This window comes from Macaca mulatta, chromosome 6 (genome assembly GCF_049350105.2).
Source record: "Macaca mulatta isolate MMU2019108-1 chromosome 6, T2T-MMU8v2.0, whole genome shotgun sequence".
NCBI classification, from domain to species: domain Eukaryota; kingdom Metazoa; phylum Chordata; class Mammalia; order Primates; family Cercopithecidae; genus Macaca; species Macaca mulatta.
In genome coordinates, this window is record NC_133411.1 from 91,817,515 (window position 1) to 91,889,603 (window position 72,089).

General features: G+C 34.0%; 1 pseudogene; it reads left to right on the forward strand.

The window, feature by feature from the left end:
* Nucleotides 1-18,242: 18,242 nt before the first annotated feature.
* Nucleotides 18,243-19,125, forward strand: LOC693751 (large ribosomal subunit protein uL18 pseudogene; annotated as a pseudogene).
* Nucleotides 19,126-72,089: the final 52,964 nt, after the last annotated feature.

Consider the following 72,089-nt stretch of genomic DNA (forward strand, 5'->3'; position numbering starts at 1 on the left):
TTGGAGAGCAAGACAAGGAGTTGTGAAGATGATTAATAAAACCTTGCATCTTCAACAGCAAAATAAATATGCAGCAAACAAAAATAAAATGGATGAGCATAAAACTGAAGCCATTTTCTCAATAAAAAGTCATCATCACTTACACTTTTCCCAGATCAGAGCCACTGTTCTCTCCATTGACTGAAAAGATAACTGAGTCTACAGGAAGAGGAACCCTGTGATGTCATAATAAATCTATACAGCAAAAAGCCCCCTTTCTTTTCCTATAGCTGACTATATATTGGTAAAAAAAAAAGAATATTCAGATATTTTGAGGACTATTGGAAATAGAGTCTGAGTTCATATTAATACATTGAGAACAAAACCATCATTATGGTTTCCCTGTTAGAATGGAGGCCAAGGAAAAAGTAGAATCTTGGCCCAACAACAAAGAGTTTGTTAACTTAACAGCCCTGAGGTCAAACTTGGTCCAGCGACCTGTTATTACACTGGTGTAATTTCCTCAGCCCTTGAATGTGTAATTCAGACTGATATACTAGGCATTTGGAGAAGCTGATGTTGGATCACCACCTATATGTAAGATTAAAGCTGTCATAGTGGAGAAGAGCAAGTGGGAGTCTCTATGACTGCTGCCCCACAAAGACAAGATAAAAAAATATATATCACATTATGGGTAAATGGGAGAGGTTAGTGCCACCTTTAAAGATCTAAAGGATGTAATAGTGGTGGCCCCTGTCATATCTGTTTTGAATATACCATTATATACCTGTAGAAAACAGATAAATGAGAGAACAGTTGTAGACTACCACAATCGCAACCAAACAGTTGCCCTGAGAGTATCTTTCATGTGAGTTATGACTGTTGATAGAGAAGATTAATGCATATTCCAGAACATAGTATATATAATCATTGTTTTAGTTAATACATACTTTTCTATTACAATCAGAAAAATGGACCGAAAAGGTTTACATTTATATAAAATGGACAAAAATACACATTTGCAGTTTGACCTCAGGGCTGTTAAGTTAACAAACTCTTTGTTGACATAGTTCAAAGATTTCTGGACCATCTGCACTTCCAAATTAATATCAAATTGATTTATTGCATCAATGACAGCATGCTCATTAAGTATGAGAGATGTCTTATATGTTGGAACCCTTGATATGACGAATATATTCCAGAGAGTTGAAAACAAACCCTACAAAGATTCAAGGATTATCCATTTCAGTAAAGGTTTTAATGGTCCAATGGTAGGGAAACCCAGGACATCTTCTTCAAACTAAAAGATAACTTGCATACTTTTGCATTCTCTTCTACAAGTAAGAAAGCATAACAGCCTTTGGGTCTCTTCAGATACTAGAGGCAATGCATAATACTAATATAAATACTGCTCTTATAAATATATTGGGTAACACAAAATCTTCCCCTATTGAGTGAGGTCTGAAGAAGAAAAGGATACCAGGATCAATATCCCAAGTCTTGCTAAATGGGCCATAAGAACCAGAAGGTTTATTCTGATGGTGGTGTCAAGGTAGAAACTGATGGCAAGTGGAGTTCACAGCAAGTCTTAATAGGAGAGTCATACTATAGGCCCCTGGATTTCAGGAGTCATTCCTTACCATCTACTCCTTAGACACTCCATAAGAAAAGCTCTTGGTATGCTACTGGGTTCTGTTTCAATTGAACATCTGACCATGAAGCATCAAGTGAACATGACTTTGTCCACTATTAATGGCATCTTGTTGGACTCATCAATACATAAAGCAGTTTGTGCCTGACACCATTCCATGGTAAATTAGAAGCTATACATCTGGTCAAGCTTAAATTAGACAATTTGGGGTAGAAAGCATGTGAATGAACACATGGCAGTGGGCACAAAGTTTGACATTCTTTTCATCATGTTAACACACACCAGAAAACATACACCATGAAATAACCACTAGATAATAGGAAAAAAAATCCTTGATCTTTGTTCAGGGGTAACACTAATGATATTTTGGACATACTCATTACATTTTCATGATGGCAGAGATGGAGGTTATAATCAGACTTAAGAGCTTGATGAAATAGTTATTAAGAGCAATCTATCTAGTGACACACCTAAGTATAAACTAGTCTGCAACAGACACCAATTCTAAGATATCTGTATGACATTATTACTTATGGAAAGCAACTGGGCATTTCATGGCAAGATGACTGACTGTATCACTGACTGTGCTCACTAGGTCCTGAAAGTGTAGATAGTTTTTGCACAGAAATGAACATTTATCCCAGATATGAGTTTGTCCTTCTTGCCCACAAAGCCTCATCCAGAAATATTATCTGAAGGTTTACTGAATGCCTGATTTTCATGCATGGAATTTCACACACCATAGAATCCAAACAAGGATCTACTGGACTGTGAAGGAAGTGAGGGAGAGGGCCCATAATAATAGGATCCATTAGCCGTATCACATAACCATAGGATACGTTGCTCATATTACGTTTTGCATTAAACAGAAATAGCTGGCTTGATAGAATACTGAGATTGCCTTCTCCAGCTACAACTGAAGCACTGAGAACTGAAACAATATTCTGCAAAGATAGATTGATGTTCTACAGGTTTCAGTACACAAACTAAAGCAAAGACATTCATATGATGCTGTGTCCCAAACAGAATGGAATATATTAGTCCAGGATTCAAAGTCTGAAGCTGCCGTCGCTCCACTTCTCATTCCCAGTGATCTATTTGAGGATTTTGTGCTGTCTATTTATTCAACTCCAGCCTTTGCGGTATTATATGTTTCAGATTTCCAAATAGGCACATTCTTGAGAGTGTAAACAGCAAAGATTCCATTTAATTACAATCTAACGCTGCTGCTTCAGCACTTTAGTCTATGAAAACACAGATAAAGTACAATTCATTCTAAACTGGTAGTCAGGGCAGTCAGTCTTCACAATATTAAATGAATTTAAGTAAGAGTTTGGATATTATTTACTACTGATAAGGTCAAAATACGGATGACTACTGGCTTCAATCTAGTAAAATCAGGGAGAAAAGGGATAATTTTTCACTCCCCTCAGAAGTGCAAGCTACTAGACTCTTCGGACGGGAAGTTGAGGGTGGGGGTGGAGAGAGGAAGAAAGCTCAGGGTTTTGAAGCTCATTATTTGCTGTGAGGTAACCCTGGGTATCTACCTTATTGAGAATTTAAAAACTTTAGTTTTTATGCTCACATTAATTAATTTTTTCTTCATTAATATAGACACTAGGAAAAAATCTATTCTAATTAAATGCTAAGAAATATGCGTGAGTCAATATTTCACTCTAAACCTATTTTTCTTGTTGGAAGATATTAACACATCTTTAAAAGTAAAATTATTTTGTTTTCAACCATATGGTGCTAATAACAAAGCATAGCAAAAGTAAATTGCCATTCATCAGAAGACATCAGTTACATTTTCCCTAATTTCTCACTTCTGATAGATTCAGCATTCATTGTTTTTGTATTTTCATGGAATAAAGTTATTCTTTTTACCCTCATTGCCTGCACTGATATTTGTCCTTGGAACAAAAGCTAAAGTATGCCTCCAACGTCAGATGATTTTATTGCTATTTGGAAGTGTCAACTTTAGCAACAAGATAATTGTATTAACTGTTCATCAAGCTTTGCACTATTTGATTCTATCAAGGAAGATAATTGTAAATGCAACAATGCTTGAATTTCTCCAAAATGCCCTGCTTAGCCTATCATAGTAAAAATTCATTACTGGCTAGGAAAGCAGTAAAAGTGAATTTATTTTAATATTAATTATCCAAAAACAAGACAAACATGAGTTGGAAGACAAGAAATAATGCAGATGGTGCAGAATTATTCCACTAATTGTTTTGGCTTCCAATACTGCAGTACAGTTGTTTCAATTTCTACCTAAACAGAATGACCTATGGGCTTTGTTATCTTGAGAGAAACATATTTATCTGCTGCATTTGCAGCTTCATGGATTATTAAGATGAATTGGAACTTGTATAGACTTAGGAAACAGCATTTCCTGATTTAAGACTTTTGCAAGATTAGAAAGAACTCATTGGCAATTCCGTAACCTTAGAAACTCTGAGAAAAGAAGAAATTTTAGGCAAAGGTTAATCAAAAGAGAACCAATTAAATTTAACCAGGACACTCAAAGTGACTAGTAGATTATTTTCTCTTCAGACTAATAATGAACAATAGGAAAGAAAATAAAATTGCATCCATATTTCCAAAATCCAAAGTTAATTTTATGTATGTTATTTGCATATTAATATATGCAAATGATTTATTCATTCTTGTAGTTCACGTGTAGTAATATGTAAATTTCTTATCCAGCATTTTAACGTTAATCTGGTAGGATTAAAATGATAATTTATTGCATAGTTTTAAACATCATGTTTAGTATCTATTTTTGCTTGATATAAATCTTTAACATTTTTATGACAAGCAATTTTTCTATCTTGTATATATTTTCTGTATTTAGGAGAGATTACCCAAATTATAGTAATTATTAAAATGATATAGGTTTTTTATATTCAGCAGATGACCGGTGCCATATGGTGGTTAATTTTATAACACCTGGGTTAACAGTGAATTCGAATGGTTTGGCTCAATACATGTGAACTGAGGTTACGTTACAGTCCAACTCTGAGGTAGCCATGAAGCATAGTATTAAGGGAAATTTTCCCAAGTAGAACATGAAATTTTGAGAGTTGGTAGTTTGGATATTTGATGAGTTCTAGGTTAACCTCCTTTTTGGCAACATATGTGATGTTGGTGAAATGTAGTATACAGTGAAATCAAATTCACATTATATGGTTTGTCGTATGGGTGGTATACAGATAGAAAGAAAACCTTTGAAAGATTAAATGGTTATGGCGCTTAGTAACTTTGAGGATAATTGGTCACAATTGATGACTACAAAGACTTTGGGGCAGACTTACTGTCTGCTTCTGGCTGCCTTTAAGTACATACCTGGAGAAATACAGTAAACAAGCTTTGCATTTCTAAATACAGACTCAAGGAAAGAATCAAGAAGATTTTGTAGAACCTTAAAGAAATGCCCTTAAGTGGCAGGACAGAAAAGAATTAAACACTGAATAAGTGAATATGTGTAAGTTTGGATCAGACAAATCTAATGATACGGGTTCACTCCCGTAGAGATTAGGGATGCAATGTATTGGGAGTGGTGTTAAGAGTCTGCCAGACTGGCTAATTCGAGCCTGAACTTAATAGTCGTCTACAGCTTTTTGACTCCAAGTGTGGTCAGAGAATCAACTGGGAACATTATTTGGGAGCTTTAGCAACATGGAATTTAAGGTTTCACCCTAAGCTACCGAATTAGTCTGTCTTCCAGCTCATGTTTGTCTTGTTTTTAGGTAATTAATATTAAATACACTTTTATTGCTTTCCTAGCCAGTAATGAATATCCAAGATAGTTGTTGTGGTCTATTAAAATTTGAGAAGCAGTGTCTTTATGTCAGTGACTGATCATCTTGTAGAGGAAGGAATCCTAATAATCAGGAATGATGAATGTTGGCGTAGGTGCTCTATACCTGTCAGGTATCTTCTAAATAATACCATGTAGAAGTGTTCCTGGACACCCCTGTATTAAAGCATTATGCAATACACTAATGAGAAGAAGGACAGCATACTTGAAATGTATTAAAAATCTTTGTCATGTTATTTGTCCTTAGGCTGAGGACAATAATAAGAAATGCTGCCATAGAGTGGCATAAAACTACAATTACTAATTAGGCTTCATGACTATTATTTTTAAATAATTATTTTTTCCCTCTGTTTGTTTACTCCTTATCCCTTCTACCTTTTACAGTGAGCAGTAGTGTTAGATAATGTTGCAACTGAGGCTTTAGGTGTGAATATGAATGAATGGCTGCTTTTGTTCAACAATAGAATTGTGTAGTTATAATACAGACTTTAATGCTCATCAAAAATATGACTGTTTTATAGAAAATATCTGCTGACAACTAATCTAAGCAAATCATAACACCAAAGCTTGAGTGACAAAAAGGTTTGTGTGCTGGTTTTCCTTTTATCAAATCATTCCTCAGTGCTTCTCTGCGCTATGTCCTGGAATGCTCACCTCTAGGAAGTGCACTGCCTAAGCAAATTTTCCCTCTGGCTTCTGGTTTAATTTGAAGAATGGTAACTGCAGGCTGGGCATCAAAGTGAGAAGAGAGAGAAGCAGAGGTGTTGATCTCTCTCTCTTGCCTTTTTCTCTGTCATTTTGGTTGAGGGTTTTTGTTTTTGTTTTTTCTTCCTCTCCTCTCTCTCTCTTAATGGCTACAGCTCCTGAAAGCCTGTCTTCCACGGTGGCTACAAGAGGCTCAGGTAACATTCTCCTGTTCTTGTCTTTCAGGTCTGGTGCTGGTCTTTAAAAGCTTTATAATCAATTTTTGGTTTCCTTGGCCCTGCCAGCAACTCTGGAAATATTACTTTCGTTAAACTCTTCTCAATTAAAATTGTGATGGTTCATTTATTTTCTTCTGACACAAGCGGATCCATGCACCGCCCTGTAATGCTACCACTTTCATGTATCAGTGTAAGAATGGCTCTATCTGTATCTGAGAGCTCTGTTTTACCAATCAATTTAATTTTTTTGTCTACCCCAATACTGTACTGACCTACATATTCTGACTTTATGATTAAGCGGTAAAATACCAAGGAAGAGGTTTTGGGAGGGATTGACCTCAACATGGAGGAGAATTTTATCTCTGATACAGTTTAGAATTGCCAATCATGTTGGTAATATAAGAACAAAAGTACATTTGCTTGGTTTAACTGTTACTTTAAATCCTTTACAGATAATGCATACTTTATTGCCTTCAACCAAGGAAAACCATTCCCCACACCAACCTTGGCACACGTGTGATTAAGTATTAATCATATTGTAGAAGAAGTTACACTTCTTTTTCAAATGGATTTTCCTACTCTTGGTGGTTTAACTACTTTTCAGTATAAATTTTAATGTCACCTTATGAAATACTAGATAAAATGCTCTTTTATTTTATTTTAAATTGTATTAGATTTATACATTAATTTATTTGGCAGAATGTATATCTTGTAATATTGTATTTTGTACAAATATAGCTGAGATATCTTGCTGCTAATTTTTCAAGAAAATTTATACTTTTTGTAACCATTCTGACTATATTTTTTCACATTTCTTTCTAGTACCTAATGGTCATTATGGCTATACAAAATTGACTTATTTTTAACTTATATTTTCTGCTTTTGACGTTATAAAGAGAGAAAATAGATTTTTGTCCATTGACCTCGTATACAGACAAGTTCCTAAATTTTGAGTATTTCTAACAATGTATATGAGGACTTTCTAAGAATTTTCTACATGGGAATTTAAGTCACTTTAAAATAAAGACATTTATTTTTTCTTTCAATCTTTTTGCCTTTACTTGTCTTTTTCCTCCTTTATTTCTTCATTATACATGGGTCAAGACAATGAAATGAAAGTGGTGATATTTAACATGCTTATAATTTTAAAGGGAATGTTAGTAATTTTTCTTCATTGACAACATATTTCACTGTAGATTTCTCATAGAACTTATTACCAAGTTTAGTTTACCATCCTACTACCATATTTCATTGTAGATTTATTGTAGAACCTATTACCAAATTCCTTTCAATCTATTCCTAGGTTAACATTTTCCCCAAAATTATGCTTTGAACTTTGTCATTTTTTTTTTTTTACCGTCAAATGAAATACACACACACACACACACACACAATCTCTTACTGTGGGGAATAGCAGTTACACATTTTCTAATAATAGACACACCTTACTTGTTAAGATAAATATACTTTGGCCCAGGAGTATTATCTTTGTTTATCTTATTCCCATATGAATTGTCATAGCTTCATCTACATTTTCTAGTAGTATTGCCCTGATTACACTGTCCTTGTGAATTCTGATGTAAAAGTTAGAGTGTCCTCATAGAAAAAGTGGGAGTATGCATTTTTTTCAATTATCTATTCACCAAAAGATGTATTTTTTATGTCTGAAATGATCTGTTCTTAAAAAGAGATTAGTTGGTACTCCCACTAAACCATTGTTTAAATTTCTTTAATAGTTTAACAGTGCAGTTTTCTCTTGCTTTTAGGGATAGATTCTGAAAGTAATATTTCCTAGTAATTTTCCACATATATAGTTTAACATGCACTAGTATAAAAATCAGTCAAGGTAATTTCTCTACAGTCCCTGCTGTACCTTATGTTTTTACTCTCAATTCAGTTTATCTGTGTTCTCTCTCTGCATCTCCGTCTTCCTGTGTCCATCTCCCTCTCCAGGTTCTCTCTCTCTCTTTAATCTCACTGCAAGTTTGATATTTTATTATCCATTTCAAGTGCGGACTTGTTGATTCTCAATTTTGTGTTGGGTTTATTTGCCATTGTGTTTGTTCATTTATTTTAAAATTATCTTCTAAGTTTACTTCTGTTGTTTTCTTGTTTTCAACTTCTGAGTTAGACACTCATTAATTTTAAGCTCTTTTATTGTCTTAGGTAATTCTTTTCCAATTTATGCATTTGAAGTTATAAATTTACTTTTATCTACCCTAATTCACCATATTTTACAAAATGCAATAGTGTTTAAATTACGTTTTACTTTTCTGTGTCTTTTAAATTTGCATTACAATTTATCCTGTTATTTTTGAGATATTTAGAAATGTATTCTTGAGTTTCAATTCATTTTCTGAATGGGTGCTATATATGTTTTTTTTTTTGTTGTTGTTGTTGTTTTCTGGTGCCCAGAATATACTAACTACCTAGGACTGCCTATGCTACCTTGAAAATCCTTGGCTTAATAATGGAATCTCTTATTCATTTCCTCCAATTTGCAAATGGCCTGGGTTTAATTGTCTCATTAATAGCAACACTGGTGTCACCGTGCCTCATAAGATACCTCTAGTGTCTGCATCCTCTTCTCCTTTTCATTCTTTTTCTTTTGATGGGCCATTGTACATGTGGTGGATATATATTTTTTACTTTTTCTGAGTACAGAAATGCATTAAAATTGATTATATCCGGAATGTAATTATTTAAAAAAAGATAATCCCTTCAAGCAGATAAAATGAGACTTTTTAATTAATATACAAATATTTCCATCACTGAAGTATATGTAATTTGAGGAAAATGGTATTTAATAACGTGATAAGTGTTGGCATATATACAATTTTGTAGCGGTAGTAAACAAATTTGAGATAAAAATACAAAACATCATTAAAAGAATCATTTATTTTATTACTTGATTATAAACACAATAATCATGCTCACAAACCATCATTGAATGTGATTCTAGAAAATAGACCAGGCATATAACTGTATTAAATTTTATGCAGACTTCTCTTGGAAATATCTTGGGTATTTAAATTAGTAAAAACATACAATATTTATAATATGCTAATTATTAAAATTAATAATTGCTTCACACAGTCATTGAAGTCTCTTCCATCCCCCTCATTGGTCCTTACTCTGGGTAACTATCAATGTCTTATTTCTTCATTCCTATTTGCAAAGTTGCACGAGATTTTGTGCAAAGTATACAGCCCTCTTTTCTGTCTCCAGTAAAACTTCACAATTGAATAAATGGTAAGGTACCCCTTTTTCAGTTATAATTTTATTCACACGAATTTCATTACAGAATTTCATAAAAATTAATAATCTCAAATTCTCAACCTTAACACCACAGACTACCTCAGCTGCAGTAGATTTCATTTCTAATTTATTGAAAAATTAAAGAAAAATCATATTTACTTTCTTGGCTATGTTTTTTTTTTTTTCTTTCCTTGCTTATGGTCTCTTCCATTCTCTCTTGATCCTTTTATTTTATATTGTCACCCAATATCAAGTATTTCTACTTAGTAAGACTGACCTTTCTGGCCATGTCCACAGTTGAGTGTTCTCCCAGTTTGATGTGAGTCTTCCTTTATCACTTGTCTTTCTTTTAACTTTATTTTAAATTTCTCTTTTTCTATTATTTTTTCCTAGATCTACAAATATACTCACCAATCATAGACAGAGTGGACCAGAAAGGTTTCCTTTACAATAAGCTCCTTTCCCAATATTTTGAGATAAGAAATAATGGAATAAGAAGGCAGAGGTATAACTTTTAAAGCTTTTTTAGTTTAAAAAAGAAGTTATGTTGTGTTTAGAGATGGAAATGCTCTGTTAAAAAACTGAATTTAAAAGTCTCTGACTCATTTATAAGGAGACATAAATCCAATGAAAATCATATTTTAAAAAATTCTTAATTATGGTGCAACCTACTACAAAAATGTTACTTTATATGTTTTTAAAAGAGGCAGCCTGAGAAATGGTTAATCTACTTCTCACTCAGTGTTTCAGCATGCTTCTTGTGCCATTCACTGTTCTATACAATTTTTTTACAGAGCTGTATCAGAATATACTATTAAGTGCATTATAAAAGATTACAATGTTATTTCTTTTAGCACGCTATTTATGTTTACTACTGACTTCAAAGGACATTCAGGATGTAGAAGAGTTATTTTCCCAAGGGTACAAAGAAAAAATAATCCTATCAGCAATTCTCATAGACAAGTGATTCAGAGGCAGTTTTAGCAAACATATAGTCTCCTTTTAACCAGAAATGATTTGTGTGTTTTCTTGAGGCAATGTCTATTTGTAGCAGTGTTAACATTGACATCAGTAGCTAGAAAATGACAGCAAAAGACAAACGATCCTCAGGTGTAAAAATCAGCAACTGAGATTCTTGGCCTTTTGGAAAATGTCAGGATGACCAAGAATGACTGCAGATCACAAAGGGGCCGCAAACTGAAACCTTTACTTAGATAAAGGTCATACCCCTACAATGATCTTTGTAGCATTCTAAGAGTGGCAACTTCATTAAAACTGATGTCCAGGAGAGTCAAGGAGAGAACGTAGCTGATAGTCCCCAGGACATAGAGCATACTCTTTAGATTGTGTGTGTATGTGTGTGTGAGAAAAACTTATTCTCCCCCTCACCCCCGTTAAAACTTCATGATGGAAATCATACTTCATTAAGAAAGAAAGGCATTGTGTTTCTATATTCTTTTAGTAGAAAAACTGAAAAAGAATGAAGAAGGACATGTTCATGTGTTTCATATAGAACATGTCCTTTTTCATTCTTTACTTCTATATGATATAGAAATATTAGAAGGAGGTGGGTAGAGAGGATAAAAAAGGCCATTTTCAAACAGTCATCACTCAGTTAGCTGAGCTAAAATGCTGATGAATACTGTTAGTACCTGCAGTCATCTACCATTTTCTATAAAATGGGTGGCTCTTCTTACACTTGATCTTAGCCAAAAGGCCGAGAAGCTATCAAGTGGGTGGGTTTTCTCTATTAAACTGCTCTTTTTTTCTGGTGTTTAGGGCACATCTTTATGAACCAAAATAAATGAAGGAAGGAGTGAATGGATGAATAAGAAAACAGTTGCCAGCATCTATATAAAGGCAGCCAACAAAATCAGAAAAATATGGAAGAATATGGGAAATATGAATTTAAATATTGAAGAATTAAAGGTAAGTGATTATCTCCACTTCTGGTAAATACACATTTAGTAATCCTAGAACATCATTTGAAATCACAATTCATCACTTCCTTCATTTGTGTATCATCGCTGATGAATAATCTTTTGTACACATTTGCTCTGAGAACCACAGTTAATGTTTTAAACAGTCAAGAATTTCTCAAAAGGTCACAATTTCTTCTGAATCACTTCTTATTACCATTTCATATAATGCAATTAAAATATAAAGTGGCTAATAATGGACCAAAGACTCAATAATATAGCAACGTTACTAACACCAAAGGGAATGCCCCAAAGAACCAATGCTAATTTAAGAGACAATTAAATAATTAAATTGTTAAATACAATTTATAGGAGAACAATGATTTGGACTGAGCTTTTTGTGCTAGGTCCAAGACAGCAAATCAAAATAGAGTTGCTCATTCTGACATTCCACACCACCAAGACAAACTGTTTCTCTGACCTTCTAAGAAATCAGGAGAGAAAAATAACCAAATCCCCAGAAAGACCGGTTTTTATTGGCATATAAGAGAGTTCATTGTACCTTAACTTTTATAAGGAGAGCAACCCATTTGTTTTTTGTTATATGTTTCTGCTTTCCCTATCCCTTTCTGCCTATAAAGCCAAATTTATTTGCATCGCTCATTAGGGCACTCATTCTGTTTTATAGAATAAGGTATTTCCCAATTCTAGAATTGCAAATAGAACTCCATTAAGTTCTGTAAACTAAATTTGTTGCAATTTTGTCTTTTGGCAGTTTTGGAGACTGACAGTGAAACCTAAAGGACACTTCTGACAACCCCAAAGACTCCTTGAGGAATGGAGGAGAGGTTCCTCTGGCTCCTTTCTGAGATCCCCTGTCTTCCTCATGAAGTCCTGAGGGCTGTGTCAGCTGAAACATCATGAAGTGCCTACATTTGGAAAGAACAGCCTTATTTCTCATAAAGGGTTGCAGCCTGCAGGCTGGACATCCTGTAGCCTACTCCCTGGAAGGCTGGGAAGAGTAGCCTCCTGTCAGAAGCTGAGTGCAAGTGCTTTGAGAGAGGGAAAGATAAGACAAGAATGCTAAATGCCTTGGCTAGGTATGCATAGTCAATAAGCTATAGGAGGAGTCATGAATATTTACGAAAGGAGAAATGTGTATGTGCAATTGAGCTTCATGCTTCATCATGAGCCACATGTTCAAAAAATGATGCCATTAGCATGATCCAAGGGTGGGTGAGCAGAGGACAAGAATCCCTCATTGTGCATTCTCTACCAGTCAGCCAAAACCAGTCCAGAGATGGTGGTCAGTTTTTACAAAGAGATGGATTGTGAAACAAGTAAACTGTCACATCATAACTGCAAAGAGGGAGGGGGCGACCACTCACAGCCTCAGATGACTTGCTAAAGGATATAAAGGAATGAGTCATCAGTTCCTTGTTTTCTAGAAATAGCTTTTGCTTACTCCTTAGAAAATAGTAATTCTAATTCAAAGTTAATAAGGAAGGGGCATACTGAGTCATGTCTGGGAATTCAGTTTTTAAAGTTTCTCTAGGGACTTCTTGGCCAAAAGAAAGTCCATTCAGTCGATTGTGGGCTTTAGGATTTTATTTTTATTTCAAAATTTTAAGTTCCTCAGAAGTCAAACTCTTCTCTTTCAAGAGTAAGCCCCCCAGTAATTTTGATTTTCGAATCCAGGGTTAGTTTGTGCTGTGAAAGAATGCATGATCTTGATGTGTATACCATACTGAGTGTTAGTTTTTGCTGTGAGAGAGAACATGACCTTGGGGTGTGTCCTGGGGGTTAGCTTGTGTTGTGAGATTGCATGACCTTTGGATGTATACTGAGGGTTAGTTTGTTTTGTGAGAAAGCATGTGACCTTTTGGGATTTGTAGTGGTGATGAGTCACTGGCAAGAGCTTTAGTTTTAAAGGTAATTTGATGTGACTGTGGTAAGTTGCAGGGTCTGTGAACTATGACTTTTGAAATTCACAGCAATTTTTATTATATCTTTTTTGTTCCTTTTTTTTTTTTTTTTTTTTTTGCATGTTAAGGTAGGGGGAAATTATTGGCCAAGTTAGTCAAGCGGAGCTGAGGCACAAGCCATAACTTGACTGGTGGGCAAGATTCGGGCACTTAAAAGCTATTAGAGCACATAACACCAAAAAATAAGACTGCTGTGGGAGGATAAACTAGACACAGAGCTTGATAGCACCCAACAGCCTGAAGAAAATGTTCCTGCAATGAGGTTTGCTGTAAAAGCATTACATGACCCAACCCTGTGGTGTTTCCCTCTTGGGGTTTTATCTTGGCTGGAAGACACTGAAGATTCAATGTAAAAATAAAATCCTTGATTTCTCTAGAATTAAGTAATCTATTTTCCAGCTATGCTTGCCTTTTACATGTATAAGTATTAGGTTTGGGAAGCAGAAAACAATTACAAAAATGATGAAATATCACTAAAGACAATTTAAAATTAAGTTGGCCATTATGTGGAAATTCCGGATAAACAACTCAACACTTTAAAAAATGCATCTAAAAATGAGGGCTCCCAGATCAGGCCCATACAGGGATGCCTACCCATGTGTAGAAACTTCTAAAAATTTTTTAAGAAACTGTTATTTTTCTCTTTAAAAAAAGACTCTTTACAAGAAACAGACGAAAAGCTTAAGCAACTAATTGAGAAGAAAAATGTAATCTACTAACCTTTTCACTTAGTTACTATTCCACTCCAAAGGTGAAAGGAAAACTACATGAACTATCTATAAAGGTTTGGCCCTCAGGTAAATCAAGTTTGTGTCTTCTTTTTTAGAAATATCCACACTGAGTTTCAGTATTAAAAATGCTTCTTTTGCCCCATTAGTTAATGAGCTGCATCTTAAGGTCAGTAATGCAGTAAAGACATAAGCTAAATTGAAAAAATTGAACGAAATCAATTTTCAAAATATCCTTTCCTGGCATTTATCTGTCTCTTTTGAAACTCTGTAAAAAAAAAAAATTTACACTTATAAAGGAAAACCACTAGAAATTCTTACAATAATACAGAACATTGGTCTAAACAAGCCCCACTTTTGACCATTTTGTCTTAACTAGGCATCTTACCTATAATTTCTTTTTCTGGATATAGAATCACGTCATCTGCAAAAAGAGATAGTTAGACTTCCCCTCTTCGTATCCTATTTGGATGCTCTTTTTTCTTTCTTTCTTTCTTTTTTTTTTTTTCTTTTTCTTTTTTTTTTTTTTTTTTGAGATGGAATTTTGCTCTTGTTTCTCAAGCTGGAGTGCAATAGTATGATCTTGGCTCACTTCAACCTCCATCTCCAGGGTTCAAACGATTCTCCTGCCTCAGCCTCCCAACTAGCTGGGATTACAGGCATCTGCCACCACAGCTAGCTAATTTTTATATTTTTAATAGAGATGGAGTTTCACCCTGTTGGCCAGGCTGATCTTGAATTCCTGACCTCCGGTGATACACCTACTTCAGTCTCCTAAAATGCTGGGACTGCAGGTGTGAGCCACTGTACCTGGCCCTTGTATGCCTTTTATTTCTTTCTCTTGCTGGATTGCTCTGGCTAGGTCTTTCAATACTATGTTAAATAGGAGTGGTGAGAGTGGGCATCCTTGTCTTGCTAGGATTTTCTTTGTTTTCTTTTACTTTTTTTTTTTTGAGACGGAGTCTGGCTCTGTCGCCCAGGCTAGAGTGCAGTGGCCGGATCTCAGCTCACTGCAAGCTCCGCCTCCCGGGTTCACGCCATTCTCCTGCCTCAGCCTCCCGAGTAGCTGGGAGTACAGGCACCTGCCACCTCGCCCGGCTAGTTTTTTGTATTTTTTAGTAGAGAGGGGGTTTCACCGTGTTAGCCAGGATGGTCTTGATTTTGTGACCTCGTGATCCGCGTGATCCGCCCGTCTCGGCCTCCCAAAGCACTGGGATTACAGGTGTGAGCTACCGTGCCTGGACTCAATTATGTCATTATTATAGTAAACACTCATCAGCTCTTTAAGCATAGCCATTTTAAATCTTCTTATACACCATTAATTTCTTTATTCTAATGTTTTTCTGAAAGCTTTTTATAAGCAACTATAATCCTAAAGTGTTATCTCTTCAGGGAGATTCATGGAAAAGAAGGAAAGTACTCTGACAAATACAGATTTCTGATAACATTAAGATTATAACATTGGACCAGGTAGGAATTTCTAGAACTCTATTGGATTTGTGAAACTGCTCATCAAGAACAAGCAAAACAAGAATTAATTACATGAGACAGAATGAACTGATACAAAAATTATAAATTTATGCATCTTATTAATTGGAACTATTGCTTTTAAAAAATGCTTTGCTTTTCAGATTTAAGGATTATTTTTTTCTTTTGAGCTATGTATGGTTGATAGAAATTTAGTAAAGTCTATTCTTGTGAACAAAAATGGAAACATATCTTATCCATCCAGAATTTAGAAACTATTCAGGAATATTGTTATTTTAAGGAAACATAATTATTTTGATAAGCTAAATTATAATAAACTCTCTTTATAACAAGATACCATTAGAAATACTGGTTATATTACCAAAGCTTTAACAGGGATGTCATATTTGAGGATTCACGTAGAATGAATCTATAGGTACTGCAGGTGAAGTCTGAAGTCTGGTTTGATTTGACTTTTTAGCCGTGAGAGATTTTTAAAGTCCAGTCTAAGATTCTCTGTCAAAAGTTCCAGTAAAGTCAACTTCCAAAGAGCCTATGTGGTCAATGTCTATTCTTTCTATACTTACGTAAATAATCCGACCAAGTTTAATGAAACTGTACTGGTTTTGCAGACAAATTGATTTCATTCCATTTATCTTTGTTAGAAATGAGGGTAACTGTAGAGAGAAAAAAAATTATGTTTCTGAAGAAAAACTATAGGTATACTTGTTGTTAGATTGTAGTCCTTTTTATTGTTTTCAAGTTTTTATGATTTACCTTTATACAGGATTGGATCCTGAATTCTTCGAATTTCCTCCAACATCTGGCTACAGCTCTCCAACTGAGAACAACAATTGCTCTATTCCTGAAGCCCTACAACCTGAAGCTGGAAAACATGATGTAAAATTCACACTTGCAATTTTCACACCCTTGTCTCACGCCCAGTATGTGGGCCACACAGAAAATTTACCAAAATCCTTCATGCCATAATCAGAGACATTCAAAGTACAAACAAGGAGGATATATTAATGATTTTCTTCTGTGAGTGGTTTTTCCCTGAGACATCAGAACAGGAGTTTCCATCATAGTAGGACTCTGACCCTTACTTTTTCCTTGTTCATGCCTACCCTTTTTGCTTGGTGGAATAATACTATACATACAAATTCAGTCAGCAGCTTCTGTGAATAACTTGATGAAATGTTGAATCTGTCATGTCAAATCCAAATATTTACTTCACCCAAGGAATTCTTTAATCCACTAGTGAGTAACTTGATCAATACCCACTGTGCAACTGTTGTTCAAATTATGCCACAGGTCCCTTTTATAGAATAAAATTTGTATACCCGTTTATTCTTACTCCCTGTTTTAGTAACCTGTCATGGGATGCTAGATTTTCTACTACCTGAACAGAAATGAGTCTGTAAGGTTGATGGCATTTATTGCATATGGATAAATACATCAGGTGTTATACAAATTCAGTTGCAAAAAAGTAGTGAACAGATTGCTTGGTTAAATTAGGTGAGATTTCTTGTCTGACTCATTCTTTGTCTATTAAATTTTGGTTGGTTTGGTTTATGGTGACCCTAGCTAAGGGACATACTCCAAACTCTTCGCATTATCCTCTTGATGGTCCTAATAGTAGTCTTCATGGTGTAATACACCCTCTCAAAAAGTCTTAAATGTCCACATGCAGCCATCTGCTGAATACTAAGTGGCCTTTATGGATGGAATAATAAAACCTTCAAGTAACATATGACAATAAAAACACTGTAAATTATGAACGTTGTGTCAAAACCCAAATCCCAAAATGATGGTGACTGAGAGTAGCATTAGTGCTATAGGTTTTGGTTCTACTTGAGATCCTAACTAAAAAGGGGAAATTGTTAAATAAAATGTGTAAGAGACCATTGGTTTGAACTTTCTGTTCCAGGCCCAACAACTAAACCCAAACGGAGTTGCTCATGCTGACATTCCACATGATGAAACCAAAACTAAGTGTTTATCTGACCTTCCAAGAAATCAAGAGAAGGAAAGGACAGCCAAATCCCTATATAGGACATTTTTAGCCAGCATAATAACAAAGTCATCTTTGCTTTAACCTTTACAAGGAAAGTAACTCTGAAGTGACCAGTCTACTTCATCTTCTGTATTTTTGCTTTCCTCAGCCCTTTCTCTCTATAAATCCAAAAATGCTCAATATGAGGTTATGTTATAGGAGTTATTAAGAAATTATTTTAAGCAGATACAGAGGAAAAAGGGTCCTTGGAAAATTTTTGTTTCTTTTAAAGCAGCTCCAGAAACATTTATTGTCTAGCAGGGAAGCCCTGGCTCTCAGAGGCTCAGGGAATTGGTTTGATCAGGGAACATTTGATATGCAATTGCAAGCCATTAATACCTGGGTTCCACATACTGCATCTGAGCAAGGGCCATGGCCATTTGCACTCCCTAGTGCTGCTGGGCCTGTTGGTCTCTGTCAGGCCGTGGATGCAGGTCTCTGTTCAGCAGGATGGGGTTTGTTAAACTTGTTAAGAATCAGGCCCACTTTGAAAGATACTGGGTGAAATTTAGAAGACGACAAGAGGGCAAAACTGATTTCTGTGCTCGGAAATGCTTGGAGATACAGGATAAAAATAAATACAACACACCCAAATACAGAATGATAGTTTGTGTAACAAAGATATCATTTATTAGATTGCTTATGCTCGTATAGAAGGGGATATGATAGTGTGCGCATCATATGCATACTAACTGTCAAAATATGGTGTGAAGGTTGGCCTGACAAATTATGCTTTAGCGTGTTGGATTGACCTGCTGCTGGCCCACTGGCTTCTCAATAGATTTGGCAAGGACAAAATCTATGAAAGCAAAGTGGAGGTGACTGGCAATGAATACAATGTGGAAAGCATTGATGGTCAGCCAGGTGCCTTTATCTGCTATTTGAATGCAGGCCTTGCCAGAAATACCACTGGTAATAAAGTTTTTGGTGCCCTGAAGGGAGTTTTCGATGGAGGCTTGTCTGTCCCTCATAGTACCAAACAATTCCTTGGTTATGATTCTGAAAGCAAGGAATTTAATGCAGAAGTACATCAGAAGCACATCATGGGCCAGAATGTTTTAGAGGATATACACTACTTAATGGAAGATGCTTACAAGAAACAGTTCTCTCAAAACATTAAATAAACAGAGTAACTCCAGACATGATGGAGGAGATGTATAAGAAAGCTTATGCTGCTATATGAGAGAATCTAGCCTATGAAAAGAAGCCCAAGAAATAAATTAAAAAGAAGAGGTGGAACCATACCAAAATGTCCCTTGCTCAGAAGAAAGATGGGGTAGCTCAAAAGAAGGCATTCTTCCTCAGAGCTCAGAAGTGCGCTGCTGAGAGCTAAACCAGAGTATTGTCTGAATTCAACTTTCTTTAGCCTACCTGTATCAAATAAAGATGGGGGCTGGTGGGGAGCACTTGTGAAGGTGACAGCCCAGGGACACAGCTGTACTAAAAGGCTAATATTTAAGCATGAGATTATAGAACGCTTCCCTGACACAACCTTTGCAGAATTATGACAGTATGAGAAATCTGACATAGCTGACTCCATCTTGCTTCTATCTTCTAAACTGTCCTTGCTTATTCTTTGGCATAACTAACTTTGGGAGCAATTTTGTTTATAGTTTAACTTTAAAGCAAGTATGATAACAGCCCTTCCTAAACGTACTCTCTCCATGCTTGGTAACAAAAACTACCTTTGTAAAACTAACAAATTAAGGCCAGGCACGGTGACTCACGCCTGTAATCTCAGCACTTTGGGAGGCAGAGCCAGGTGGATCACGAGGTCAGGAGACCGAGACCATCCTGGCTAACGTGGTAAAACCCCGTCTCTACTAAAAATACAACAACAACAACAACAAAAAATGAAATTAGCCAGCCGTGGTGGTGGGTGCCTGTAGTCCCAGCTACTCAGGAGGCTGAGTCAGGTGAATGGCATGAAACCGAAAGGCGGAGCTTGCAGTGAGCCGAGATCGTGTCACAGTACTCCTCCAGCCTGGGTGACAGAGAGACAGACTCTGTCTCAAAAAAAAAAAAAAAAAAAAAAAAAAAAAGAGAGAGAGAACCTGCATTCTGATGTACCAGCTGGTGCCAACTAGACTGTTAAACTGGTTCAATTTCTCTTGTAATCCCATCCAGAAACTCAGTGCAACGAGACAACTTTGACCCCCTATAATTCCATCACCAACCCAGTGAATATTCCCTATCCTCTAGCCCCCTGCCTGTCCTATTATTCTTAAAAAACTTAGCCTCCAAATTTGAAAGGTGTAATGAACTCCTGTCTGTTGACTGGCTCTGTGTTTACTATACTCTTTCTCTATTGCTATACGGCTGTGTTAGTAAATCAGCTGTATCTGTGCAGAGGACAAGAAGAACCCATTGGACAATTACATTCCATCCTCCACACTTTTCCATATCAATAGTACTCCAGGATAATAATAGTGGATTACAGATATAAGATCTGCAAGATATATTTTTTTATTTTGTAAAAGTTCTTATTGAAGCTTAAAAACAACAGGGAAGACAAAACAAGACACCCGGAAAATTTTAAGCCTCCATGACCTACAAATACAGAAAACATTAAATGCAGTCCAATTCCTAGGATGATTATTTCAGATTTTCCGCATAGGTGTAATGGTTTCAGACATGGCAACTGGTGACAGCATTAAGACATCAAGAGGGTATGAAATATTTATTACTTGTATGGTGGAGGTTTTCTGGAGAGAACAGAGTAGACTTCTTTTAAGGGTCAAGGGAAAACATTCCCTTCACCTTCTGAAGCTTTGATAAAAAATCAATGGCCAAAAGGAAGATTTATAGAAGAAATGGCATACAATTTATTCATGTGCTTGTGGGAGAACCACAAAGTTTTTATCACCAAATCCTCAGTGGGGTATAGAAGTTTGTATATTTCTTGTTTCAGAGGGAAAAGGGAGGTGGAGAATATTTGTAATTCTGTTGAGGGGCAATACATGATTATTAGGGAAAATTAATAAAGTAGGGAACAGAGATTAACTTGTAAATGGTTCTCCTTAGAAAATGAATGAGCCTGAGGGACAGACGCTGTCTCATGAAAGGGTCAGTTCAGGTGTTGCTACATTCTTCAGTCTTTTGCTCTGCAGCAGATAATCAGATAACAGAGATGAGAGGGAAAAAAAATTGTTCTCCTTGAGTGGTCCATCTAGTCTCTGTGTAAATGAAGGAAACATTTTTTTTTTTCAGTGTCTACTGATGTTTAAGGGCCTTTAATTCAAAATACCCACTATCACAGGGAGTCATTTTGGGGGTTGAAATATTTTGATTTGCTTCATTCTAAAAGAGGTCTGAAATGACTTAAGAGAGCAAGGAAATGAAACTGGTTCAGGGTTTTTATTACAGCTACTGGGTGGACACGGTGAGGCTTCCTAGGCACAATCATGGGCTCCTCACCAGTGACAAAAGAAGCAGAACCCAAGATTTCTTACCAGCTTGACCAGAGGGATGGCACTGGGGAACAGGGAAGAATGAGGCAGAAAAGCTTCCAGTAGTCAAACATCAAAATTTGAGTCAGACTCCTTACCATACATATTAACATAAAACCTCACAGCAAAGGCATATTGAGCTCAATTTCTATTACTAGATACATAACTTTTTCAATAAAAAAAAAAGAAGAAAAAAAACAAGAAAACAAATATTATCAGGAGTCAAAACAACAAGCTAACTATCAGAACATGAGTTATGGCACAGGTCTTGAAAATATCAGAGAGGGATTTATAATAACTATGATTGATATATTAAGGAGTCTAATGGAAAAATAGATGCAAGAACAGATGGGTAATGAAGTAAATAGATAAAAACTTCAAGAAGCAATCAAAATAAATGTAGGAAATCAGAAACATTGTAACAGAAATGAAGAATGCCTTAAATAGGTAGACAGCAAATGGATTTGAAAAGAATCATTGAGCTTGAAGATATTTCAGTGCAAACTTCTCAAACTAAAATGCAAAGTAAAGAAGGAATAATAATGAAAACAAAAACTGCAGCAACAAAACCAAACAGAATATCCAGAACTGTGGGATAATTTCAAAAATATAACATTTGCTTTATTGGAATATTGGAAGGAGCAGAAGGAAGGAATCAAGCAGAACCATTTGAGCAGTAATAGTTGAAAACTTTCCAGATGTAATCAAAAATACCAAACCACAGTCCAAGAAGCTCAGATAATACAAAGCAGGATGAATGCAAAAAATGAAAATAAAAAAATAAAAACAAACAAACAGAAAACTAAAACTAGGCATACCATATTCAAATGTCAATAAACCAAAGATAAAGAGAAGATCTTAAAGAACTTGGAGGAAAGTAAACACCTTACTTACAATGAAATAAAGTTAAGAATTACACTGAACTTTTCATTAAAAAGCATATCATCATGAGAGAATAGAAGGAAATATTTAAAGTATTGAAAGAAAAATTCCCAACCTATAATTTTATATCCAATGAAATTATCTTTATCAAGTACAGGGAAATAATTTCTGAGACAAAAAAAAAAAAATAGGAGTGTGTTGACAGCATATCCACCTTTCAAGGAAGATCATTGAGAATAACTCAAATAGAAACTAAAACATTATTTTTTTAATTTTTAATTGATCTAAAAATAACTGTATTTAAAGTAATAATACTAGTAATATATTTGGTGACTGTAAAGTTGAGTAGATAAAATAAATGAAAGCAATGACAAAAGAAATGGAAAAAAAAATTGACAATGCACCAGTATCAGCCACCTTTACTACACATGAAGTGTCATAGTATTAATTGAAGGTTTGTATGTATTAGGTAAAAAGCATATTATGATCTCTAGGGAATTCTCCAAAATTAAAAATGTAAATGCAATTGATATGATAAAAGAGAAGGTAAACTGGAATAGAAGAAAATGCCCAATTCAAAGACAGTAGAAAAAGTAAAAACAAGTGATGTGAAAAAAAAAGAAGGCTGAGTGCGGTGGCTCACGCCTGTAATCCCACCACTTTGGGAAGCCAAGGCATGGGGATCACGAGGTCAAGAGATCGAGACCATTCTGGCCAGCATGGTGAAACTCCATCTCCACTAAAAACACAAAAATTAGCTGGGCGTGGTGGCATGTGCCTGTAGTCCCAGCTGCTCAGGACGCTGAGGCAGGATAATCACTTGAAGCTGTGAGGCAGAGGTTGCAGTGAGTCTAGATGGTGCCACTGCACTCCAGCCTGGTGACAGAGCAAGACTCCGTCTAAAAAAAAAAAAGAAGAAGAGGAAAAAGAAAATAGTTACAAATATGGTAATACTAACCCAACTATATCAATGCTTATTTTAAACAAGAATTTTGAAATAGACCAATTTAAGAATATAGATTGTCAGAAAACATTCTTAGAAAGACAAATAATATATTGTCTATAAGAAACTCATTTTAAATATAAAGACAGAGATATAGACTGAAAACATAAAATGTGGTACATATATACCATGGAATACTATGCGGCCATAAAACAGAATGAGATCATGTGCTTTGCAAAACATGGATGGAGCTGGAAACTATTATCCTTAGCAAACTGACACGAGGACAAAAAAACAAAAACCACATGTTCTCATTTATAATTGGGACCTAAATTATGAATACATGGACACAATGAGGGGAACAACTGACACTGGGGCCTACCTGAAATCAGAGGGTAGGAAGATGGTATGGAGCAGAAAAAATTAAAAAAAATAACTATTGGGTACTAGGCTTAGTACCTGGGTGATAAAATAAACTGTACAACAAATCCCTGTGCCACGAGTTTACCTATATAACAAACCTGCATGTTTACCACTGAATCTAAAATAAAAGTTTTTTTTTTTTAAAGTTAAGATAGGTTAGAAGTAAAGTGATATTGAGTTCTATCTCAATAAAGCTGTTTTAAAAATGAAGAGAGAATGATATATCATACTACAGTAATTAAAATAAGCATGTAGTGGCTATATTAAATTCATATAAAGCAGGCTTCAGAAAAGTAAAGTTACAAAGGGTAAAGGGAAGCATTATATAGTCATTAAGTGGTCAATCTTCAGACTATCATTTACTGGTTATACTGCTAAAAGTGGATCATCAAAACATGTAAAACAACAACAAAATAGACAAAATATATAAACAATAACAAAAAAAAACCCTAATAGAACATCAAGAAAAATGGACATAAACTATTATAGTTGGAGACTTTAGCATCCTTCTTTAAGCAACTGATAGATTAAGGAGGCAGAAAATAAGTAAGGATAAAGTTGATCTGAGCAACACTATGAATAAACATAATTTAATTGACATTTATTGGATACTTCATGCAAAAATGGCATAATACACATTTTTCTCAAGCTCACTTAGAACATTTACCAACAGAGGTAATAGTATAGACAATAAAATATATCTTAAATTCAAAATAATATAAATTACACAAAGTATATTTTCTTTTTCTTTTTTTTTTTATTATACTTTAAGTTCTAGGGTACATGTGCACAACTTGCAGGTTTGTTACATATGTATACTTGTGCCATGTTGGTGTGCTGCACCCATCAACTCGTCAGCACCCATCAACTCGTCATTTACATCAGGTATAACTCCCAGTGCTATCCCTCCCCTCTCCCCCGTCCCCATAATAGGCCCCGATGTGTGATGTTCCCCTTCCAGAGTCCAAGTGATCTCATTGTTCAATTCCCATCTATGAGTGAGAACATGTGGTGTTTGGTTTTCTGTTCTTGCGATAGTTTGCTGAGAAAGATGGTTTCCAGCTGCATCCATGTCCCTATAAAGGACACAAACTCATCCTTTTTGATGGCTGCATAGTATTCCATGGTGTATATGTGCCACATTTTCTTAATCCAGTCTGTCACTGATGGACATTTGGGTTGATTCCAAGTCTTTGCTATTGTGAATAGTGCCACAATAAACATACATGTGCATGTGTCTTTATAGCAGCATGATTTATAGTCCTTTGGGTATATCCCCAGTAATGGGATGGCTGGGTCATATGGTACATCTAGTTCTAGATCCTTGAGGAATCGCCATACTGTTTTCCACAATGGTTGAACCAGTTTACAATCCCACCAACAGTGTAAAAGTGTTCCTATTTCTCCACATTTTCTCCAGCACCTGTTGTTTCCTGCCTTTTTAATGATTGCCATTGTAATTGGTGTGAGATGGTATCTCATTGTAGTTTTGATTTGCATTTCTCTGATGGACAGTAATGACGAGCATTTTTTCATGTGCCTGTTGGCTGTATGCATGTCTTCTTTTGAGAAATGTCTATTCATATCCTTTGCCCACTTTTTGATGTGGTTGTTTGTTTTTCCCTCATGAATTTGTTTGAGTTCTTTGTAGGTTCTGGATATTGGCCCTTTGTCAGATGAGTAGATTGCAAAAATTTTCTCCCATTCTGTAGGTTGCCTGTTCACTCTGATGGTAGTTTCTTTTTCTGTGCAGAAGCTCTTTAGTTTAATTAGATCCCATTTGTCAATTATGGCTTTTGTTGCCATTGCTTTTGGTGTTTTAGACATGAAGTCCTTGCCCTTGCCTATGTCTTGAATGGTATTACCTAGGTTTTCTTCTAGAGTTTTTATGGTTTTAGGTCTAACATTTAAGTCTCTAATCCATCTTGAATTAATTTTCATATAAGGAGTAAGGAAAGGATCCAGTTTCAGCTTTCTACTTATGGTTAGCCAATTTTCCCAGCACCATTTATTAAATAAGGAATCCTTTCCCCATTTCTTGTTTTTCTCAGGTTTGTCAAAGATCAGATGGCTGTAGATGTGTGGTATTATTTCTGAGGGCTCTGTTCTGTTCCATTGGTCTATATCTCTGTTTCGGTACCAGTACCATGCTGTTTTGGTTACTGTAGCCTTGTAATACAGTTTGAAATCAGGTAGCATGATGCCTCCAGCTTTGTTCCTTTGACTTAGGATTGTCTTGGCAATGTGGGGTCTTTTTTGGTTCCATATGAACTTTAAAGCAGTTTTTTCCAATTCTGTGAAGAAAGTCATTGGTAGCTTAATGGGGATGGCATTGAATCTATAAATTACCTTGGGCAGTATGGCCATTTTCATGATATTGATTCTTCCTATCCATGAGCATGGTATGTTTTTCCATTTGTTTGTGTCCTCTTTTATTTAACTGAGCAGTGGTTTGCAGTTCTCTTTGAAGAGGTCCTTTACATCCCTTGTAAGTTGGATTCCTAGGTATTTTATTCTCTTTGAAGCAATTGTGAATGGAAGTTCATCATGATCTGGCTCTCTATTTGTTTGTTACTGGTGTGTAAGAATGCTTGTGATTTTTGCACATTGATTTTGTATCCTGAGACTTTGCTGAAGTTGCTTATCAGCTTAAGGAGATTTTGGGCTGAGATGATGGGGTTTTCTAAATATACAGTCATGTCATCTGCAAACAGGGATAATTTGACTTCTTATTTTTCCTAACTAAATACCCTGTATTTCTTTCTCTTGCCTGATTGCCCTAGCCAGAACTTCCAGCAATATGTTGAATAGGAGTGGTGAGAGAGGGCATCCCTGTCTTGTGCCAGTTTTCAAAGGGAATACTTCATAAAGTATATTTTCAAAACACAATGGAACTAAACTTTAAATCAATAACAGAAAAGTAGAAAATACTCAAATATTTGAAGATTAAATAACACATCCCCAATTGACACACAAAGATAAACTCTCAAGATAATTTTTAAAATATTTTGAACTAAATAAACATCAAAATAAAATATCAAAATTTGAGAGATAGTAAAAATAGCGCTCAAAGGAAAATATAGAGCATTAAAAACAATTATGAATAACCAGAAAGATCTAAAACAACAATCTTAAGATTTCACGTTAGGAAATTAGGAAAAGAAGAGTGATATAAGCATAAAGTAAAAAGAAGAATATGAAAAATTTTAGCAAAAGTCAAGAAAAATAAAAATAAAAAAACATTTAAAGGTCAGCAAAACTAAAAGTTGGTTCTTTAAAAGATCATCACAATTGATTAATATCTAGCCAGGCTGAGCAACGAAAAAACATAAAGGAGAAGACAACAAAATCTTGTATGATACAGAGATGATAACTACTACTGTTATTAACAATATAAGTATCACAAAGTATACTACAAGAAATACCTTCTCACTCATTTGAAAACTTAGATAAAACGGATCTATTTGTTGAAAGACACAAACTGACAAACTGCACATGAGGAGAAATAGATAGCTTCAATAGGCTTATATCTACTAAAGATATTAAATCAATTATCAATAACTTTCAAAAAAAAAAAAAAAGAAGAAGAAGAAGCACCTGGCCTGGATGCACTGACTCGTGAGTTTTACCAAACATTTAAGGAAGAAAAATATCTTTACCACAATATTTTTCAGAAAATAGAAGCAGAGTAAAGAAGGTCTAATTCCATTTGTGAAACCAGAATTCTCCTAATACCAAAATTCATAAAGATATTACAAGAAGGGAAAACCAGAGATGAATATTGCTCATCAACACAGATGCAAAATTCTTCAACAAAACGTTAGTAAATAAAATCTGACAGTGTCTAAAATGAAGTAAACATGATGGTCAAGTAGGATTAATTTTAGATAACAAGCCTAGTTCAACATTTAAAAATAAAGCAATGTAATCTATCACACAGTAGGCTAAGGAAAAAAAAATATGATCATGCCAAATGATGTCAAAGGCATTTGACAAAATCCAACACTCATTTATAACAAAACTTTCATGGAATTTAGGTATAAACATTTAAAACAGAAAAAGAACATCTGGAAAAAACCCTTCGTCTAACATCACATTTAATGATGAGAAAATAGGTACTTTCTCCCTTTAGAAAGCAAGGAAAGAATGTTTTCTGACACTATTTTCTATTGATCACCACACTAGAAGTCATATGTAGTGCAATAAGACAAGAAAGACTAATAAAAAAGTGTACAAATTAGAGAATAAGAAACAAATGTTCTTCTTTACAGATGACGTTATTATCTATGTAGAAAATCCTAAAGAATTTACAAAAAAAGAAGTTGGGAACTAATAAATGAGTATAGCAACATCCCAAGATAAAGTGTTAATGTGATATCCAAATGTCAAATGCATTCCTATATACCAATAATGAACAATTGAAATTTTAAATTTAAAAAATAGGGTTTATATTAGTACCAAAAAAAATTAAGTCTAAGCCTATCAAAATGTATTTAGAATCTATATGCTGAAAACCACAAAACTCTGATGAAATAAATCAAACATGTAAATAAATGAATAGACATTTAGCATTCAATAATTGGAAGATTCAAGATTTTTTACGTGCCAGTTCTTTCTAAGTTGATCTACAGAGACAATGTAATTCCAATTACTATCTCATAAGCTCCTATTTAGATTTTGACAAATGGATTATTTTCTTAATAAAGAAAAGCTCTAATCTGTGGAAAGAAAGGTAATAAACACTGTCATACTTAGTGCACTAATAAGTATCTATTTTGGGATCATATAAACAACAGAAAAGTCTAACTTTGAGGGAGAAATAAGAATGCAAAAGACATAAAACCATAAAAGCCCTGGAAGCAAACCTAGGCAACATCATTCAGGACATAGGTATGGGCAAAGACTTCATGACTAAAATACCAAAAGCAATGGCAACAAAAGCCAAAATTGACAAATGGGATCTAATTAAACTAACAAGCTTCTTTCTGCACATCAAAAGAAACTATCATCAGAGTGAAGAGGTAACATACAGAATGGAACAAAACTTTTGTAATCTGTCCAACAGACAAAGAGCTAATACTCAGAATTTGCAAAGAACTTAAAGAAATTAACAAGAAAAAAACAAACTACCCCATCAATAATTGGGCAAAGGATATGAATCTACACTTCTCAAAATATGACATTTATGCAGCCAACAAACACGAAAGAAAGCTCATCATCATTGGTCATTAGAGAAATGCAAATCAAAACCACAATGAGAGACCATCTGACGCCAGATAGAATGGCGATCATTTGAAAGTCAGGAAGCCACAGATGCTCAAAAGGATGTGGAGAAAAAGGAACACTTCTACACTGTTGGTGGGAGTGTAAATTAGTTCAACCATTGTGGAAGACAATGTGGTGATTCCTCAAGAATCTAGAACCAGAAATACCATTTGACCCAGCAATCCCATCACTGGGTATATATCCAAAGGATTATAAATCATTCTACTGTAAAGAAACATGCACACATATGTTTATTGCAGCACTGTTCACAATAGCAAAAACTTGGAACCAACCCAAATGCCCATCAATCATACACTGGATAAAGGAAATGTGGCACATATATACCATGGAATACTATGCAGCCACAAAAAGGGATGAGTTCATGTCCTTTGCAGGGACATAGATGAAGTAGGAAACCATCATTCTTAGCAAACTAACACAAGAACAGAAAATCAAACACAGCATTTTCTCACTGATAAATAGAAGTTGAAAAAGGAGAACACATTGACACAGGAAGGGGATACATCACACACTACGGCCTGATGGGGCTTATGGGGCTAGGGTAGGGATAGCATTAGGAGAAATATCTAATGCAGATGATGGGTTGATGGGTGCAGCAAACCATCATGGCACATTTATACCTATGTAACAAACCTAAATATTCGGCACGTGTATCCCATAACTTAGAGTAAAATTAAAAAAAAAAAAAAGAGAGAGAGAGAATTTATCCTGGACTCAGACTACCACCTTGGGAGGGACTAGAACACTGAAAAGGCCACACTTCTTAGATCCACAGATGCTGTGCCTGCCAGATAGTGAGGCTTAATAAAATAAAAGAGTATACCTCCTACTCCCATTCCTATCAACAGACCAACTACCAACCAATTAAAAACCAAGGTTAGTAAGAGTGGTGTAGACAGTTAATTGCAAGAGACAAAGCATCTCTGTGACATAGTGCAAAAAGAGCACTAAAGTGACAGGGTGTCAAACTCTGAAGTGTTTAAAAACAAACAAAACAACTCTGGCAAACCAGCTTCCACTATAAATACAAGATTTTGCTAATAGAATTTGAAACATGTGATGTGCTAAGGGTAACGATAACATACAGACAAATAAACAAAACCTCAATACTAACCCAGCTCCTAACTGTAATAACTCAGAAACTCTCACTAAAGAACATTAGAAAAAAAAAAAATGTGTTCATGTGCAAGCTATTTATCTCAGTCTCTTCAGTCTTGCGCACACATCTGGTTTTCAACAAAACATAAATATTAAGTATATGAAAAGGAAAGATAAATCAGCCCCTCAAGAAAAAACAACCATGAGAAATAGGCTTAGGCATGACAGAAATATATGACAGGTTTTTGCTTTGTTTTTAAAGCATACCAAATATTTAAAACACTCAAGTAGAAAAGGCAGACAGCATGCAAGACCAGATGAGTAATTTCAGCAAAGTTATAGTTTTCATCTATAAAAAATAATCTAGTGGAAATGCTACAAAGGAAAAACATAGTTGTAGAAATGAAGAATGTCTTGGACTTCATTATGGTTAATTATATGTGTCAACCTGACACATACAATTTGTGATTGAATTGAATTGATTGAACTTGATTGAACTAAAGGATACCCAGATAGCTGGTAAAACATTATTTCTGGGTGTGTCTCTAAAGGTACATCTAAGAGATTAGTATTTGAATTGGTAGACTGAGTAAAGAAGCTTAACCTTAGTAATGTGAGTAAGCATCATTCAAACCATCAAGGATCTGAACTGAAAAAAAAAAAAAAAGAGAGAGAGAGAGAGAAGGAGAAATTTGCTGTGTGCTTGAGCTGAGACATCCATCTAGTTCTGGTTGTGGACCTTGCTGCTCTTGATTCTCTGGCGTTTGGTCTTTGACAGGGACTTACACAATTGGCTCCTCTGGTCCTTAGATTTGGACTAAAACTACCCAACAACTTTCCTGGACTTCCAGTTTGCAGACTGAAGATTGTGGGACTTCTCTGCTTCCATAATCACTTCAGCCAATCCCTTATAAGAAATACCTTCTATAAAATCAATATGCTTATCCTATTGATTCTAGGTTTTGTTTTTTTGGTTTTGTTTTGGAGAACTGTAATACAGACAGATCATCAATAGATAAGATGCATACAAGGAAAATAACAGTGATCTTGAAGATGGTTGGATAAAAATCACTCAAATTGGCCAGGCACAGTGGCTCACGCCTGTAATCCCAACACTTTGGGAGGCCGAGGCGGGCGGATCACGAGGTCAGGAGATCGAGACCATCCTGGTTAACACGGTGAAATCTCCTTTCTACTAAAAATACACACACACACACACACACAAAAAATTAGTCAAGCATGGCGGGCGATGCCTTTAGTCCCAGCTGCTGGGGAGGCTGAGGCAGCAGAATGACATGAACCCGGGAGGCAGAGCTTGTAGTAAGCCGAGATCAGGCCACTGCACTCCAGCCTGCGTGACATAGCAAGACTCTGTGTCAAAAAAAAAAAAAAAAAAAAAAGAAAAAGAAAAAAAATCACTCAAATTGAATTGGTTTATGTATCTATTTTTACTGATTGCTTTGCTTTTCATTTTCTTCCCTTTCATTAGTTTCTTAAGCTTAAATTACATATTTTTCCTTTTTTTTTTTGAGATGGAATTTTGCTCTTGTTGCCCAGGTTGGACTGCAATGGCCTGATCTTGGTTCACCACAACCTCTGTCTCCCAGGTTCAAGCGATTTTCCTTCCTCAGTCTCTCGAGTAGGTGGGATTACAGGCATATGTCATCACACTCAGCTAATTTTGTATTTTTATTAGAGACAGGGTTTCTCCATGTTAGTGAGGCTGGTCTCGAACTCCCGATTTCATGATCCGCCTGCCTTGGCCTCCCAAAGTGCTGGGTTTACAGGTGTGAGCCACTGCACCTGGTCAAATTATTGATTTTATACCTTTGTTCTTTTCTAGCATAAACAGTGCTAATTTTTTTCCTTTAAACATCCCTTTAGCACATCCCACAAATTTTATGTTGTATGTTACATTTTATTCACTTCAATTTTAAAAAACATTTCTTTATGTTTCTTTATCCCATTTTTTATTTAGCAATGAATAAATTTTTCCACAGCAATATGGGCTAGCAGTTCTCTAACTAGTTGATATATGTATATATGTTAGGATTGAAGAATAACAAAATATGTAATAGGTAATGAGAGCTAAGTTTCTGGAGAAAGAAATTACAAGTGAGCAAAGGGATAAGTCTAAAATGAACCTTGTGCTTTTGGATTGATGTTGCAGGTTTCAGTATGAACTTATTTATAGATACATACAGAGAGATGCAAAAATTAATATAGATTATCTGTTTATACATGTACGAGTGTGTCTGTGTATATATATATATGTGTGTGTGTGTGTGTGTGTGTGTGTGTGTATTTCCTAGCTCTGTTAGATGTGTCATGCCAGAAGCAATCAGCACATCTAGGAGCCAGATGTTAGCTTCTACAGAGCTTAGTTTTTTAATAAAAGGATCCAGAAACCCTTAGAGAAATGGTTGATCCAGAGCTGGATCAAGGACAAAACAAAACATGCCTAGAGTTTCTTATAATGCCATCACTGAAGAAGTTGTAAATTGAAAACAAATAAACAAACAAACAAACAAACAAAAATAGGAGCATGAAGAAAGAATGTCAGAGCTCACTCAGAACTCCTAAGGGTCCAAACTGGAACAATTTGAACAACAAAATACGTACTTACAGTGTTGAATTATAACCCCCCCAAATAAAACAATACTCCTGAGTCCATACTTATATAAGTTAATGACTGAATAAGTAAATATGAGGGCATAAGTCTTTCCAACAGAAAGATTTCAAATTCATAAGAATGACAGAAGTGAGAGAAATAGGAAATCATCATTAGAAGACCATAGCAATATTTGCTAAAGGCAACATCCACAGATAGTTTTAAAATTAATGATCAAAAGGTAAGAAAAATTGGATATTACATGGTCTAAAAATAACTCTTGCAATAATTTAAAAATACTAAGGGAAGAATAAAAGCTTTCTAGTGAAGAAACTTGGCAGTCATCACTTTAATCAACTGATCAATGTTACAATCATCAATAATAACACATATTGAGATTATGAATCCCCAAAATAATGTGCTAAGAAACACATCATCCCTTCTGAGTTATTCTTCCCTAAGATATACAACCTCAATATAATCTAAGAAAATATCAGACAAGTCCATAATGAAGGGCATTCTAAAAATGATTTACTAGTATGCTTCTAAGGTATCAAGGTAATGAAACAGAAAACACAGAGAAATTGTCACAAATTGAAGAAAGTTAATGAGGTATGACAATGTTGAAAACTTGGATTGGATTTTAGAACAACAACAAAAAAGGCCATTAACCAAAAAAATGATGATATTTGAGTAAATCTGTCACTTAGTTAATAATGTTGTATCTATAGTAATTGCTTAGTTTTGATAATTGTACTATGGTTGTGTAAAATATTAACATTAGGGGAAGCTAGTGAAACATATAACAATGGATTATTCTCGCAACTCTTCTGTTAACCCAAAATTACTTCAAAAATTAAAAAAAAATACAAATTGCACCAGATATAGGTATAACTTAGTGTAAAATATTAATCTCACTTTTCTTGGCCTCTTTTCTCTTTCATCTTTTCTTATTTTTGATGTTGATGCCTTAGTAATAACTTATGTGAGCATTCTTACATCATTCCTTTTAAAGAATTTTCATGTTAATATTACCTTCATTTATTATACAACTTTACAAGTATTTATTTTCTTAAATATTTAATTTATCATTTTGTAAATATGATTTTTTTTTTTTGAGATGGAGTATCACTCTGTCACCCAGACTGGAGTGCAGTAGCATGATGTCATGTGACTGCAACCTCCACCTCCCGAGTTCAAGTGATTCTCCTGCCTTAGCCTCCTGAGTAGAAATATCTGTCCCTTTTTCTGCTTATACATTAGAATCATTCTTTGGATTCTAAATATTTCATCAATTGATAGCCAAAAATGCAAAACCACACATTCTATATTTCATATGAGGATATTTATGTCATACATTTATGGGATATGAAAAATACCCATATTAATGTGTTCTGGTATAATTGATATGTTAACATGTAATTGATCATTTGTATAATGAAAACTAAACATATCTTCTTTTTTTCCTGTTTTTTTTTTTTTTTTTTTTTTTTTTTTTTTTTTCTTATTCAGTAGAGAACATTAGCTTCTCTATTCCCTAGCTTGGATGAGAAACCCAATTCAACAAATATTTATTAATTAGCTAGGATAGTTAAGAATACAAGATTAGAAAGAAACAGCTTCTCTCCTTATGACAGTGGTTCTCAAAGTATTATATCTTAACGAGCAGCACCAGCATAATGTATAAAGTTGTTAGAAATGCAAACAACCCAGGCTCCATTGCTGACCTACTGAATCAGAAATTCTTTCTTAACGAGGCACCCTGGTGATTTTCATGCATGCTAAATAACAGCTGTCTTAAGAATTAAGCAAATCACTAAGGATGTCCTTGTTCTTTTTCCACTTTACTTTATTTTGTTTTATTTTATTTATTATTATTATTATTTTTGAGACAGAGTCTCCCTCTGTCACCAAGCTGGAATGCAGTGGCACGATGTCGGCTCACTACACCCTCCGACTCCCTGGTTCAAGTGATTCTCCTGCCTCAGCCTCCTGCATAGCTGAGATTACAGGCACACACCACCACGACCAGGTAATTTTTGTATGGCCAGGATGGTCTCGATCTTCTGACTTCGTGATCCACCCACTTCAGCCTCCCAAAGTGCTGGGATTACAGGCTTGAGCCACCACACCCAGCCTTCTTCTTCCACTTTTAACGGTATTTTTACTTCTGAATCTGTAATCTCTCCAATATCTTCTAGAACTTTGATGCAAATTCATATTTAGTTATTCTCTTGACATTTAATAAATGTTTAGTAACCAGCTTTAAAGAGACTTTACGAAAATTAAGTACGAGGCCAGAATTGTACTCCTAGTATAGTTGACCATTGTGCAGAATAGACAAGAGGTTATATTTGAAATATGTACAGCTCTACTAGCCATAATTTTCATGGAGAATGTCCAACTTCCTCTGTGTTCAGTTTTCTTAGTTCAACTTCTTTATCTCATTGTCTTATTCACAGACAGACTCAGACCAGCAGATACACATTTGGAAGACACTGAACTAGAACATAGCATCAATTCCACACAATGTATTCTCTACACAGGCAAATTAGTCTGCTCTCTTATGTATTGAATTAAAGCCTAAAAATAAGATGACTTTAAAAGAAAGCATATCGTAGGCCAATAGAACATAATTGTTAGTTGTGTTCTGGTAAATTAGCTAGTGGAAATGAGGTGCTTGTTTGTAGTATCTGCTGATATCTCTGGCATAAATACTTCCACAATGGCTGATTTTCAACAACCAACGGTTTAACCACCGATTTGCAGAATTCCTGAATATTTAATAGTCTGTTCTCATTAGTCCATGTCAGATGTCTAGCATACCACTAGATTTAATCATGTTTCAGAAACAAATATGCAGAAATAGTATTCCATTTCTTAGAACTTTAAGAAATGCATTACTTATTGAGTAATGACAAGTCAACATAAAGGGCTGGTGAAAATTTAAGTCATAGGGAGATATTTGTCCATTCATTTATAAAGATGCCAGAGGCATGTTAATCTGTGTATTATACTTTTCACGCACACTCCAGGATACGTTTCTTAGTGGACTCTGTGTATTCACAACTTGTATATATTTTATGTTCTTCTATTTCACGAACATAAAAAGCTGAGAGGAAAAAAGCTTCCCACTTGCTGCAGATCCCACCAGGTCTTTACAGATTGGATCTAGTGAGAGGCTCTTCTCTGTAATGCTAGTCAATATCACATCAAAGTTTTCTACACCCAGGGAAGGCTCTCTGGCCTTGATGCCAGACTTTGTTTAATCACTACGTTGACTACAGTCATAATAATTACTAATGATACTATTAGTCATAATAATATTAGTCAAGAGAGAAATACTGTGCTTCTAAGGACTCATAACCCACATCATATTATTTTTCTCTATATCCTAGGCATTGTCAAAATTCAAGTGAGACTTTTCTTACAGTGTATTAATTCTGTTCTTTTTATGTTACTATCTTAGCTCACAATTATTATGTAATTTGTATACTTTTAGATATTATAATAGTTTTTAAATAATCTTTCCTAATTTAATTTCATTAACTTTTATACACTATTTCCAATTATCACTTCTGCTGTCATTGCTACTACCAATACTTCAGTGCATTCTAGTCTAGGAATTTATGTTTTAAAAATTAAATTGAAAAAGTTATCTGAGCTAAAGCTATTTTCCCGATATTATAAAATTAGAAATTATATCCACTTTGAAAGATTAAATTATTTTAAAGCCCTACACTTATTTATATGAATAAATGCAATATGCATTTGATTTGCATAAAGGACATTTGTATATAAAGTAAAATGAGAGAAAAGTTAAACCAATTAATTCCCTGGGTTATTAAAATTTTTACATGTCTTAACTTATACAGAAATAGAGAAGTCACTGTAACTGAGTATAGATTTAAGAAGTGTAGGCTAATCACTTATGGGAGTGTTATAATATGAGAATATTGCCATTTCACATTAGTTGAGAACGAATAGTTTTAGAATAAATAGCACTAGAGCACATAATTAACAACCTGAACAAACTAAATTCAGCTTTACATCAAGACATAAGGAAAAATAAATTTATATTAAAGGAAACTATTAAAAAGTTAAACAAAATATACTAACCAGAAGTATAGGTTTACTTAAAAGTTTTTGAACAAAATGTCTGCATGAATGTGTGTCTGTATGTTTTAAATAAACTCAATGCAGCATTTACTAACATTTAAAAAGAACATTTTACTCATCTGATGGGGACAGTTCAAATATTGATAGTACCCAGCATTAGGATGAAAATGAAGGAAGTGAGAGTTCTCATGTACTTCTGATTGTATTAAGAACTGCTGTCTTTTTTTGTAGTTAAGTAGGCAATATGTATTAACAGATAAAATAATTAACTTGGCCCAATAATTCTATTTATTCATATTTTCACTAGGAAATATTAAAATAGGTGGTGAAAAATGCATGTATAAGAGTGTTTCTTGATGTATTATTTATAACAGTAATTTTATGTCAATTTGTATTTCAATTAAAAAATCTCTGTTTTTTCTATACATTGGAATGCTATGTAGCCCTTAAACTAATAGTGTTGATTGGTACCTACTGGCATCTGAAGATGCTTTGACATGTACAAAAGAATTTACCAAACTATAGACACACACAGACACACACACACATTTATAATATGATCCAATTAAGATGAAAAATCTTTAAAAACTCACATATAACAGTGTTTAAACTCTTTTAAGCTTAATTCAGCTGAAATTTTTCTTTTATCAAATGGTGTCAGAAGCAGGATTCAAAGTAGAGCTTCTAATGATCCCTTGCTTGAGTGAACAAGCAAGGTACCTGCAGGACCCACTTGTGTCCCTTGATCTCTCAGAGCAGCTGGGGATTATGGTAACTTCTCTCTTGGATTTCAGAGCTCCACAGATTTGTGTTTTGAGTTATCTGAGTTTCTTTGAGCAAGTTTCTTATCCAAACTGGGTTTGGAATTCGTGACAGAAACTGGAATGGATCCAGGAATAGATTTGATCTGGGAATTAACTGACTTGGATCCAGTTAGAGGCCTCTTACATCTGACTGGGTCAGAAAGAAACTGGTAGCAAATGGTAATATTGTAGGGGTCATAAAATTTGGCTTTTGAAAATTCATAGGGATTTTTGTATTCCACCCCTTTGTTTAATTTTCTTGCACACTTAGGTAGAAAAAATTTCATTGGCTAAGTTAATCAAAGGAACCTGAGAGTAAAGCCAATATTTTAGGTAAAAATGGGATCCTTAATTTCTGCAAAACTGAGCTCCTTCTGGCTTGTACATTAGGCCCAGGAGGCAACGAAGTCTTACAGAAATAGCAAAATCTTACTAAAAATAACTTACAATGGTACATTCCAAATGAACAACAACACGCAAAAATGCATTTAAAAATGAGGGTTCCCAAATTAGTCTAATCTAGGGATGCCTATTAATATGCAAAAGCTTCTTTTAAAAATTAGAGATTACGGCACCTATTTGGGAGCACATTCGGGCCTTGCCAGTTTAATATTGGGAGCTAAGCAGAGGGCTAATGTCTATGTTTAGTTTGTTCTGGCCAGAATGGAAACAGGTAAATTTTCTTTGTGTTGTGGCTTGGTCCCAGGGATGTGGTTCAGCCAGCCAGGTCACTAGAGCTGCTCAATGAAAGGGAACCCAGAAACCTGACATGCTGGCAAAAGGATAAGAATTTCTTACCAGTCAGATTTCTGGCCTTTTTTTCTCTGTGCAAACTTGTTAAATGAATGGTAGAAATCACTGTTTATCTCCTCTGTAAAGTTCTAATTAATATGAAAAAAAAAATTCTGAGACTGATCTTAAGCTATAGTAAATCTGGTTTTCTTTGTGTATCTTTCTGTACTGTTTTGTTATAAAGAGGGGTACCTTAGGATAAAATGCATGCCTAAACCCCATGAACTCACTGTTCAAGCTGGCCTAGCAAGCTGGTCAATAAAAGAATTGTTGAGTTCTCCATCTTGTATTGTATGTCCTTGGGAGCTTGACCTTGTAACCACATGGCAATATTTCTCAGTCTCCACCATCACAATGGCTGCTGGGTTCATGGTTCAATTCCCAGCATAGGAAATGAGTACTTTCTAATTGATATTTGTGTTACCTTTGTCGTTTTAAAATTCCCTTCCCCTCCATGTGCCATCTTGAATTTTCCTTTTATAAGCACAAAAATATCTGCTGTTTGGCCTGGCTAAAATTAGGTAATTAGCAATCTAAAATAACTTTTATTAAAGAGTGATATGGTTAAAAGTCAGTTTAATTAAAAACAGATATTCAAGCTCTAAGAGCTTGGGACTCCTTCACCAGATACCCTTTCTTGGCCCTGTTCTTCCAAGGACTCCACCTTAAAGCCAGTCATTTACTTAAGAAACTTAGAAACTGGTAAATGAACACTTACAACTACTGTAATACTCTTCTTTCTGTCTGTGCAGTTACATATGTGTTGTGTGTGTAATGTTTATATAAAAGAGCTCTAATTAATTGGCTTAAAGTAAAATAAGCATTTAAATACAATATTTTAAAAGAAAAAGAATAACTAATGCCTTTTAGTTCACGTGATTTTGGTAATCTTTGGGAAATAAAACATTTTAAAGATTATTGCAAAAATGAAGACATTTGGTCTAAATCATGCAGGTCAGATATTTGGTTTGCTAAATGCTTTAAGGTCATAAACTGAGTTGACTTTTAAGGTCTGGAGACATGTAGCATTAGCTATGACCACTAGCTATGCAAAGAACATTATAAAGAAAATGATTTTATATAAGAAATGATCTTATATGGTAAATTCTTGTCCTAAAGTGCAATGACTTGTTTAAAAAGAGGGATGTTTAGGACAATTCAGAAAGTTCAAGCATGTTGTAGATGATCTATGTAAGTTATGAAAGGAAATTTATGCACCAAAAGTGAAAGTTGCTAAGAATTACCACTATAACATGTAACTGAGACTGCTGAAAAAAGTAGGTTCACATGCAAGATATGTGAGGACAGTGAAATTGTATTTTTGGTAAAAGATTATAAGAGAGCACAGAACTGTAAATTTTTTGTCTAGTTTAAAGGGTTAAAGAATTGTTTTAAATTAGATAAGATAAAGCTAAGTGTTTAAACTAGTTGTAGAATGGTTTTAAAACTTAATCTTGTAAAAGAAATTGAGTGTGTGAACACATTGGCTAAATTTAAAGAGGAGTTATTTTGTTTTTTCCATAAATTGAACGTTGGTATAAAAGCACAACAGGGTTTCCTTAAAGCACTAATCTGCTCTTTTACAAAAATTATGAAGAATTATAACAGGTTTATGAGAATTTCACTTTAAAATCTAACTGATTAAGATTGAATAGATTTGTCTATAAGGTTTATTAAAAATTGGGGTTGATGTAAATAGTAGATTAATGCAAGGATGAATTTGGCTTTCTCTCTTGAAAAACATTTTTATGTAATATTAAAAGGTAATGAAAGTTTTTATTTGCCTTTTGAATGAACTACTGAAAAATATGGGAAAAACAAGAGGTACACTGTTTGGAAGGCTAAGTCTTCCCTCTGCCGATAAGTAAAGTTTTTTGCCTTTTTTTAAAAAATATTTTTGAGTCATCATGTTGGCTAAATGAATGACTTATGGCAATCTGGAATTCTATTTTATAATGTTAAATGTTTTAGACCTTCAAGATATTTTATAGGATTGTCAAAATCAAATTTCAGTTTCAAAATTGTCCTTTCTGACCTCTAACTTTGAGATGCCACAGAGGGCCCCTGAAGCATCCAAAAGAGGAGTAAACAGGATTATTTGACATGTTAAGTTACATGGGAAGAATTGTCAAAATAAAAATAATGTTTGATTTTCAAGTTACATTTTAATAAATTATATTAATATATGTTCCTAAATAGTATGGGATTTCTAAAATTCTAATAGGTCCGAGTATATGCTATCAATCGTAATTATGGCTATCATATTAAGTTATTGTAGACCACATTATTAAGCAAATTTCCTTGTTAATTGTATTTTTAACTATAACTATTTAAAGTCATTTCCACAGTTAATTGCAGTTTCTGAAAATTTTAAAAGCATGGTGGTATCATTTAGGAGGTTCATGAAAGGATGGAAAGGACCCTGAAAGGCACTCTTGAATACAAGCTTCTAATAACTTTAAAATTTTGTCTCTTGACTTGGGTAAAAATTCCTGGAACTTTAATGAAAAGAGTGACTGGGTTATAAAACTGCTACAAAATTAATTGAATACCAAGGAAACACTTTGCCAGATTTTCATGCTAAATCAGCCAACACTGAAATTGTTCAGATATACAATTTGAATGAAATCCGTAGTCTAAGTCAAATTACCTATGATAACCCATCAGTTAATAGTGCTATGCAACTAATTTGTAGAAAAAACTGGTATTTAGGAGGACATAAATCCAGTGTTAAGCATAGACTCATGGACGACCGGGACAGCCACCTTGTCCTTCCTGAATCCTTAAAGTTTTTATTATTAAAAGATCTGCATTCCATGACTCATCATATAAAAGATCAAATGATCCTGATTAAATATATTGATGTAGTGTGACTTAAAAATTGTGAAAATATCTTATAACCAATATTTGGTTCCATATTATGGGGAATAAAATCAAAGCTTCAGGTATATTTGGCTACCTGTTAGGTAATTTAAACATTTATAAAGGGATTTCATTCAATTTCATTTTCAATCTATGTTTTTTGGTTGTATAAAAGCTTTCCCATGCAAGTGGGCTGATGTTTTATCACTAAGTTATTGTGCCACAGTGTGTTTTCATCAGGTAAAGAAACTTTTTTTATGGCTCACTGAGGACAATTATCCCCTTCACAATCTAAAATGTGAAGACTGCCTCTTCTGAAAACATCAGAGAGACACTGCCCTTGCCATACACACTGCAACAAAACTATAGAACCTTAAATTTTGGGTTCATAATCTGACAACTGATAAGAGTTCCTTTACATCTTGGAACTGTACACCCATTGGAACACTTAAGGTAAAGATAATTAGGGAAGTTTCTCCCCAGAAGAAGATGGCATTCTTGATGTGAACAGCTTTTCCCAAAATCATGGATCAAGGTTTCCCTACTATTACGAGACTCTTATCTTTGAGTATTTTTATATTGCTTATGGTTCTATAAAAAATAGAAGTGGAAAAGGGGTCTGTTGTATGGACTTATAGAGTATACTTGTTTGTGAAGGATTTTGCAGCCATACTTGTACATGGATAATCTTATACTTTGATATACAAAAGATGAAGGCCCAAAGTAAGTGAGAAACGTTAATGGTACATACGTTGCCTCCTAATCAGTCAGAAACAGAACATTGATACACTCCTCTCAACCCACATCATGGGCTAAAGAGAACATTGCTAGAGTCCTTCACTCTACTGGACAGGCATCATTTGTTAGGTTCTTTTTCCATGGTTTGGAATAAAAGAGGCAATGTTTCAAAATGTATCCCTCATAATGGCTATATAGCAGATTCTACTGTAAAGGGTATGGTTACACAACAGACTTTAAATTATCTTTTAAATGTTATGCTGAAGAGTAAAAGTGACTAGACAGAGAATTATCTGTGCAGCTGCTGGCACTTATATCTTATGGAAAAAACTTTGGATATTATAGAGATTCAGTTGAAGGGGGTTAACAAAAAGACCACTTAGTCAAGAGAATAAACTCCTTATCTAGCTCATTCTTTGATCTATTTGAGTTTATATGGTTTGGTTTATGGGGATCCTGGGTAAGGAGCATATTCCAATCTCTTGGTATTATCCTACAATAATCATAATAATAGTCTCCCTGGTGTACTATATTCTCTCAAAGGTTTTAAATGTTTTCATGCAGCCATTTCTATAACATCAAATGGTCTCTCTTCAACTGGAATGACAAGAGCTAAAAGAAATGTGGGACCATGAGGATACCGTAACCTACAAATGATGTGCTGAGAGCAGACACAAAATTCTGGTAACAGAGAATGGCACTAAGGCCCTAAGTTTTGGTCACACTCTCACCTAAGTGAGCACCTGACCAAAAAGGGGAACTTTTTAAAACAAAATTATGGGAGATCATTGTTTTGTACTCAGCTCATTCACTACACCTCAACAGACCAAATCAAACAAAACTGGAGGCACTTGTGCTAAAAGTGACATAGTCAAACTGAGACTTTAAGGAAACACATAGATCTTAGACCAGAACAGACTAGGTTTTGTTTTTCTCCTGTAAATAGGACATTCTAGCATAAGGGGAAGTTCCCTGTACTCAGTACTTGTTCCTACCTTTGCAAAACTCATTGTTCTACTGTTTCCCACTGGGTCTCACGACCAAATAAGTGCAGTTACTATGGTAATAGTGACTTAGTGACATCAATGACTAAAGTTTTGTTAAATCTCTCTTAAAAAGTGAGAAAATGACCAAAAAAAGGGAATTGGTAAAGCAAACTAAATATGGCTACATACTTCTATATTTGAGTCCTTGTGGACAAACTGCAACCTAACTTAATAGGTAGACAAAATTGAAAATCTGACGTTCGAGTATGTGCCTGTAACAATAGCTGAGTCTTGGTCAATCCCAGTGGCCATTCTTCAACCATTCTTACACTGCTAAGTGTTCAAACTCTATTCAAATAAAGCAAATGCCAACCTGTAACCAATCCAGCTGTTCTGTACCTCACTTCTGATTTCTGTACATCATTTCCCCTTTTTGTCTATAAATCTTCTACCACCATGTGGCTGCGCTGGAGTCTCTTTGAATCTGCTGTGATTCTGGAGACTGTCTAATTAATGAATAGATCATTGCTCAATTAAACTCCTTTAAATTTCATTGAGCTAAAGTTTAAAAACAAAAAACAAAACAACACTGAAAAGACCAGAACTTAAATAACCAAAAAAAAAAAAAAAAAAAAAAAAAAAGGCCAAGATCCAGTGCTAAATATAAGCAGGGTGATTATCTACCATGTTAAATGGTATAAACAGGAAAAGAATTTGCTAGCACAATAAATTAAATATCTAGGATACAATGGTAAATCATCCAGCATATCAAGAACTGATTCCAATACAGAAATGAGTCAGAAATTAAAATTATCTGAGAGGAATGTTAATGCAACTTTTATAAAATTAAGTCAGGAAGTGATTATAAATACTCTTGAAACAATTTTTTAAAATATAATATTTCAGCAGAGAAACAGAAGTTATAATAAAGAACCAAATAATTATACAACTGAAAAAATATAAAAAAAATAGAAATAAAAAACTCAATGAGTGCAGTAAATGGAGATAGTATAATTGAAATAACAAAAAACAAAATTGGTGAACTTCAGTAGTAAACAATAAAGTTCATTCAATCTGAGAAAGAGAAAAAATAGACTAAAAAGGAAAAAAAAACCTCAGATCTGAGGGACAATAACAAAAGTTCCAACATTCATATTATCAGAATCAAAGAATGAGAGGAGAAAAACAGTAAGAATAAAAGAGGAGATAAAAAATGCTTAAAACTCTCCAACTTTGGTAAAATATACAAGCATATTCATCCAAGAAGCTGAGAGAGAGTCTCAAACCTAAAGAAATCCACACTAATAAATTTTATAGTATTGACAAGAAAAGTAAAGAATATTTTGAAACCAGCCAGAGAGAAATCATGCATTAAATTTGAGGAAACTCCTCTTCAAATTATAGTGAATTTCTCATCTATGACAATGAAGGTGAGAGGGAAGTGACATCTGACCCCTATATGTGTGTGTGTATATATATATAGAGAGAGAGTCATATATTTATATATAATACATATTATATATGTATTATGATATATAAATATACAAGTTTATATATTTATATATAAATTAATATTATAATATATACATAATATATAATTAAGATTGGTGAAAAAGTAATTACAGTTTTTGCCTTTGAAAGTAATGACAAAAACCACAATTACTTTTGCACCAACCTTATATATATATATGAATATATATAAATGTAATTCTATATAATATATAATATGTATATGTAATATACATATACTATTTTATATAAATTTATGCATAATATACAATTATACATATATTATATATAATTATTATTTTTATTGACTAGTATATGGTCTAACTTAATATAATGTAAATTTATATATAATAGATGCATATATATTATATAATTTATATCTATTATATAAAAATTTATATATATATAAAGACAATATATAAAAATAAAGATGGAATTCTAAAACATATTCAAGAAACCTGCAAGAAAAAAGAAACAAGTAAATGACAACCAGTAAAACAATTGAAAAGCAAAGTAACAGGGTTAAGCACTATCATATCAATAATTACTTTAAATATAAATTCCATAAATACCCAAATCAGAAGGTAGAGGGTGAAATAGTGGATAAAAAGCTCAGCTAAATACATAGTGCTAAAAATAAGCTAATTTAAAATTTAGTGAAAAGAGTAGATTACAAATAATAGGATGAAAAAAGATATATTATGCAAATATTAATTTCAAAAAGCAGAAGTGGTTACAATAATATTAGATAAAATAGGTTTCAGAGCATAGAAAATTGCTACAGACTGAAAGAGATACTACATAATGTTAACAAAAAGAAAGCCTACAAAATCATAATAATCCTAAATGTCTATGTACCAAATAGCAGTCTCAGATTACATGAAGTGCAAACTGATACAACTGAAAGAAGAACAGGACACATCCACAATCATAGATGTGGAGTTTTACATCAACTGGTAGAACTACTAAAGGAAATATCAGCATGTTTATGGAAAAACTGAACATCAACTAGCTGAATATAATTCATATTTTAAAAATACTTCACCCCACAACAGTAGAATGTATGCCTATGGAACATTTACTAAGACCATATCTTGGGCCATAAAGAAAACCTTAAGAAGTTTAAAAAATTGAAATAGTACAGTGTTTTCTCTGACCATAATGGAATAAAGCTAGAAATCAATAACGGAAGTACAACAACAAAAATTTCTAAACAAATATAAATGAAACAGGCTTGTTAGTATTGGGAAATTCCAGCCTGGTGAAATTCTAGTCAGACCGGTTCTCTGCCTTTGAACCCTGTTTCCTGTTAAGATGTTTATCAATGGCAATGTGTGCACATCAGGACAGGGAACCTCATCAGTAATTCTAATTTTGCCCTGGACTTGTGACCTTGCCCTGCCCATTTGCTTGTGATATTTTATTGCCCTTGAAGCATATGATCTCTGAGACCCACACCCTATTCATATACCCCTCCCCTTTCGAAATCCATAATAAAAACTTGCTGGTTTTGTCACTCAGGGGGCATGATGGAACCTGCTTACATGTGATGTCTCCCCCGGACACCCAGCTTTAAAATTTCTCTCTTTTGTGCTCTCCCTTTAATTCTCAGACTGGTTGACACAGGGAAAATAAAAAAGAACCTACATAGAAATACTGGGGGCTGATTCCCCTGATAAATACCGATCACCAATATCAAGATTGAAATAGATGATAATGCTACAAATCCTGAAGCCGTCAAAAAGGAAACAAATTAATATTATGAAAAACTTTTTATTAATTTGGCAACTCAGAATTTACTATTTTTGGAAAATATCTAACAGATTCTTAGATAATTACAAACTACCAAACAAAATCAAGATAAAATAGGCAACCTGAATAGTTTTTATCAATAACAAAATAGAATTGACAAGTTGAGAAAAAGATTTCTAAGCCCAGAAGAAGTTACAGAGAATTCTACCAAACATTTAAAAAATAATTAATATCATTTTTATGTAATCTCTTCCAGAAAAATAGAAAAAGAGGAAACACTTCTCACTTAATTTTACAAAATCCATGTTACCCTGATACCAAAAAAAACAAAAAACTAATACAGAACAGAAAAGAAAATGACAATTTAATATCTCTCATAAATTTAGATGCAACATTTTCTAAAAATTAATAAACCTAGTAATACTATGTATAAAAAGAATTATACAGTGTTACCAAATTAAAATTTTTACAGGAATTTATTTTTCATTATACTTTAAGTTCTGGGATACATGTGCAGAATGTGCAGGTTTGTTACACAGGTATTCCCATGCCATGGTGGTTTGCTGCATCCATCAACCTATCATCTACATTAGGTATTTATCCTAATGCTCTCTCTCTCCTAACCCCCCATCCCCCAACGGTCCTGGTGTGTGGTGTTCCCCTCCCTGTGTCCATGTGTTCTCATTATTGAACTCCCACATATGAGTGAGAACATGCAGTGTTGGGTTTTCTGTTCTTGTGTTAGTTTGCTGAGAATGATGGTTTACAGCTTCATCCATGTCCCTGCAAAGGATAAAAGAACATGAACTCATTCTGTTTACGTCTGCATAGTAGTCCATGTTGTATATGTGTCACATTTTCTTTATACAGTCTATCACTGACGGGCATTTGGGTTGGCTCCAAGTCTGCTCTTGTGAATAGTGCTTCAATAAACATATGTGTGCATGGGTTTTTATAAGAGAATGACTTATAATCCTTTGGGTATATACCCAGTAATGGGATTGTTGGGTCAAATGGTATTTCTGATTCTAAATCCTTAAGAAATTGCCACACTGTCTTCTATAACAGTTGAACTAATTTACACTCCCACCAACAGTGTAAAAGCATTCCTATTTCTCCACATCCTCTCCAGCATCTGTTGTTTCCTGACTTTTTAATGATTACCATTCTAACTGGCATGAGATGCTCTCTCATTGTGGTTTTGATTTGCATTTCTCTAATGACTAGTGATGATGAGCTTTTTTCATGTTTCTTGGCCACATAAATGTCTTCTTTTGAGAAATGTCTGTTCATATCCTTTACCCACTTTTTAATTTTTTTTTTCCTGGAATATTTGTTTAAGTTCCTTCTGGAATCTGGATATTAGCCCTTTGTCAGATGGATAGATTGCAAAGATGTTCTCCCATTCTGTAGGTTGCTTTTTCACTCTGATGATAATTTATTTTGCTGTGCAAAAGCTCTTTAGTTTACTTAGGTCCCATTTGTCAATTTTGGCTTTGGTTGCCTTTGCTTTTGGTGTTTTAGTTATGAATTTAAATCTAATTCACCATTTGAAAACTAATGAATGCCATCCACCATATCAACAGTCTAGATAAGACAAATTATATGAGCATATCAAATGATGCAGAAAACACTGTTGACAAAATTTTAACATCAATGAATGATTCAGAAAATAATGAGACTTCACAAAGAAACTATCAAAGCTTAAGAATTGGCTCTAACTATAGCATATCTACAAACTCACAAAGAATTCAGAATAATCCTCTTAAAGGAGTTCAGTGAACTACAAAAAATATTAAAAAAGATACAAGTTTGGATGATATAACATGAACAAAATGAGAGGTTCGACAAAGAAATATATACAACTTTAAAAACCAAATAGAAATCCTAGAGATAAAGAATAAAATGATGGAACTTAAAAATATATTAGAAAGCTTCAATAGCAAGCTCAATTAAGCTGAAGAAAGAATCAATAAACCTAAAGGCAAAATATTTGGAATTATTTAATCTGAGGACAAAAAGAAAGAAGAATAAAAAAGCCTAAGGAAGTTATAGAACACTATTGATAAATGTAACCTATGTATAATAGGAATTTAAGAAAGAATAAAATGAAAGTAGCCAGACAGCATATTTAAAGAAATAGTGCTGAAACCTTTCCTAATTTGAGAGAATATGTCAATATCTAAGTAAAGGAAATGTAAAGTGTCCAGTCAAAATCAACCCAGAGAGGAATTCTCCAAGCCACATAATAATTGAACTATCAAAAAATCTAAGACAAAGAAAATATTTATAAAGCAGATAAAGTTAAGAAACATATCACAAAATAAGAGGTTTCAATATGACTATCAGCACTTTTTTAGCAGAAATATTGCTGTTTAGAAGAAAGCAGAATAATATGTTTAAAATGCTGAAGAGAAAAAAATTTAAAAAAAAAATCCTGCTAAATATTTTAACTGCGAAGTTGTCTTCTGAAATGAGAAAAAGGAAAAACTTTCCCCAAAAAACAGAAGGTACATGAGTTCATCATTACTAAGTCTGCCTTACAGCAACTACTAAAGGGAGTTCATTAAGCTAAAAAAAAGACAGCTAATTAACAACATAAAAATTACAAAAGCATAACATTTAAACTTATAGGTAGTACAGAGGTATAAATAAGTTAGGGCTGTTTGTGTAAAGGAATTATATCCCTACTCTGAGGATTAGAAGATAACTATAGCTAAAATAAATTATCAAGAGACACACATTATAAAATAATGTAAATTCTGACATCAAACACATGATGTGGAAGGTAGAATAAAAGTCTAGAATTGTATACAAAATTAAGTTGTTATCACCTGAAATAGACTGTAATCAGTATAAGACTTATATATAAGTCTTATAATAATCACAAAGGAAAAATCTATAATAGACACAGTCAAGAAAAATCTAAAGATTTCAAAGCATACCACTACAGAAAACCATCACATCACGAAGGAAGGCAGCAAGATAGAAAGGAAAAAATAAAAATAACAATAATCTAAAAGCCAAAGCAAAACAAACAAACAAAACCCAGAAAACAAAAGTAGGTCCTAATCTATCAATAATTACTGTAAATGAAAATGGATGAAATGATCCATAGAAAAGACAGAGTGAATGCATGGATTACAAAAAGTGTACTCAACTGTATGCTGCCTACAAGAGCCTCATCTCACCTTTAAAAGCACATATAAATGAAGAGATACAAAAAGATGCTTCATGCAAATAGAAATGGAGAAAAGCAGAGGTGCCTATATGTATATCAGACTAAATAGATTTTAGGTCAAAAACTGTAAAAGTGTAAAAAGAGACAAAGAAGGACATTATATAATCATAAAAGGGTAAATTTATGAAGTGAATATAATAATTGTAATTACATATGGATCCACAATTGGAGCACCTAAATACATAAAATAAACATTAATCTGAAAAGAATGATGCAATACAAGGATAGTTAGGAACTTTAGTGCCTCACTTTTAGCAATGGACAGATTATCTAGACCGAAAATTAATAAAGAAATATTGGATTTGAAAAACACCTTAGATCAAAACACAAACTATTTCATTCAATGGCAAACGAACACAAATTCATCTCAAGCACATCCAGAAAATTCTCCAGAATAGAACAATGTTAGGCTGTAAAAAAAGTCTTATAAAATTTAAGAAAACTGACATTATATCAAGTTTTTTTTTTTTTCTGACCACAATGGTATGAACCTGAAAATCAATGACAAGAGAAATTTTGAAAAATTCAAAGGTATATGGAAATTAAGCATGCCTGTCAACATCCATAGGTTAATGAATAAATTAAAAGATAAAGAAAGTAAAAATATATCTTTCAACAAACAAAAGTAGAAACACAACATACCGAAACTTGTAGGATGTCACAAAATTTCTAAGAGGAAATTTTAGAGCAGTAAACATCTAAGCCTGATAACAGCAGAAGAAACAAGATAATAAAAATAAGGGCACTGATGAATGAAATAGAGACTATATATAATACAAAATATTAAAGAAAGTAAGAATTGTTTGCTGAAAACATAAAATTGACAAACCTTTTGTTAGATTGATTAAAAAAATAAAGAGAATAACTGATTTTCCACAAAGATGTTAAGTACACACATTGGGCAAAGAACAGTTTCTTTAACAAATGGTACTGGGAAAGCTAGTTACCCATCAACAGAGTAATGAAATTGGGCCCTACCTCACAATATTTATAAAAATAAACTAAAAACTAATTAAATGCTTAAACACAGATCTGAATCTGTAAAACCACTGGAAGAAAATAGAAGAGGAGAAACTGTAAGACACCGGTCTGGGAAATGATTTTTTTAAAAATTTGACTCCTGACATACAGGAAGCAAAATAAAAAAATTGACAATGAGATTATATCAATGTAAAAAGCTTCTAAACATCAAAGAGAATTGGCATAAAATATCTACGTGTCATACATCTGTTAATATCCAAACTATATAAAAAACTCAAACAACTCTAAGAAAGAAAAAACTAATCAATTAAAAAATGGGCAAGGAACCTGAATAGAAATGTATTAAAAGAAGTCATACAAATTGTCAACAGATATATAAAGAAATGCTCAACATTATCAATAATTAGGGAATCGTAAATCAAAACTGCAATGAGCCTTTGTGTCCTATTAGCTTAGCTCCCACTTATAAGTGAAAAAATATGGTATTTGGGTTTTTATATCTCAGTTACTTTACTTAGAATAGTGGTCTCCAACTCCATCCAAGTTGCTGCGAATGCCATTATTTTGTTACATTTTATGACTCAGCAGTATTTCATCATGTATATATACCACATTTTCTTTATTCACTTGTTAGTTGATGAGCATTGAGGCTGGTTCCGTATTTTTTGCAATTGTGAATTGTGCTGCTATAAATATGTGTCTGCATGTATCTTTTTTCATAAAATGACTTATTTTCTTCTGAGTAGATACTTAGTAATGGGACTGCTGGATAAAAAGTTCTACTTTTAGTTCTGTAAGGAATCTCCATACTGATTTCTATAGTGATTGTACTAGTTCACATTCCCATCAGCAGTGTGAAAGTGTTCTCTTTTCACCATGTCCATGACAACATCTATTATTTTTTGATTTTTTAATTATGTTCATTCTTGCAGGAGTAAGGTGGTATCTCATTGTGGCTTTAGTTAGCATTTTCCTGATAATTAATGATGTTGAGCCTGTTTTTGTATGTTTGTTAGCCACTTGTACATCTTCTTTTGAGAACTGTCTATACTTAGCTGACTTTTTGATGGGATTATTGGGTTTTTTTCTGACTTATTTGAATTCCTAGAAGATTCTGGATATAAGTTTTTGCTCAGAGGCATACTTTATGAATATTCTCTACCATTCTGTGGATTTTCTGTCTGCTCTTATGATTGTTTTACTGCACAGAAGCTTTTTAGTTTAATTAGATCTCATCAATTTATTTTTGTTTTGTTGCACTTGCTTTTGCTTCCTTGATCATAAACTCTTTGACTAAGCCAACATCTAGAAGAGTTTACTAGTTTACTGATGTTATCTTCCAGAATTTTTATCATTTCAGGTCTTAGATTTAAATAATGTACATCTTGAAATCTGTAAGAGACTAAATTTTAAATGTTCTCACAACAGAACAATAAATATTTGAAATGATTAATATGTTAATTAGTTTGATTTAATTATCTCATATTGTATTCATACATCATACCACCACTTTGTACTCCATAAATATCTACAAGTATAATTTGTCAATTTATAATTAAAAATAATAGTAAATACAATAAATTTAAAGTAAGTTAAAAAAAGGAAAGTTCCAAGGCTACTCAATACGAACTGGTTTATATCTTTTAAAATCATATAATCTTCAAGTAATATTATATAAATATTATTTTCTAGAGAATGCTAAAATAAATACTGTAATATTTTTAAATTATTAAATAATATGTAACCCACCCCCAACCTCAGCAATCTAGAAATGGAGAATTACCATAAACTGATAAAGAACATCTATAAAAATCCTCAAGCCTACATCATATTTAGTAGTAAAAAGCTGAGTGTTTTCCTCCAAGCAAAGTTGACCTGTTTCTTATTCAGCTACTCTTATTCAACAGTATTGAGAATATTAGCCACTTCAATGAAGCAAGAAGAAAAAAAAAATTATCTATTGATTAGAAAGGCCAACATGTCTTTAACTTTATTTATAGATGTTATGGGTTGTCTATATAGAAAATTACATAAAATTTTGGTTAAAAAATAGCTCCCAGACTTGAGTAAGATCAGCAATGTCTTAGGATACAAGATAAATCCACAAAAATCAATTATCAGAGGAACCAGCCCCCAATATTTCAACATAGGTTCTTTCTATTTTCCCTAAGTGTTGGCCGGTCTGAGAAATAAAGAGAAAGAGTACAAAGAGAGAAATTTTACAGCTTGGCCTCCAGGGTCCAATATGACATCACATATTGGTAGGACCGTGTTGACGACCCCCAGCTGCAAAACCAGCAAGTTTTTATTAGGCATTTTAAAAGAGGAGAGAATGTAGGAACAGGGAGTAGGACATAAGGATTGCATGCTTCCAAAGGCAATAAAGATCACAAAGCAAGGCAAAATTAGAATTACTGATGAGGGTTTATGTCCTGCTGTGCAAGTATTGTCTTGATAAACATCTTAACAGGAAAGAGGGTTCAAGAGCAGACAACCAGTCTGACAAGAATTTACCAGGCTGGAATTTCCCAATCCTAGTAAGCCTGGGGGGTACTGCAGGAGACCAGGGTACATTTCAGTCCTTATCTCAACTGCATAAGATACACAATCCCAGAGCAGCCATTTATAGCCCTTCCCCGAGGAATGCATTTCTTCCCCAGGGTATTCCTTGCTGGGAAAAGAATTCAGTGATATCTCTCCTACTTGTATATCCATCTATAGGCTTTCTGCAAGAAGAAAAATATGACTCTGTTCTGCCTGACCCCAAGGCAGTCAGACCTTATGATTATCTTCCCTTGTTCCCTGAAAATTCCTGTTACTCTATTCTTTTTCAGGGTGCACTGATTTCATATTGTTCAAACACACACGTTTTACAATCAATTTGTACAATAGTGGTCCTGAGGTGATGTACATTCTCAGCTTACAAAGATAACGTGATCAAGAGATTAAAGTAAAAACAGGCGTAAGAAATTATAAGAGTATTATTAGGAAAGTGATAAATGTCCATGAAATCCTGACAATTTATGTTCAGAGACTGTAGTAAAGACAGGCATAATAAATTATAAAAGTATTAATTTTGGGAACTGAAATATATCCATGAAATCTTCACCATTTATGTCCTTCTGCCTCGGCTCCAGTCAGTCTCTCTGTTTGGGGTCCCTGACTTCCTGCAACAATCAATCACATTTAACTAATATTTAACATAAGGAAATTAAATTTTAAACAAATACTAGTTACAATAATAAAATAAAATATGACTCATTCATATATCTAACAAAACATGAAAACTACAAAATAAAAATTAAAACATCAGAAAACAAAATCAATGAAGAGATCTACCATTTTCATAGATTGGAATCATCAACACATTAAATACACTAATTCACCCCAAATTGATGCAGAAGTCATATCTTATATAAAAATTATCTCAAAATAGACCATGGCCTTAAATTAAACAAACAAACAAACAAACAAAAACAATTAAACTTTTAGGGAAAAAATGAGGAAAACTTCAGAACATAAGGGTAGGCAAATAATTTTAGACTTAATTTCAAAAGCACAATCTATTAAAGGAAAAACTGATAGATCAGATTGATGTGGTTTGGATTTGTGACCCTGCCCAAATCTCATGTCAAGTTGTATTCCCTAGTGTTGAAAGAGAGGCCTGGTGGGAGGTGATTGAATCATGGGGGCAGATTTCTCCCATGTTCTTCTCATGATAGTGAGTGAGGACTCATGATATCTGGTTATTTAAACATGTGTAGCACCTCCACATTTCTCTCTCTTCCTCCTGCTTCGACCATGGAAGACCTGCCTCCTTCCCCTTCACTTTCTGTCGTGATTGAATGTTTTCTGAGGCCTCGCAGCCATGCTGCCTGTATAGCCTGAAGCACCATGAGCCAATTAAATATCTTTTCTTCATAAATTCTTAGGTATTTTCCATAGCAGTGCCAGAATGGACTCATCAACAGATCTTTCCAAAGTCAAAAATGTTTTTTCTTTGAAAATTCATGGAAATAGGATGAAAAGACAAGTTACAGACTTAGAGAATACATTTTCCATCCACATATCTGACATAAGACTAGTATGTAGAATATACAAGAACTCTCAAAACTCAACAAGGTAAAATTTAATTAGAAAATTGACAAAAGATACAAACAGATATTTCACCAAAGATTATATATACAGGTTGCAAATTAACTTACAAAAACATGTTTAGTATAATTAACCATTAAACAAATTTAATTTAAACACAATTTGATACCATTAAACAGAATTGTTAAAAAATAAATCATGACAAAACAAAACTCTACAAGTTTGTGAAGAAGCTGAGTCACTCAGACATTGCTGGTGGAAATATACAATGATGCAGCCACTATGAAAACTGTTTGGCAGTTTCTTATGAGAGTAAAGGTGCAATATCCCCATGACAACAATTGCACTTTAGAGTACTTATCACAAAGATATTACATTTTAAATTCGCCCCAAAATCTGCATGTGAATGTTCAAATCAGCCTTACTTGTAATAGCCCCAAACTGAAGCCAGGTAAAATATTTCTTAAAGATGAAAAATTAATGGACTCTGATACATATATACCACGGGATGTTATCCAATTTGTGAAAAGGGAATAAACAATTGATACCTGAAAAAAACTTGGATGAATTTCCACATATTTATCTGAGTCCCTACATTAATTAGCATTCATTCATGCTGAGAGAAGTCAACCTCAAAAAACATAGACTGCATAGTTCCATTTTTACAGTACTTTTGAAATACCAATATTTGAGGGAAAAAAGAACAGATTAGTCACTTGCCAGGAGTCAGAGATGAAGGCCTAGAGCAAAGTGACAATGATTATAAAATGACAGCAAGAGGGGATCCTTGTGGTGCAGAACTTCTCAGTGTCTTCACTGTGGTAGGTACACACATGAACTTACTCAAGTTATAAGATTGTACAGCACATACACACACACACACATACTTGCATAAGTACAAGTAAAACTGAAAAATTGTAAATAAGGAGTGTATCAATGTCAATATCCTCATTTTGATATTACACTATGATTTTGTAAAATGCTATTACTGAGGAAAATTGGGCAACTTGCAAAAGAGATTATTTGAACTAACAACATTTAGAGACAAACTGGGTAAAGAGTGTAGAGTTTCCTTTCCAGGAATATATAAAGCAACCCTCTTCTCCCAGAAATATCATCAGTTCTTTTTATAATCATAAGGGTAGATTAAAAAATCAAAATTGTTTAAAATAGTACTTATACATGCATAAGTGTACAAAATTTGTAACTCATTTAACACTAGTAGCACAATATAAATACTCTTTTACATTTTTATGTTTTTATTTAAATATTTTATATTTATATTCCATTAATACATGAAGAATTTCCTTAGTATTTTAGATGTCTGCATAATATTCTATCTTATGACTATTCCACAATTTATTTGTCCATATTTTTGTTTAATATTTTTCTCTTAAAAAATGCTTCAACAAATGACCTTGTGTAATTTATTTTATGCTTACATCAAGTGAGTCTGGAATATAAAGTTTTAGAAATAAGATGGCTTCATTGAAAGATATGTGCTTATATAATTTGCTTAAGTATAGCTATAGTATGCTTAGAAGTTGGATCAGTCTGTACTATCACCAAGTATACATGAATGGTTTCTTTTTTCTAATGTTTTTGCCAAAACAATGTGAAATTAAACTTTCTTATTTTTGCAAAATCTAACAGGAGAAAAAATGGGGTCTAGTTATATAAACAACTCTATATGGCTGGTGGTAGAGTATTAGGTAGCTTTTTTTTTTTTTTAATTTAGTGGTCCTTAATGATTCTTTCAAATAACAATAGATTGATAATTCAAGTATCATTATGGAAATCCTTATAACTTGATATGGTTTGGATCTGTGTTCCCACACAAATCTCATGCTGAAATGTAATCCCTAGTGTGGGAGGTGAGGCCTGGTGGAGGTGATTGGATTATAGGGACAGTTTCTAATGGATGGTTTAGCACCATCCCCCTAGTGCTGTTCTCATGATAAGAGTTCTCAGATGGTCTCATTGTTTAACACATTATGGCACCTTACCCCATCCTCTTCCTCCTGCTCTAGCCATGCGATGTTCCGGTTTTGCTTACTGTCATGATTGTAAGTTTCCTGAGGCCTCCCAAGAAGTGGGGCAGAAGCCAGTATTCTTCCTGTACAGCCTGCAGAAACATAAGCCAATTAAACTTCTTTTCTGTGTGAATTAACCAGTCTCAGGTATTTCTTTATAGCACTGTGAGATCTGATATATAAGTTGTTTAAATATAGGAGTAAAGAGTTTATATAATATTTTTATAGAAATTCAAGAATTTACAGAGTGTGCAGATCAACAATGGAATAATAAATCATATTTGTCAGTATAAATAGAGATCCATCTGTAAAAATCATATTTCTTTCTCTGGATAGAATGAAATTGTCAATATGAATCTTTATTTTCTATTATTATTATTCTATTTATATATATTTTTTAAAACTGTGGGCTAGACTCCAACTAGTTTTAGAGTTTAGTCTTTACAATGTGCCATTTCTATGTACATTTCTTTACTAAATACTCAGAAAAGAGAGTAGGCTGATATCTATGTAAATAATTTGGCATTTCTATAAATTTGGGGATTTATATCAATTTTTAAATGATTAAAAATTTTAAGAAGGCCATAAAAATTATTTGGAGCTTGTGCCAACACTTAGAAGTGAAGATGCTAGCATTAATAACTGAGGATTGAAAGCCAACACAATGAAATGATAATCACGGCAATAACTATATTTGAAATGACTTGATTATTTGTAATCTAAAGAAATCATTTGCCTTTTACAATATACTGGCCTATAAACTGCTATAATATGGCAGTCAATATTCTAGTGTAGTGAGAATACTACTGAGTAGCATCACATCACTACATGTCACTGTGGATAAGATACATTGCAAATCCAATTGGCTATGTCACTAACATACATCTGTTCTAATAGTTTCCAGAGAATTTATTTGTGACTATCTTTACCTAATAGACAGTCTCTTTACTTATGAAGAAAACATGTGAAAAAAGTAAATGCCACAAAATGTTGGAAATATGTCATGTACTCTTGTCTCCACGTGAGTTAAGAAATATTTATATGCTTGACAAAAATTTGCAACTGACATGAGAAAAAAGTCTTTCAGTCAAATGATGAGTTGACTGTATTCTTTCTCATCCATATAACAACTAAACTAGGTGTAGGACCACAGGAAGACACATTTTCTTTGATAGTGAGCACTGATTTAAGGTAGAATACATTTTTAAAGGACTAGTATAATTTATCTTTAAAACATTTCACTAACAACCTAAAAAACTTTTACTTTTAGTGTAAGCAACTGGGAGTAAATATGGTTAATAGAATAATAGTTACAAAAACAAATTTTGTAGCTAGAATATGCTTTGATGTATGTTGAAACATTCACATATTTTTATCTTTACTGAAACATTTTTATGTACTATTATTAAACAAGAAAATTTAGCATAACATTTAAAATTTACTTAAGTTTCATTTAAACAAAGTATTGAAAAATCAATACATATATATGAAAGAGAAGAAAATGTAGGTTTTAAACTGATTCCCACTAATACACATACATACACACACACACACGTACTACCCACGTATAATAATATAATTATTCATTTTTTGATAGCATGACAAATTTTAAATATAATAGTCTAAAATTTAATATTGAGAATTTGCTCAGCAGTAGTATAAATGGGGATCACATGTGAAAATTGACAATCAGTGTTAATCATTTAAAGCTAAAAACTATGAAAAGTTTAATCTTTTTTAATAAAACTAATAAAAATTTAAGTAGACTTTTAATTATCTTAATAACAGAGTTTCTTAAGCACTTGACAAAGATCATGTACTTCTTGTTAAAGTCTTTAGCTCCAACACATTATGCAATGCCAGAATGCCATAAGTCAGAAGAAAAATACAAGTCTATACATTTATGAGATAAAAGTCTGGAAAAAGACAATACGTAAATACTGCACAGAGGCTATGAAGAATTTGAAATTGCCTCCCCACCTTTCTCATACATCTTTTTCTTTAGCACCTCTCTCTAACTTTTCAAAGGCCTGATCCTTTCTTACATTCAGAGGATTTTTCAGAGGGAGCCTAATTATGAAACCCCACTGAGATTATCAACATTCCAGACGCACTCTCTGCCTCCTCTTTGTGTCAACACAAAGTAACTCACAATTCTGAATGTTTCAGATGCTGGGTGAAATCACTTTTTGAGAGATCCAAACAAACTAGAGCCGGGAGGACTTGAAGCAAGAGGGTTCACACATGCAGGTCTAAGATAAAGACTATCTCAAGGACTTTCTAAAACAACCCCACGAGAATTTTTTTCTTAAATTCAGAGAAAATGGATATATGACTTGCAATAGCTATACATTTTAGGTTATAATTATCATTTGTAATTCCCAAGTAAATTCAACGTATTTGGAGATTTTTGTGTGTGACTTCTTTGGTTGACATGCCTTGGGTTAAATGACTTGGGGCTATCTCTGATTTGCCTGCCTCTTCTACAACGTAAATATGAGTAATTCAATAAGTTTTCCATGTGCTGTAAATGCTGAGACGTCCCTCTGTTACAAAAGAGAGAAGAACCTAGATTTCCCATTCCACATGATAGTATCATTTTGCATATAAACTTTATTGTTCAAAAGGTACACTGGTCCATCTTCAAAAATAAATTTAAATCTCTAAAATAAAATATGTTATTTTTAGATGCATATATGCTACTGATAGAGATATCTTTCAGGATGTTTAGTGAAAATGAAGACTTCTGAGCCTCACTTAAGAACTACAGAATTGGAATCTCTGAGACTGGTAGCAGAGACATTATTAGCATATTATTAACAATCAATCTGAGTGATTTATTTGAAGATTACTGATTTGGAGTAGAGGCTCCCAAAATGTGGAAACTCAAGTTTAAACTAGATTATACAGGACAAGCATTGATTTTACTAGTTTTGAATATTAATAACATTAATTATAGGAAAAAAATAACGCATTCATTTTATTTGGCAGAAGTGTTCTAAATGTTTTTCATATTTTGCAACAAAGAAAATGTAACCTCAGATCTTGGACTCTGAGGAGTGTAATTAACTAATGATCTCAGTTATTGCATTCTGTAATTAATTATCACAAATGTGAAAAACTACACCTCTACAGACTTCTCCCAGGCAATGACTGACTGTGGCAAGAGTAGAAAAGTAGGTCTAGAGAGATGCAGGACACCTCTAATGAGTGAACTGGGCTTTAGAACTCCCCATGTACGTTGCCAAAAAATTCTTAGTACTAATAGTCTAAAATATTTCCTACCAGTATGTTCCACCTTTGTTCTCTCCTTCAAAAATCTTAAACCTGCATTGCAGACTGACAACATTCCTAGGATTTTTTGGCTCTCTCTCCATTTTTTTCTTGCACATATAATACCTTTTTGGCATTAGCTTCTTGGGGAACTCAGTTAAATTAATTCTAGCATATGCTGATGAAAAAATATGCTATAATATCTCTATTTTATAGACTAGACATCTACTACTACTATAAAAAGAAAAAACGTATTCAAAGTCAAAGATTTAGTAATTGGGAGAGAAGATATTCAAACTTAAACTATTTAGCTTTGAAGTTTATGCATTTAAAGAATATGGTATTTTTTTTTTTTTTTTTTTTTTTTTTTGAGACGGAGTCTCGCTCTGCCACCCAGGCTGGAGTGCAGTGGCCGGATCTCAGCTCACTGCAAGCTCCGCCTCCCAGGTTCACGCCATTCTCCGGCCTCAGCCTCCCGAGTAGCTGGGATTACAGGCGCCCGCCACCTCGCCCGGCTAGTTTTTTGTATTTTTTAGTAGAGACGGGGTTTCACCGTGTCAGCCAGGATGGTCTCGATCTCCTGACCTCGTGATCCGCCCGTCTCGGCCTCCCAAAGTGCTGGGATTACAGGCTTGAGCCACCGCGCCCGGCCTGAACATGGTATGTTACAATAACTATTTGTCAGTTAAAATTAAGAAAAATAAAATTAAAAAGAATATGCTACACTATATTGTTTTGGTGAATATTAAAATATGAAATAACTATGAAATATGACTGAATTTACTGTAAATTTTAATAATGACATAATATTTTATTTTAAAATAATTATTTAAGGAAATTAATAATAAAAAATAGCTAGTGGCTAATTATACAGGCATATATGATTGATATGAAAACAATTGTGAAGAACCCATAAATGATTGTATTTTGAAAATTAGACTTTGGAAGACAAACATATATATTTTAATACTAACAAATATTTTATGAAGTTATACTTCTATTAATGACAGAGTAACTTGTATAAGATACTTCCTCTTTATTGATTTGGATGCTCTTTATTTCTTTCTCTTGTTTGATTGCTCTGGCTATTACTTCCAGTACTATGTTGAAGAGGAGTGGTGAGAGTGAGCATTCTTGTCATCTTGCAGTTCTCAGAGGGAATGTTTTCAGCTCTTCCTCATTCAGCATTATGTTGGCTGTGGGTTTGTCATAGATGGCTTTTATTACATTGAGGTATGACCTTGTATGCTTATTTTGCTGAGAGTTTTAATCATAAAGCAATGTTGGATTTTGTCGAATGATTTTTCTGCATCTATTGAGATGATCATGTGATTTTTATTTTTAATTCTGTTTATGTGTTGTGTCACATTTATCAAGTTGCATATGTTAAACCAACCCTGAATTCCTGGTATAAAATTAAGTTAAACATGTGGATTATCTTTTTGATATGTTGTTGGATTCAGTTAGCTAGTAGTTTGCTAAGGATTTTAGCATCTATTTTCATCAAGGATATTGGTCTGTAGTTTTCTTTTTTTGGATATGTCCTTTCCTGGTTTTGGTATTAGGGTGATGCTGTCTTCATAAAATGAATTAGGGAGGGTTCCTTCTTTATCGTGTGGAATAGTGTCAAAGTATTGGTATCAATTCTTCTTTGAATATTGGATAGAATTCTACTGTGAATCCATCTGGTCCTGTACTTTTTTTGTTGGTAGCTTTTTAATTACCATTTAAATCTTGCTGTTTGTTATTGGTCTGTTAAGAGTATCTAATTCTTCCTAATTTAAGCTAGGAGGGTTGTGTTTTTTCCAGGAATGTATCCATCTCTTCTAGGTTTTCTAGTTTATGTGCATAAAGGTGTTCATAGTAGCCGTGAATAATCTTTGGTATTTCAGAGGTGTCAGTTGTAATATCTCCTGTTTCATTTCTTAGTGAGGTTATTTGGATTTTTCTCTCTTCTTTTCTTGGTTAATCTTGCTAATGGTGTACCAATTTTACTTATCTTTTCAAAGAACCAGCTTTTTGCTTCATTTACTTTTTGTATATTTTTGTTTGCTTTTTGTTTGCTTCAATTTCATTTAGTTTTGCTCTGGTCTTGGTTATTTCCTTTATTCTGTGGGATTTGGGTTTGGTTTATTCTTGTTTCTCTAGTTCCTTGAGGTGTGATCTTAGAATGTCAGTTTGTGCTCTTTCAGTCTTTTTGATGTAGGCATTTAGGGCTATGGACTCTCCTCTTCACACCACCTTTGCTGCAATCCAGAGGTTTTGGTAGGTTTTGTCATTGTTGTCGTTCAGTTCAAATATTTTTTAAATTTTCATCTTGATTTCATTTTTGACCCAATATTAATTCAGGAGGATGTTATTTGATTTCCATATATTTGCATGGTTTTGAAGGTTCCTTTTGGAGTTGATTTTCAGTTTTATTCCACTGTGGTCTGAGAGAGTGGTTGACATAATTTCAATTTTCTTAAATCTATTGAGGCTTTTTTATGGCCTATCATATGATCTATCTTGGAGAAAGTTCAATGTGCTGTTGAATAGAATGAATATTTTGTGGTTGTTGGATGAAATGTTCTGCATATATCTGTTAAGTCCATTTGTTCCAAAGTATAGTTTAAATCCACTGTTTCTTTGTTGACTTTCTGTCTTGATGACCTGTCTAGTGCTGTCAGTGGAGTATTCAAGTCCCCCACTATTATTATGTTGCTGTCTATCTGATTTCGTAGGTATATTTGCAGTTGCTTTATAAATTTTGGAGTTCCAGCATTAGGTGCATATATGTTTAGGTTTGTGATATTTTCCTGTTGGATAAGGCCTTTTACCATTATATAATGTCCCTCTTTATCTCTTTTAACTGCTGTTGCTTTAAAGTTTGTTTTGTCTGACATTAAAATAGCTACCCATGCTTGCTTTTGGCATGCATTTGCATGAAATATCTTTTTCTACCACTTTGCTTTAAGTTTATATGAGTCCTTAGGTGTTAGGTGAGCCTCTTGAAGGCAGCAGATGCTTGGTGAGTTCTTATTCATTCTGTGACTCTGTATCCTCTAAGTGGAGCATTTAGGCCATTTACATTCAATGTTAGTATTTAAATGTGAGGACTTTGGCATTTATCATGCTATTCGTTAACTTGTATTTTTGTTTTGTAGGTCCTGTATGATTTATGCTTTAAACAGGTTCTGTTTTGATGTGTTTCCAGCGTTTGTTTCAATATTTAGAGCTCTTTTAGCAGTTCTTGTAGTGGTGGCTTGGTATTGACAATTTCTCTCAGCATTTGTTTGTCTGAAAAAGATCGTATCTTTCCTTCAAATATGATGCTTAGTTTCCCTGGATACAAAATTCTTGTCTGATAATTGTTTTGTCTGAGGAGGCTGAAAATAGAGCCCCAATCCCTTCTAGCTTGTAGGGTTTCTGCTGAGAAATCTGCTGTTAATCTGATACGTTTTCTTTTATAGGTTACGTGGTGCTTGTGTCTCACAGCTCTTAAGATTCTTTCCTTTGTCCTATCTTTGGACAACCTGGTGGCAATGTGCCTAGGCGATGATCTTTTTATTGTGAATTTCCCAGATATTCTTTGTGCTTCTTGCATTTGGATGTCTAGGTCTTCCGCAAGACTGGGGAAGTCAATTATTCCCCCAAATATGTTTTCCACGCTTTTAGAATTCTCTTCTTCCTTGGGAACACTGACTATTCTTAGATTTGGTCATTTAACATAATCCCAGACTTCTTGGAGGCTTTGTTGATATTTTCTTCTTCTTTTCTGTTTGTCTTTGTTGTTTTTGGGTTAATTCAAAGACCTTGTCTTCAAGCTCTAAATTCCTTTCTTATACTTATTCAATTCTCTTACAGGGACTTTCCAGAGCATTTTGCATTTTTATAAATTTGTCCAATGTTTCCTGAAATTTTTTTTTTTTTTTCTTTAACCTATTTCCTTAAATATTTCTCCCTTTACTTCTTATATCATTTTTTGAATTTCCTTGCATTGGGCTTCGCCTTTCTCCGCCCTCCCTGATCAGCTTAATAACTAACCTCCTGAATTCTTTTTCAGGTAAATCGGGGATTTCTTCTTGGTTTGAATCTATTGCTGGTGAACTACTGTGATTTTTGTGGGGGTGTTAAAGAGCTTTGTTTTGTCAGATTACCAGGGTTGGTTTTCTGATTCCTCCTCATTTCGCTAGGCTCTCTCAGAGGAAAGGTCTAGGCTTGAAGGCTGTTGTTCAGATTCTTTTGCTACATGTGGTATTCCCCCTTTTCCTATGGATGTGGCTTCCTTCGAGCCAAACTACAGTGATTGCTGTCTCTCTTCTGGGTCTAGCCACCCTGCAAGTCCACCCAGCTCTGGGCTGGTACTGGTGATTGTCTGCACAGAGTCCTGCGATATAAACCATCTATGGGTCTCTCATCTGTGGATACCAGTGCCTGTTCCTGTGGAGGTGGCAGGGGTTGCAAATGGACTCCATGAGGGTTCTTAGCTTCGGTGGTTTAATGCTCTATTCTTATGCTGATTGGTCTCCTGCCAGGAAGTGGCACTTTCCAGAGAGCATCAGCTGAAGGAGTGTGGAGAAGGACTAGCAGTGACTGGGGCCCTGGAACTCCCAAGATAATATGTCCTTTGTCTTCTGCTACCAGGGTAGGTAGGGAAGGACCAAGGGTGGGGGCTGGACTAGGTGTGCCTGAGCTCAGACTCTCCTTGGGTGGGTGTTGTTGTGGCTGCTGTTGGGGATGGGGGAGAGATTCCCAGGTCATTGGATTGTGTACCTAGGAGGATTATGGCTGCTTCTGCTGAGTCATGCGTGTTGTCGGAAAGGTAGGGAAAAGCTGGCCGCCACAGGCCACACTCAGCTCCCACGCAAACCAAAGGGCCAGTCTCATTCCCACCATGTACTCAGGCAACAACCCAGAGTCTCATTATAGCAACCCTCCAGATGGATTGGTGCCAGGCAGGAATGGGCTGCTTGGGGACCCAGCAAGCTCCCAGGGCCTTTCTGCTGCTTTCTCTACCCCTGTATTTTGCTTGGCTCTCTAAATTGACTCAGCTCCAGGTAAAGTCAAAAACTTCTCCCTCAAACAGACTTTCAATTTCTCCAGTGGGGGCGTGTGTTCAGAATAGGAGGCTCTCTCTTTCCCACTTGCACTGTTGGGGCACTCACAGTATTTGGGGCGTCTCCTGGGTCCTGCAGGAGTGGTCCCCTTCCTTAAGGGGGTCTGTGGGGCCTCTTGAGATTGTTGGTTTGCTCTTGCAGTTCTGGAGTTAAAATTAACCATGTGAGTCTCCACACGCTGCTCTGTCTGGAGCTGCAATCTAGTCATGTCTGCCATCCGCCATGATCGTCCTAGAGGTTCATGAATGTTTCTAAGAATTCATTACTTCTGGAATCTATAGGTGTAGTGGAGCAATGACATCACACAGTTCTCTAAGTTACTCATATGCCCATAAGAAGAAGCAATCTAAACAACATAAAAATGACACCTCTAAATAGTTTTATCCTACAAAAGCGTGCATTAGATGACAATGAGTTATGTGAATCTGTAATTAACATTTTATTTTTGTTCTTTTTGGTGGGGAATAGAGATGAAGAAAACTAGGAAAGTAAGTGCTTTATGCAATTCATAGAGAATAGCACACAAATTTTTATTGATAATTGGCTAACAAAATGGGAGTAGTAACAGAGAGAAGGGATTAATTTGCTGTGTGTCAGTTCCCAAATGAGTGTGCATTTACAGTTACAGTATGGGTCTTGACTATCTCAATTCCTAGAATTCCCAGGTGTAATGTCTATGTATGTTTTTTTTTTTTTTTTTTTTTTTCTCTTAAGCTGCCAAGGCATCAGCTTGAGTTTATGGCTCTGGCTTGGAATTTCTTCTCTGTCTCTGATATTTGGGGTTCTAAAAGTTTTATTTCTATGTCGATTATAACATAACATGTTTCTGAATTTAGTTACATTTTATATGACATTTAATGTTGGAATTAGAACAGAATCAACTCAGTCTAAAATCTAGCAGAAATAATGGTTATATATGTACACATATACACATATATACACATATATGTACACATATAATTATATATAATTTTCATAATTATTATTTTAAAATCTGAACTTAAAATGCCAAACAAATGGTAATACTTGGTTCATAACACATTAAAATATTAATGTTCCCTCTTTTGTTATGCCTTCTACAATATGCACTAAATTATTAATTTTATAATGGTTTTAAATTTATTATGCATATATATTTATTTAAACTAGGTAGTGATATTTTAAACCTGAATGTATTTTAACTTCTATAAGTTTTATTTTGTTATAGATTTCCTAATGCATTTTGCAAAAGTGCCCACACTTTTTAAGATCAATTTAGGTTGTTGCTGTATGTCTAGTTCAATGCTTTTGCCTGCTTATAGAATTCCTTTGTAAGTATTCAGTAAATTTGTCTAATCTATTATCCCTGTATTGAACACTGACCTGATTTTTCTAACTTTGCCTGTTTTCTAATAAATGCATATGAGCTATGAAATTTTAAGTTTTGCTTTAATATGTCCCACCAATTTTGATTTGAGTAAATTTTATTTATTTGTAAGTGTTGGCTATTTTCCTTTTAATTTATATCAGTAGTCAACATTTTCTGTAAAGAGACAGATAATAAATATTTTTGGCTGTATGGGCCACATAGTCTCCATTACAATTGCTCCAGTCTTTCATTATAGAATCAAAGCAATATAAAAATACATTAAAAGTGGGTGTGGTGAACTTTGGCACTTTGTGAATACTATGGTCTGAATATGCTCCCAGATTTATGTGCTAGAAACCTAACTCCCAATGCAACAGTGTTGAGAGGTGGGGCTTTCTGGGAAGTGTTTAGGTCATGAGGGCTTCCCCTTCGTGAATGGACTAATATCATTATAAAGTGGCTTGACGGAGGGAATTTTCCCCTTTTTTGCCCTTCTGCCTCTTGCCATTTGAGCACAGAGAGCACTTCTTTTCCAGAAGACAGCATTCAAGGCTCCATTTAGGGAGCAGAGAGCAGCCCTAACCAAATGATAACACTTTGGCCTTGTACTGTTTAGCCTCTAGAACTGTGAGTAATAAATTTCTGTTCTTTATGAATTACTCAGTCTGTGATATATTGTTGCAGCAGCACAAACTGGATTAAGACAGTGGGCCATAATCTGTAGAGCTAATGCCCAGATTTCATTTTAAGCTTAACTAAGAAATTACAATTAAAACTTAAATATCATGTTCTACCGTGTCCCAAATATACACACCTTAGCATGTTCTGATCCTTTATTTACTTATTTTTTGATAGCTTTTACTCTTTTTCTTCCACCTCTTGCTACATAGATATTATCAAAAATGTAACCCCAGGCAAATATATACTGTTTCTAAAAATGAATACTAATTATTATTTTCCATAGTCTACAAAGTCTTTTTGCAATTATTTATTTTCTAAAAATTGTCTAATTTTTTTTTTACATTCTGAAAACCTCTATGCCTATGATTATACTTATTGTGTGTTCACATTAAATAATAGTTCAGCTGGGTGTAAAATCCTAGTTTAATATTATTTTCCTTCAAAATGTTAAACGTATTATGCAATATTCTTTCTCTTGTGTGTTTCTAAAAAGTATGATGTAAACATGATTTTTTAATTATATGTATGCTGCTCTTTCCTTCTGTGGTAAGCGGAATAATGGCCCCTCAAATATGTCTTCACCCTAATTCTTGGAACCCATAAATTTGTTTTACATGGTCAAAGATAAATAAGGTTGTAGATGTAATAAAGTTTTACTAATCAGGTCACAGAGATGGAAAAATTATTCTGAATCATATGGGCAGGAGCAAGATAGATTTGAGGGTCCTTAAAAGTGGAAGAAGGAGGCAGAAGAGTAGGACAGGGTGCTTGGTGTGCAAATAACTTAATGTGCCATTACTGACCTTTTAGATGAAAGAAGTAGACCACAAGCCAAGCAATGAGGATAGATTCTAGAAAAGTAAGAAAATAGATTGCCCTAAGAACCTAAGGAAGAACTGCAAATCCTATCAACACCTTGATTTTAGCTCATGAAAACTTGTGTCAGATATCTGAACTCCAGAACTATAAGGTAACAAATATGTGTTGTTTCATCTTACTAAGCTTGTAAGTGGTTACAGCAGCAATAGAAAATTAATATACCCTCCAATAATCTATTAGTTTTCAATCACTAATGTTAGGAAAATTTATTCTAACATTTTTGTAAGGATATTTTCTCTTACCTGTCCAGTCAGTATGTGATCACTTTCATATTAGTATTTTTGTCCATATGTGCTCAAATGTGTAGTTATAGTGAGGAAGAAGGAAAAAAATAATGTAACTGAATTGGCCAGACTGTCCAAAAAAATAATGTAACTGAATTGTCTTATTATTTTCCCCTTTGTACAGCTGGGCTTTTAATATTGTGGCATAACTCAATTGATAATGGGCACATCAGATGGTGCTGCTATTTTTCTGTATTTTACTAGAATCTCAATGATCTTCCAACAGCATAATAGGGCATAATAAAGGACAGAGGAAAGCTTAAAGCAAAACTATAAGAAATTATTATGTCAATATAAAGCGGGGCATATAGGTGAGAAAAGAACAGCCCAGCTTTGAGGCATAGTTGAGAAGTGTAAACCTGACGAATAAGCTGAAAGAGATTATTTTACTCTGACCCTTTTATTTTTAATCTAAGAATATCACGCTTTCACTAAGACTCATGAATAATTTAAGAAACATAAAGTTTTATTTTTACAATTGTCCTCATAGAGGAGTAAAAAGAGAGTTCAGCCCACTTTTTCAATGTGTTCAGAATCAAATTAATGATAAATATGTCAATATAGAACATGCATCCAAGATGAATGTATCAGCATTTATGCATCACTGAATTTTCTTATTTTTGTTGCCATTTCTTTATATAAATTTTTGATAAATCTTTGTTCATGTGTAAATTCAAAAAGCCCCTTTGGGTGGTTTTATTGACTACTTGAACACACGGGGGATACTATTATTAATGTGATGAAATCTGTGGCAGAATGTTTGTGTCACATGCTGTCATCTACAGTGTCACAACCTAATGTGAAATTGATGAAAAGCCTCATGAACCTGTCAGCTAGATGCAGTTGCAATTTAATTCCCTCAGTCTTTTATCAGTTATATCCCATTTACAACAAGAGAGTTGAGGTTTAAACAAGCTGACCTTTGAAAATATTTCATGTTTGACATCAATATTTTTTCCTGCTACAATTGAATTACATTATAAAGACAAAGATTGTAAAGGTACTGGCACTGCACATTAAAATACATTATGGAACAGGCTTATTGTAACAATGGCAAGAACATATTTACCTGAAATATTCTCTTTTCATCATTTGTGCTCCATAGTCAAAGGTGATACTAACATATTCAAAACAATGAACTAAAAATGTTATGAGAAACCTACACCCATTTGAAGAAGTAGTATAAATATAACCCAGTAGGAAGTCAGAAATTGTGGGTTTATTTTTAAAGGCTAGGCACTTTTCTGCCTCTGTGTTTTGAATTCAATAGGTGTATGAGACTGTTATGAGCACTGGATAAGAAATCTGATTTTATGAAAAGTGATTACTTAATTGCCAGAGAGCTATGGCAATGTATACAAATAATTGTATAGTTAACAAAACCTTGAACCTGTTTATAAAATTGAGGGCTCTGAATAAAATGAATTTAAAAACTAAAACACAATACAAACATTAAATATATCACACCATCAGATTTTTCTAAATGAAACTTATTAAGTGGGTTTTTGTGTATTCTTACTATTTCAGCATATAAAATGTGTTGTCTATTATGCATTGCAATAAAAAATGTTTGAAATCACAGATGTACAGTGTTCAGAATGCTGTTATTCACATCTAATTATTGCATATAAGTGACTTTGGTATAGATTCCTTTGAAATATTTATAATAATAATATGTATTGAGCATCTACTGTATTACAAGGACATCGTTCTAGGCTAAACACAAATATATTCAACTTATTCTCAAAAAATTTATATGACACATGACGTTATATCCAATAAGGAAGAGAGCTTAAGTTAGTTGTCCACATTTGCATAATTGGGGTTATAATAATCTTTAAATCTTTAAGAGAAAAGTAGTTGCATTATGGGTTTTTAATCATTTAACCTTTATTGGCAATTATCTAGGATGTATATTAAGAAGTAATGTTGAAGAATCATTAAGAATGTACATTACCTAGAAACAATTTTGCAAGTGAAAGAAACCCAATTTTAAATAGATTGTGTGAAAGAAAATTTTATTATTTTATGCAATCAAGATAGCAGGTATACAATTAAAAACAACAGTAACCAAATTTGACTCTTTTGACCACTTGTCATTTAGGCAGATCTTGATCTTTTCTTTGAAAGATTTTCTGTTTTGTAGCTCTATCCACCAGCTTCTGTCTTTGAGCAGGGGTACATTGGGAGGCCTGGTGAGACGGAGTGACTCTTCCCTCTGCTCTCATACTATATCCCAGTGGATCATAGTTTGCAATGGTAGGGTTTGTTAATTCTGATAAGTGAGGGACACACAGTTGGAGTGGTTTGGCTGGATCATGGGACATTCATCTTTTCTAATTTATCTGACTTTTTCTATATACTTCTCTTTTTAGACAGTTCACTAACTTTAGCCTGGAGCAATGAATTTAGTTTTTGTAATTTGGCAATTTATGATTGCCAATCCTCAGCAGTCTTGTCTCGCTGGAATCAGAAAGAATAGACTTCCTTTTACTAAAATGTTCTTCACTGAAATATGTTGAATAATACTATTAGGAGAGTAACCAGAACATTTCCATTCTGATTTAGTTTTAAACTGTGCTCCAAAGTCTCAGAAATAGTTTATATATGATCGAAATTCAAAGTACTAAAGTAATTACTTAACCAACTGATTTGCAACCATGCTGCAAATTGACAAAGCAAATTCCATGATGTAAGCAGGTCTAAAACTCTTTCTACAACTTGTTCAGCATGTGTAAGGAAGTACCAGATCTCTACCTTTTTGTGCTCTTACCATATTTTTCATAAAATACTCACCCAAAGTATACACACAAAAAAGCCTTCTGTAAGCAATATTTTAGAAAAGTGTCTTATAATTTGTATGAAAGGGGTATAGAAATCAGTGAGTTTTGTAGACATTTCCCATTTATGTAACATCTAAGGCAAGATCAGTTAATGGACTTCTTTAGTAGGCTTGGGCTGCCATAATAAATTACCATGGACTAGATGGCTTAAACAATAGGAATTATTTTCTTAAGTTTCTGGAGGCTGTAGGTCTAGTATCTAGATACCAGCTTGCTCAATTTCTGATCAAGGGTCTCTTCCTTGGTTTGCCGATAGCTGCCTTCTTGTTGTTTCCTTTCATGGGGGCAGAAAGAGGAGAAGAACAAGCTCTCTCTTTTCTTATTAAGACAACCACATCTAAACCTAATTATCACCCAAAGGCCCCATCTTCAAATAATAACACATTGAGGGATCAGGGCTTCCCTATATGACTTTGGAGAGGGGCCTCATTCATTGCATAGCAGAACCAGAATCTTATCATGCATTTACGGGGACATCTGTTTGGTTATGTTGACTGCATGAAACAGAATTTTGGACACTTCCTTTTAGAAGTGCTCCATTACAGTGCATATCACAATGTCTGGCATGTAGAAGGCACTTAAATATATTGAATTTGAGAATGGATAAATGAGCACCTCAAACTCAACATGTTGTAGGAATTATGGTGCAGTGGCTATGAATTTATATGCTGAAGCTGGACCTCCATGAATTGAATTGGACCTTACCATTTATTTGCTATATAATCATTGGAAAGTTACTGAACTTATCTGTGCTTCAAATTTTTCAACCATAAAATGAAGATAACAATAATTATCTGTAGAAATAGGGCTTCTTAAGCGTTAACTATACTAATATAAAGTGATTAAAATAGTGCTTAGTACATTGTAAGTGCTACATATTCTTTAGTTGTTTAATATTTATTTTTGAAGTCCAGTTCATCATACTTACATTTTCGGTCATTCTCTTTCCTTAATGTTCATAGCAGTCCCTGACATAGTCATCCACCCAGTTGCTCAAGCCACAGACTTTTCCCATTTATTTCTCTTGCCCTTTTCATAGTTTTCTTCTTTTTTTCCCCCCTTTTTTCTTTTCTTTTCTTTTCTTTTCTTTTCTTTTCTTTTCTTTTCTTTTCTTTTCAGACTGAGTGTCACTCTGTTGCCCAGGCTGGAATGCAAGTGGTGCGAACTCAGCTCACTGCAACCTTCACCTCCTGGGTTCAAGTGATTCTCCTGCCTCGGCCTCCCAAGTATCTGGGACTACAGTCATGCACCACCATGCTAGGCTAATTTTTGTATTTTTAGTAGAGA